Source organism: Patella vulgata, chromosome 6, assembly GCF_932274485.2.
Source record: "Patella vulgata chromosome 6, xgPatVulg1.2, whole genome shotgun sequence".
In the NCBI taxonomy this organism is placed as follows: domain Eukaryota; kingdom Metazoa; phylum Mollusca; class Gastropoda; family Patellidae; genus Patella; species Patella vulgata.
In genome coordinates, this window is record NC_065884.2 from 51,427,394 (window position 1) to 51,499,482 (window position 72,089).

At 36.8% G+C, this 72,089-nt stretch overlaps 1 protein-coding gene and 4 long non-coding RNA genes across 5 annotated transcripts; all 5 read right to left on the reverse strand.

Moving 5' to 3' along the window:
- Window positions 1-2,169: 2,169 nt before the first annotated feature.
- LOC126824797 (uncharacterized) lies at window positions 2,170-5,956 on the reverse strand. Its single transcript, XR_007681630.2, has 5 exons — window positions 5,873-5,956; window positions 4,017-4,186; window positions 3,670-3,784; window positions 3,409-3,582; window positions 2,170-2,447 (listed from the first exon to the last, which is right to left on the reverse strand). It is a non-coding gene; the product is annotated as an uncharacterized LOC126824797 (long non-coding RNA).
- A 5,585-nt stretch (window positions 5,957-11,541) lies between these two features.
- Window positions 11,542-13,055, reverse strand: LOC126824793 (uncharacterized). The gene is made up of 4 exons (XR_007681627.2): window positions 12,928-13,055; window positions 12,620-12,734; window positions 12,359-12,532; window positions 11,542-11,913 (listed from the first exon to the last, which is right to left on the reverse strand). It is a non-coding gene; the product is annotated as an uncharacterized LOC126824793 (long non-coding RNA).
- A 348-nt stretch (window positions 13,056-13,403) lies between these two features.
- LOC126824794 (uncharacterized) lies at window positions 13,404-15,057 on the reverse strand. Its single transcript, XR_007681628.2, has 4 exons — window positions 14,911-15,057; window positions 14,555-14,619; window positions 14,213-14,450; window positions 13,404-13,615 (listed from the first exon to the last, which is right to left on the reverse strand). It is a non-coding gene; the product is annotated as an uncharacterized LOC126824794 (long non-coding RNA).
- A 13,326-nt stretch (window positions 15,058-28,383) lies between these two features.
- Window positions 28,384-31,747, reverse strand: LOC126824363 (transcriptional regulator ATRX homolog). The gene is made up of 3 exons (XM_050553574.2): window positions 31,680-31,747; window positions 31,031-31,164; window positions 28,384-30,469 (listed from the first exon to the last, which is right to left on the reverse strand). The coding sequence occupies exon 3, from the start codon at window positions 29,680-29,682 to the stop codon at window positions 28,384-28,386; it is 1,299 nt and encodes a 432-aa protein (XP_050409531.2). The 5' UTR covers window positions 29,683-30,469; window positions 31,031-31,164; window positions 31,680-31,747.
- A 1,897-nt stretch (window positions 31,748-33,644) lies between these two features.
- LOC126824799 (uncharacterized) lies at window positions 33,645-53,611 on the reverse strand. The gene is made up of 4 exons (XR_007681632.2): window positions 53,594-53,611; window positions 34,516-34,550; window positions 34,137-34,222; window positions 33,645-33,745 (listed from the first exon to the last, which is right to left on the reverse strand). It is a non-coding gene; the product is annotated as an uncharacterized LOC126824799 (long non-coding RNA).
- Window positions 53,612-72,089: the final 18,478 nt, after the last annotated feature.

The window sequence follows — 72,089 nt, forward strand, 5'->3', positions numbered from 1 at the left end:
GTGTTTTTTGTTCAGATCGCAAAACCACCGATTTCACAATCCATCAATCAACCAACGAACCAATCTACACAGAATTTGAATAGCACAAACAACACTTCAGACAAAGTTCCTTACCCGCTATTATGTTTATGTGGATTCATTTATTTTTATTCTTGAAATATAGATTTGTACCTTTATATTTGACTTGAAGATGTCTACAGTACAGAATTTCATATATTAATAAATAATGGCATGTACTGTGATCTTAATGTCTTACACATATAATGGAGTAAGTAGATTTTGAATATATTTTGGCGTTTGATAATTAAAAAGTAGCTGGTAACAGAAATTTTAAATTCAATGCCTTGATTTATGAGAAACCAACGTAGGGTTCTTAATGATGGTTTAATACGACTCCTTTTCATTGTTCCAGTGATCAGTCGATTTATACGAAATCAGTATGATGGTGGGGGTGGGGGGTTTACTGAGTGTTTTATGTGACCCCTTTTTCTTAGCTCCAGTGATGTACAGTGTATATATGTCACAATTGGTATGTTAATTTGCTATATATAATTGTGACATGGTTTATTTCTGTGATTTAGGGTACCTAATTAATTTGGTACATGGCTAAAGGGAATATTTATTTCTTTTAAAGACATTTATTAAGGGTTGTACAGGTTTTGGTTAATAAAGTTTAATTATTTTCAATGTATATGCGTTGTTTTTACAGAACGATTGTTGGTATGTCTGAGCAAGTTAGGTAATGAGGGTGTAAAGTAATGAATGTGTCTGGATTGTGATGCATGTGCAGGTGGTGCATAGTTCTGATTGGATGTTTGAGTGACTAAAAGTTTCTTGGTGTAGGAATTAGAAAAGTTTGTCAGAGAGGTTTAAAATAAGTTACAGGATAGACATGGCTGTTTTCTCTACTTAGATCAGAGAGATTTTAAAGTATCAGACATGACTGTTTTTCAATATCTACAGTAACACCAATGACTGGCTTTAGATGCTTAGAACCTGGTAATTAAATACGATGTATTTAAATGTGAAGAATCCGTTCCTTGATGAAATAACATTTAACCGGTAATGTCTAGGTGATCGATATAAATCATATTTCAACCCAGGGGTAACCTTGTGAATCATATTGTAGTTTAATCTTGGTGAACTTTGTGAATCGTACGCATGTAGTCTTGGTGAAGTACATTTCAATCTTGGTGAAATTTTAATACAATTAGGGAGTCTAGGTGAATCCGGGAAATAGATCTGTGACATGTGAAGGTTTTGTGTTTTCCGAGAATTTGTGTTCGGGTTTAAAATGTTTTAAAAAAACAACTTACGCGATTGGGATGGTGGAATTAAGACGGAGAATTAATCTGAATGCTAATCAGGAGGATTGATTGAATTAAAGCAACAGAGTACTAAATGCCGGAATGAACTGTAACTTTAAAGCATTTAATTTTGTAAAAACCTCTTAAATTGTATATGTAAATTGATTGTACAATATACATATTTAAAATAAATTAATTAGTTCTGTTGTTTGTTGGAAATTTGGAAAAGGGGGCAATTAAGTTAAAGAACCTGAGGTCACTTTGTGACAATATAGCTGAAGCATATATTGATCCAACTTTGCTGTTGTCTGGATATTTTATGGTCACTTAACCCAGAATGTTGGTTTGAGCTATTTATATCTGTTAATTTCAAATTTCAACCAACCGTCTACAGTTAATTCGAATCACAATTAACTAAACGCATTACACTGATGAGGATGACAAAATCTGGAAAACATAATGCTCTAATAGCGAACTATCTATCCATGACAAGCTAAGGTGTTCTGTATGACCACCATGATCATTTGCAACTGTACGCCTATCAGGGATGGATCAAAACATGTGTTCCATTGTGTAACTACAATGATCGAAATGTACATTAAAATGATAAACTCTGACGAACAGATTACGTTACTTGAAGAGGCGTCCTGTAATTGTTAGACATGGGTCGAGAGGAGTGTCCTATTATGATCGAAATGGCCACGATGATCAACCGCAAAAATTCAACTACAATGATCGAAATGCACATTAAAATGAGAACTCAGAAAATGGTATTGTACACTTTTATTTTTCAATTCCACTGAACACTTTCTCCGGCTTTAACGGACACGTTACCTTGAAAGAATGTGTTGTTGACACCCAGATGTTTTAAATTTAATTGACCAAACATCAGAGTTAGTTTATATGACGTTACGTTTGTATCACTGACACTAGATGATATAGTGCCGATTACACCTGGTAACATCACTGGATAATTAAATGGAGCTGGTATTTTAGGTTCAAAGGTCAATACCCCGGATGGTAGATCAGCTTCCTGTCCAGATAAAGCCAACAATATATGCCACGATGACATATAGTAACCATAGTGACTTATCATCAATGGTTGACCACCAACGCCATAACCAATTCCACCAGAGAGACCTAATTATAAATAATCACACACAAAAAAAAATAAAAAAAATGCTAGATTTTTTTATTTGCCTGAAAGTATAGGTTACCTGGGACAGTATGAGATATTAGCCCCATGTATCGACGTAGCCCGATGCTTTGGGAATATAAGTAAGTCATAATTGAACAGGTGATTCGAGCTCAATAATCTGAAAATTTGTTGAGACAATCAAATTTTATTAATAATGGAGCTAGTTTTAGCTGGTCCCGGAAGTGACGCAATTGCGTTGACACTGCTAATAGCGAAAGCCTTTCAACTGTTTGAACACAGGTCATTTCAAAATGCACACACGTTTGTATGGCTACTAATTGGAATTCGTTTTTTCAATGACTCATTGCTCTGGTGCTATTTATATGCCAGACAAACGATTATATCTCCAACCATAAGGATGTCTGCTATTTAAGGAGGCAAGTCGCTAACTCAATATCATCCACAGTCTTCGACATTGCAAATACGACTTATTGTTCAATTTAAATTGACATTGATGTTGTGTTACCGTGAAAAGATGGGCTCCTGATATCCACTATTCTTTAAGATTGGCGTACGAATCGCCTGTCATAATGCTTTCGAGCGCCATTAAATGAAGCTAGTCGATGAACGAGGCTAAACATATCCCACAGGAGAATACTACCAGTGGTGACTGGAATAACCAGACGCCAAAGACTGCCATTCAATTTGGACTCTTCGCGTATTTCGCCGAACATAACTGATTAAAAATTAAGGTTAAATTAGAAACAATTGAGTGTAAATCAATTTACATGTATATACATTCATATTACATTATTATATGCGTTACGACCCATTTGTGCCCATTTCTAGTTGGCAAAGAATAGAGATTTACCTCCTTTAATATTTTTATATTTATATTTGGGAAAAGCCTCTAATAATTAACTTTGTCTTATGTTCCTTTAATACATAAAATTAATATCCTACCAGCCACGTTCCAGAGATCGTTAAGAACAGTACGGTATCTATCAAGGCTTTTCTTGGCTACATTCAGAGCTTCTTCTGGATCAAGTCCAAGACGAAGTTGCGTGGAGGCCCAGTTAGGATTGCCCATCATCCATACCGCATTATCCTGCGATGCCCCGGGATATGGATATCGCCCTAAAAACACAGAAATAACAAACATAGACGGCGTTTTGTTAGCAAATACCATCGATTTGAAGGTTATCAAAGATTATTATTACGTACCAGTTTGAACTATCATACCATACGGAGAATCGTTGTGTGATAACTCTGCGTTCAAGTGAGAGGATAATCTCCCTCTGTCAACTAGATCACCAAGACCAGCTGAGTGAGCCAAGACCTGGAATCACATAAAGTATAGTATTAATAGACGGAGTCAACCCACCACTCCAAAAGCCAAACACTGAACTACACTAGAATAAACCGAAAGTCCAGTGACCAATAGTATCAGGTGTTCTAGAAAGAATAAGTCAACTCTTCTATCTACACTAATCATAACGATAGTCATAATTCATTAGAATGTATATGAGGGTAATCAGTTAAGCACAATCTGTAAAATAAATAAAAAATACCTGAGAATAAAAACAATCAGTCATAATAGCACCTGGATTAGGTTGAGTCATGTTTATATGTGGTGTATAAGAATTATAATATCCCATCGTATTGTTCCATAAATATTTATCTAAAGCCATTTGTCCAACTTCAAACGCCTTTCTTGATTTATTGGCAAAATCTGTATCACCTGAATCACAAATCATTTAGGATCTTATTAATTAATGACGAATTTTAATCGCCCATGATCATTAATGCATCGGTATTTTAGCCAGTAAACGAGTTGATCAAAAGAAATTACTTTGTTTAGCATTTCAGTTGGATTTCTTTTGACCTCATTTATTGTTGGTCAGTGCCTATTTTTGTAATTATAAATTTGTCGATTTGTTACAAAGTTATACTTCTTTATTAAGCATATCGCAAATTGCTAACTTTCCATCCGTAGTCGTACTGAATCAATATCGACATCAACGCACGTGGTTACACAAGGTAATAATAAATAGTCTTGTATTCTGCATTTCAGTCTACTCTGTCTTTAATCGTTGAAATCAAATTTAGTCGCCAGGTATTCCTTTTATTAAAATGTTATCGGTGATAGTGTTAAAACTTCCGACATTATGAATATCCGAATCTCGCGACACGAATCCAACTACTGGAATCTTATTTTTTTATTTTTTTTTAGTTAATTGTAAATATAGTCATTGACAGAACACCGAACAGAACACCAAACGTTTCGATTAACAGCCAATTACTGACAACACGTGTCTGTTGAATTTTGATTTATGTGGAAAGCGGGTTTCACGAATCTATACCACATATATCTTTACGTCAAAATATATTCTAAACTGACGAATAAAGTCCTGTTCGAATCCGATTCGTCAACCATAATGCCCCCGCCAGACCGGGTGGCGTCCTTACTGCGCTGCTGCGACCGTACAGCGACTAGAAAATGCAAACTTAAACACACGGCGAGAAATTGTCCACAAAAAATTACAAACTTGAAGAAAGTCTCGCTTTTTACCCCGTCAGATCAGGGTGGCGCCTTTACTGCGCTGCTACGGAGACGGAAAATGGCCCCAGAGCGCGTCAAGATCGCCATAAGCGTGGTTAAAGCGTAGTGGAAACGCCAGATATCGCGCTGTGGTCTCGATGGTCGCAAATGATCGCCGAATCACGGCGTTTGTTTTGAGCATGTTCAAAACAAACGCCAAGGTTCTGCGATCTGCCCTGGAAAGATGTGAAAAGGCAATTTTTTTTTCAAGTTTGTAATATTTTGGGACATTTTTGTACGTTGTGTTCACGTTTGCCGTCGACTTTGTGCATTTTCTGGTTGCCGTACGGTCGCTGCAGCGCAGTAAGGACGCCACCCCGGTCTGACTGGGGCCTTACAAGTTTCCAGGTTAGATCGCAAAGCCTTGGCGTTTGTTTTGAACATGCTTAAAACAAACGTGGTGACTAGGCAATCATTCACGACCATGGAGACCACAGCACGATATCTGGCGTTTCCACCACGCGTTTACCGCGATTATGGCGATCTTGGCGCGCTCTGCGACCATTTTCCGTCGCCGTAGCGTCGCAGTAAGGACGCCACCCCAGTCTGACGGGGGTATTACAAACTGTACGAGCTTTTCTCTCACCAACAATTTAAAAAAACGAGAAGGAAATGTTTTGTCGCGGCTCAGTCTACACCGCTGCTGTATTCTGGCGTTATTTTAATTTTAGGTATGAATTCCACTCACCCATCACACATGTTAGTGTTCTTAATATGAGTGATATGCTTAAAAGAGACACGACCCGATGGTCGAACCACATTCATGAACTACAGTAAGCTCGGTAATGTTTTATCTCGGCTATATCACTACTGTATTCCACTTACCCATCGCACTTGCTAACTGCTCGGCTGCTTTCATGGCCAAAAGATGAAAAGCAGCGTTGTATGTGGCTACATCATAGTTATTAAGGCCAATATTATCATACGTATTTTGAATACGATATAGTGTCCCATATTTGTCTGCAGACATCATATGCCATTCGGCAGCTTTTTTAGCAACTGGCCACAGCGATGAAGCAAACCCTTGTTCGTTTCCCCACCTGAAAGTTAACAACAAAAACACAGCTCGTGACTGCATTAGAATACAAGAGCTTTTTTCAATTTCTTGCATGAGTTAATATGGATAAAATGTTATAGTTCTGTTAAACATACATTATGCAAGAGCTAAATCTGTCTATTGCAGGTCTTTTTTTTAGGCCTGAAATGTTATCTAAATTATTAATTAGACATTAATTACCCTATCCAGACCATAACCAATGTGCTGTTCTTGCTTAGATATGTAACTATCGGACACATTTATGTATGATCAGCCTCCCTTCCTCAATTTTCTTCCTGTGACCATGTGGTCTCCTAACAATTCTGCAGTCTGTACTCAAGTGGGGGATATTTTTTATTTGGAGGTGTCCTAAAACCTAACTCACTTGTAAAGTTCCAGTAAATAAACTATGAACATCGAAGAAACGTCTGACATAATTCTACCACCAGGCAAATCTATTGCTGGTTTTATCGATTTAGCTTCACAATTAATATCCTGTAACTCCTCTGGTATCATACCATTCGACAGCTGCGATTTAGCCCATCCAATCATCTTATTTTTTACCGATTCGGGAAATATCATGATATATGGAATATGACGTTCACCATCATTATGAACGGAATCTAAAAGATATATGAGAAAAGTAGTACACAAGTTATACAAGCCAAATATTAAACAATATCTTAGAAAAGAGACAGAGAAGTCGTACAAAACATTTTATATATAATTGCTCTATAAATAAAACATTTTACTTACCAACATTTGGGCAATCAAAAGCTTCAAATTGTCGCCATCTTCCATCGGCCACCCAGAAAGCAGACCTGCGATAAATTGAAACATAACACGATCAAAATCTTTAACTATACAAGACATTGCAACTAGAGCCGTAATGTGCATCAGCTCTTTAAACATTCCACTGCATACCCAATCATAAAATAATACATCTTTAGGATCTACCTGATATGACCTAAGCTGTTGATTAATAAGTCTGCTAACCAAACAGGAACACTGCTTGGATTATCATGAGTACCTAGAAAAGCTTGATGCAGCTTAGTAGCAGATTCTGACTGTTCAGCAAGATTAGCATTTTCACCATTTAACAATTTCTCTGCTACGTCTTCACTACTAGAAAACAGATGTTGGTACCAATTTCCAAAGACTTTATCACCAAAATCTCTATTAGGATAAAACCAGGACATTGTCATTGGCAATTTTACCACTTGACCTGGTGGAAGGGTCATTTTAACAGAAATAGCACCATGGACTCCGTATGAGTTACTCCCGGAAAAATTAAATTGCCCACTGCCAGAAAACATTTTCCATAGATCACCAATATCATCAGCAACACCAAATGTCACACCATCAAGCTCCATATTAGTACATAGTGATATATTGCCGCTAGGTGGGGCTGTGCCAGGTCTGTTTAAAGTCAGACATTTTAATTGAGTTGATTGACTGATACTCCATGTGCCTTTTAAACCAGATGATTTAGAAACATTAAAACCATTCAAGTTTATGGAAGTTAAAGTGGTGCAGGTCGAATTAGAATCATCATAGATCCATGTTAAACAAGCTGGTAACTGATTGCACATCGTAAAGCACTCCAAATCTGAAGCCGCTTCTTTAATCATACTTCTACTCTGACCGCCATTTTGAATTCCTGATTGTATTGCAAATTCTCTGCTGGTCATTTTTTCTATACCAAAAGGTAGATTAAACATGAAGGAGGCCTCAACTGTGTCGATCAAGGACGGATTGGTTGCAGTAAAGATGAAAGATATGGCGGGAAAAGCTGAAGAGTTGAGATCATTAAAAAAATATGTTGACATGGCAGTGACGTTAACAGTTATTGGTAGACGTGTATCTTCAACTGTAAGATGGGCTGCTGGGTAAAGACCAGTATAAGATAAACTCTGTACACCTGGTAAACCAGAGGGAGGATGTGTTCTTAACACAAAAGATTGACTCTTCTCATCATTGTGGTTTCTGGGTTCATAATTGTTTGAGTTCTGGTAGGGTTTACTTGTAGTACGTATTCCAAGAAATGCTTCATCAAAAACCTGAAAATATTGTTATCGTAATTAGCAATGTGCGTGTTTTAAGCCAGTTTAAGTTTCATCCCCCATTTCTAAAGCAGATAATAGACTCTCTTAACATATAGACCTTGTCTGATTACTACTAGCTGATTTGGTAATTTTTCCTGACATTGATTTCCACTACATCTTTTATACTGAAAGAAGGAACGTATGCTTTAGTTGTAATCTAGACATCTGATCGTGCTTTATGAATCTGGCCTTCTTTGTTTACATTCATTTCTAACAGAAGATTTGGATTTGCTAAATTCAAAAACTGCCCAACACGAGAATGTAGCTCACCCGCTGAAAATCCGAAATGGCATTCGGCAATGATCAATCATTAGGCATCTACAATAATTAATAAGTGCGTGTAACCGAAATATTGTTATCAACTTTATGCGTCATTGTGAACTGTATTAATCATTTGTATGTTGCTACTTACTTGGATTTTCGCCCCGCCCGCTGGTGAGAGATTCATTATATTCCATTCATGAAAACTTCCATCTGCTCTTAATTCAACCGTTCCTGTAGTTACACCTGTAAATTTAATTAATGCGACAAGTAACCGGTAATTATTTTTTCACAATAGCAATGTTTCATTTATCTTTATGGATAAAATGATTCACTGCCTTTTGAATAAAATTGAGAGCTGTTAATAATGGTGGTGACGATATAGGGATAACGATACCATCCAAATCAAGAAAAAAATCCGGAGATCATGCATTTTAAAGATGCATTTTGTGCAATTTTGTGGAATAAACATCCCATGGATAACATGAGATCGGAAACGTCAAAGTTAAAGAAAATCATTGTGTGGTGAATTTATAATTAGTGCTCGGCAAAATCATAATTCGTTATTGTATTATAAAGGTGAAAGCTTCTAGAATCAACGTTTAAACATTTTCTATAATTTTTCTAAACGTTCATCGAAGTATATAGCTATCATCATTATCTACTTTTGTTTGCATACAGAAACAGGCAGGCCATCTCCTTTAAATGGAAATTGAGAATGACCACCGTTTTCTCAAGGCCATATAATTAAATAAAATAGGAATAACCCCTACCTCCTAAAGGAACACCACTTCTGATTCCTATGGGTGGTGGGGTGGTGCAATTTTTTCCACATTTTTGGTATCTATAGTTAAATTTATGTTTAAGAATCCAAGATTCAAAAGGAGCGGTAACGTTTTCTGGCTCTAGAAAAATACAATCTTGTTCCAACCAAACATATTCATCCTGACTGTGAACTGTTCCTTTATTCAAACCAGGGATAGACAGGGACGGTAGATTTAAAAGTGATGACGTCTGAGAAACCTGTAAGCAACAGACGACCATCAGCACGTTCACAATAGACGCCATTATTGCTGAAGGGTAAGAAAAATACTTTGATCCTTTTTGAAATTATTTATATAATAAAAATAAGAAAATCAGAATATTTCAACACCTCAAAGAAGAATACAATGAACTTTGGTTAAATATTGATGTTTTCGTGAAAATCATAACGTTTGTTATAATGATTTAGATTTAGCTTTACCTTTCAAATGAAGTTCTAAATATAAGATAAACAAACTCACGTCAATCTTTTTATATTATCTAATGTAAGCCAGTGATTTTGAAGGTCTTCTGTTTACTACTTTATTCCGACCTTTGTTATCTATTGCTTCGTGTTTTGTTTTTTTTGGGAATTCGGGCCATAATTTGCCAGATAGACCTGGTGGTGATTGAATGATGTACAAAACATGTAGTTTGTGAATGAAAGAAATGAAATTAAATGAAATAGGCTTTAGCGTTCTACTTTTCTGCGTCATAAAATGTGCTATGATATATATTGTGTAATATATTGGCAGCGGAGCGAGGTGAAGTTATATTTCTTAAAATAATGATTCATTCTTGTGTCGTACTTAAAATCACAACTTTTCCGACAGTCACGAATAGTTTGAGAGAATCCTAAAGGCGGAAAATAAATGTAAAATAGATATATTGAAAGTTTATGTTGAAATGGAAAAAATTGATGAGAACAATATAACAATATGTTGCTCAATTACCATCTCTTTATCCGCGCCTGTTCAAGGGAGCATATTATCTTTAAACATTTAAAACCTTGAACTTGTTATCTATTTAACATGCTTTAGCAGAAAATAAACTATTCACCTACATATCCTATTATTGTTACTATGATTTTCACACACGTCATTATGGAGAACGGTATGAAACAAACTATATAAAGATTATTGTGATTTATACATTTTCTAATTACGTATGTGTTTTGAAAATCCAAAGGTTCAGTGACATCAAATATTCGGTTCAACAAAAGCATTTTTCTTGTAGCCATCGTGTGTCACAAGATAAATCCTTCCGCTTAGCTAATTCCCAGAAAAATGGAAGAGCGATAAGTAAATAGCACAAAGGACAAATGGGCTTATATATTTCCAAGACATTGTTCTGCCACAATGGGGAGATCTTAAAGTTGGTTTCGATATCAGCAGGCCCGGGCTAGAGACTAAGAGACACCATTAGTTTGGAAGAGCCTAGTTTATAATTTATGTAATAACAAGTTTGTATTATTGATGTGCTGCAAACACGCATTTGGAACAACACGGTTTTCCCCTGTTTAATTATGATTAAAAAGAACAGAAAGTGAAGCCAATGCTTTGGAGCTCTGGCACAGGATCAACAAGATCGATGCCGGGGATGTTTAAATTACATTATAATCTCCATATTTGAAAAGGCGCGGGAAAAGAGGTGGTTGGTATTTTTTTCGTCAATTTATTTTAAAATTCCGCATGAGCTTTTAATATCCCCCTATATTATTACTTGCAATTCCACTAGCTACAATTGACTGATGACAAATACATCATGGTTCTTATTTGATCAGTTTTGTCAACAAAAAATATGTCTTGATTATTAGATACCAAGAACCCATCTTTTCAAAGTAAGATAACAATATGAATAATGGATGAACTGGACAAAATTAATATTGAATTTAATTCGTGTTTATATTGCATTGTTCTTTTTTTTATTTTTTAGTAGGATTTTTTTCAAATTGTAAAAAAACACTTATTTTACATTTTGGTGAACCAAACTATAGATTGTTATATTAGCCTTTAATTGATAATATCTTCGTCAATTTTGCGGAATAAGCTTTCTGATTGGCTGAAATTATTTTATAAACAGTTAATGCTAGTGTAGCTTAACCAAACGAATAAACTAGTGGGGATGATTAAATCTGACGAACAGATTATGTTGCTTGAAGAGGCGTCCTGTAATTGTTAGACATGGGTCAAGAGGAGTGTCCTATTATGATCGAAATGGCCACGATGATCAACCGCAAAAATTCAACTACAATGATCGAAATGCACATTAAAATGAGAAAACTCAGAAAATGGTATTGTACACTTTTATTTTTCAATTCCACTGAACACTTTCTCCGGCTTTAACGGACACGTTACCTTGAAAGAATGTTTTGTTGACACCCAGATGTTTTAAATTTAATTGACCAAACATCAGAGTTAATGTGTATGACGTTACGTTTGTATCACTGACACTAGATGATATAGTGCCGAGTACACCTGGTAACATCACTGGGTAATTAAATGGTGCTGGTATTTTAGGTTCAAAGGTCAATATCCCGGATGGTAGATCCGCTTCCTGTCCAGATAAAGCCAACAATATATGCCATGATGACATGTAGTATCCATAGTGACTGAGCATCAATGGTTGACCACCAACGCCATAACCAATTCCACCAGAGAGACCTAAGTATAAAAGATCACACATACTTACTCCTATCAATATATGTTAACTAGGGTCATTTGATTAATTCTTTGTCAAAACAAATGTACATTGTGGAATGGCTAGATTGTTTTTTTCCTGAAACTACATACTACCAGACACAACAAGACATGATTCCCGTGTAACTAAGTTATAACTTGCAAATTTCTTTGAGTTAGATGCCCTAGGGCGTGGCATCTACGTTATACGTTATAATTCCGACTCATTTTGTACATGTGTCATTTTGCAATGGCCAATGTACATGCATAAGTAGATTACACCACTATGTTAAAAGGTATCGCTACTAATTAGAATTCTGGTCTTAACTGGTTCATTGCTCCCAACCATAATGATGCTGGTACTAATATTGGCATATTTTTATTTGGAAAACGCAAATAATCCTTTAAAAAATAAACTTAAAACCCTTACCAGCCACGTTCCACAGATCATTAATAACAGTGCGGTATCTATCAAGGCTTTTCTTGGCTACATTCAGAGCTTCTTCCGGATCAAGTCCAAGACGAAGTTGCGTGGAGGCCCAGTTAGGATTGCCCATCATCCATACCGCATTGTCCTTTGAAGGTCCAGGATATGGATATCGCCCTAAAAACACAGATTTAACAAACATAGACGGCGTTTTGTTAGCAAATACCATCGATTTGAAGGTTATCAAAGATTATTATTACGTACCAGTTTGAACTATCATACCATAAGGAGAATCGTTGTGTGATAACTCTGCGTTCATGTGAGAGGATAATCTCCCCCTGTCGACAAGATCACCAAGACCAGCTGAATGAGCCAAGACCTGGAATCACACATAGTATATTAATAATAAACAAGGTTACGCTAACCTGAGTCACCACACTCTCCCAAAACCCAACACTGAAATACATGAGGTGTTTAAAACGGAACGAGTAAGGCTATTCATTACGCTAGTCATTAGGATGTACATAATGATATCAATCAAGCGATATCTGTAAAATAGAAAATAAAAATACCTGAGAATAAAAACAATCAGTCATAATAGCACCTGGATTAGGTTGAGTCATGTTTATATGTGGTGTATAAGAATTATAATATCCCATCGTATTGTTCCATAAATATTTATCTAGAGCCATTTGTCCAACTTCAAAAGCTTTTCTTGATTTATTGGCAAAATCTGTATCACCTGAATCACAAATCATTTAGAATCTAATTAAATGACGAATTTATCTGGCCAGTTGATCAATAACCCATGACCATAAATGCATCATTTTTAGCAAGTAAAACAGAAGCGAAACTAATGCCAAAGTCAACAGAAATTTGTAAATTTACCTTCACCACAGAGTTGAGTTACTTTGTATTAGTTTTACAGATCTTTAACGGTTTGATATCTTTAAAATAAAAAAAAAAGATATAGCTAATTTGTTAAAATGCTTTATTGTGACGCAATATAATATTCTAGTTGTTTTTAGTTCTGAATTCCACTTACCCATTGCACTTGCCAACTGCTCGGCTGCTTTCATGGCCAAAAGATGGAAAGCCGAGTTATAAGTGGCTACGTCATAGTTATTAAGTCCAATATTATCATAAGTATTTTGAATACGATAAAGTGTTCCATATTTCTCTGCAGACACCATATGCCATTCGGCAGCTTTTTTAGCAAACGGCCACAGAGATGAAGCAAGCTCTTGTTCGTTTCCCCACCTGAAAGATAAGCAACAAAACCACAAAACTCGTGAATAAATTAGAGTACAAAAGTAATTAGGTCAACAGGGTTTTCCTGAGTTTTGTACAATTGAACATACACGGTTTGTTTTACAAATTATGTCTATCACGAAGTTATATCGTAATAATCTGGTAAACTAAATAAAGTGGAAATACCCGAAAAAATGTCACATCTACATTACAAATATGTAAATACGTGTATAAATTCTTTATACAGTTTTCATATTAGCAAATTCCTTGCATTTCACCAATAACGTAAGTAGGGTCAATGTCGTATTGCCATATGGATGGGTGGGTGGGTGTATGGGGGGGGGGGGTTAAAAGGGAGTGTGCGATGGGTTTTCGGCTAAACACCAGTAGGTATCGTTTCAAAAGGAAGCTCTGAGTGGAACCTTGAAGGTAGCCCCATTCAGTAACCCTTAGCATCATTGCTGATATTTAGACTTGTGCTTGTTAGAGGTCTATTATAATTATACATTTAAAAATGTATAATTATAATAGACCTCCAACAAGCGTGCTGTCTCTATGGATGTGACATACTTATTTCATTTAGATGTGTCTTAACACATAACTCACTTGTAAAGTTCCAGTAAATAAACTATGAACATCGAAGAAACGTCTGACATAATTCTCCCACCAGGTAAATCTATTGCTGGTTTTATCGATTTAGCTTCACAATTAATAGGCTGTAACATCTCTGGCATCATACCATTGGACAGCTGTGATTTAGCCCATCCAATCATCTTATTTTTAACTGATTCAGGGAATATCATGATATATGGAATATGACGTTCACCGTCATTATGCACGGAATCTTAAAGAAATATTAGAACGTCATACAAAAGTTTTGAATGGATTTGGACTATAAATAAATTTACTCTACTCTACTTTAATACTAAGATGATATATTTTACTTACCAACATTTGGGCAATCAAACGCTTCAAATTGCCGCCATCTTCCATCTGCCACCCAAAAAGCAGACCTGTGAAAATTTAAATTTTAAAAATCACCTTTCAATACACACTTTTAAAAAAAAAAACAGACCGTGGCCCGTGATCACGTTTGTGTTTGTTACGCTATGATCAAAGTCTTAATTAGAATTCGAACTGTAATGCTTTTCCACTTCATACATAGTTAGTCATAAAATATTACACCGGTAGCATTTCTACTGGCTATTTAGTAGTATTTACCATATCTTTGTGATCCAGGGTATAAATACATTTTGTGTAACATTGAGAAAGGAATCATCATTCCTCAAATGACTAAGATATACCTGATATGACTTAAACTGTTGATTAATACGTCTGATAACCAAACGGGGACACTGCTTGGGTTATCCTGGGTACCTAGAAAGGCTTGATGCAGCTTAGTAGCAGATACTGACTGTTCACCAAGATTAGCATTTTCACCATTTAACATTTTCTCTGCTACGTCTTCACTACTAGAAAACAGATGTTGATACCAATTTCCAAAGACTTTATCACCAAAATCTCTATTAGGATAAAACCAGGACATTGTCATTGGCAATTTTACCACTTGACCTGGTGGAAGGGTCATTTTAACAGAAATAGCACCATGGACTCCGTATGAGTTACTCCCGGAAAAATTAAATTGCCCACTGTCAGAAAACATTTTCCATAGATCACCAATATCATCAGCAACACCAAATGTCACACCATCAAGCTCCATATTAGTACATAGTGATATATTGCCGCTAGGTGGGGCTGTGCCAGGTCTGTTTAAAGTCAGACATTTTAATTGGGTTGATTGACTGATACTCCATGTGCCTTTTAAACCAGATGATTTAGAAACATTAAAACCATTCAAGTTTATGGAAGTTAAAGTGGTGCAGGTCGAATTAGAATCATCATAGATCCATGTTAAACAAGCTGGTAACTCATTGCACATCGTGAAGCACTCCAATTCTGAAGCCGCTTCTTTAATCATACTTCTACTCTGACCGCCATTTTGAATTCCTGATTGTATTGCAAATTCTCTGCTGGTCATTTTTTCTATACCAAAAGGTAGATTAAACATGAAGGAGGCCTCAACTGTGTCGGTCAAGGACGGATTGGTTGCAGTAAAGATGAAAGATATGGCGGGAAAAGCTGAAGAGTTGAGATCATTAAAAAAATATGTTGACATGGCAGTGACGTTAGCAGTTATTGGTAGACGTGTATCTTCAACTGTAAGATGGGCTGCTGGATAAAGACCAGTATAAGATAAACTCTGTACACCTGGTAAACCAGAGGGAGGATGTGTTCTTAACACCAAAGATTGGCTTTTCTCGTCATGGCGGTTTCTGTGTTTATCATTATTTGGGTTCCGGTAGGGTTTACTTGTAGTACGTAATCCAAGGAATGCTTCATCAAAAACCTGAAAATATCATTATCGTAATTACGTGTTTCTAAATAGCAGGTGCGATCTAGAAAATTTACTACCCATTCTAAAACTGTCACCAAAAACAAATACTTGTGGCAGGTTCCTTCAAACTTTCCATTCAACTGAGGTCCCCTGCGTACCCGAACTATATGAACAATGTGTATGTCGCAACTTACTTGAATTTTCGCTCCACCCACGGGTGAGAGATTCATTAATGTCCATTCATGAAAACTTCCATCAGCTCTTAATTCAACACTCCCAGTAGTAACACCTGTAGTGACAAATAATAGTAATGATTGTGGAATAAACTTCCCATTGATGTTTTGAGATCGGAAACAGTTTACTGGAAAGAATGCACTCTACAAATTTATAATTCATTATTATATTATAACGGTGACAGATACTAGAATCAAGATTTTATAAAAGCAAAATTGAACACGCGTCCGTTGAAACGCCTCACTATATTAAAGATTCTTTCGTAACATGCCGGGTCTAACCAGAACTGGAAAATATCAACTGGAAAGGATAGAAATAGACTAACAATTCCTTGCGAATAACACATACAAGTTTAACCGATTTACTAAAACACATTTGACGTGACGCCATATCCAGAGTAGTTATCATCGTTGTCTAAGAGTCGGACCACCTCCTTTAAATGGAGATTGAGAATGACCACCGGTATAAATGCGTCATATAACCCAACAATATGAACAGCGCCTACCCCCTAAAGGTACGGCACTTCTGATTCCTATAGGTGGTGGTGTGGTGCAGTTCTCTCCACATTTTTTATATCTATAGTTAAATTTATGTTGTAGAGTCCAAGATTCAAAAGGCGCAGTGATGTTTTCGGGTTCTAGATAAATACAATCTTGTTCCATCCAAACATATTCATCCTGACTGTTAACTGTTCCTTTATTCAAACCAGGGGTAGACAGGGACGGTAGATTTAAAAGTGACGACGTCTGTGAAGCCTGTAAGCAACAGACGACCATCAGCAAGTTCATTGTAGACACCATATTGCTGAAAAGTAAAAGAGATAAGGTCTAGTCCAGAGCATTTGGGAACAACGAACAAGGTACCTGAGTATCGGAGCGTTTACTGTGTAAACTAACCTTGTCAAATATGGAAGTCTGTCGGGGTCCAGTTAGTTACTGCGTGTGGCCCTTAAAGCACCAAAGAGGGTGACCAAAATTGGACTGGATCAAACATTGCGGATACCGTACAAAGCAGGCCGTACCAGACAAATTGTCCTCTATGTAAGCCCACCCCCACCCCCAAGATGACCAACAATGATCCCAAATTTTGCGATAGATTAAACATTGGAGGTATATGGTGGCTGATAGTGGCCATGTTAAAACTCGCCCTTTCCATAACGCGACAACACGACATCACGACAGTATTGACGCAATCATACGACACTTAACTCTGTCGTATCATCGTGTTATTTTTATCGTAATGTCGACTTATTGGCATAGTCTCTTTCTACAAGTCACAAAAATACAGCTGTACTCATTACATCAGATTAGATACAATAAGACTCGTCAAAAGAGATAATAGGAAAACGTTGATTAATTATTCGTTTTCTAAAAAAAATGAAACATTTTGCGCCCATAATTGAATTATATTTGGTATTATATTCAAAAAATCTAGAATTATAATAGCAGGACAAAAGTGAGTCAGCTATGTTAATTCCTTGAATAAGAAGTGGTGTCGGTAGGTATCGAACAAGCATGCATTGCCTCGTGTACGACACCCACCAATACTTATAGATTACTGAAGCGATAGTTTAGAAGCGATTTCAGAAGATTTCCAATTTATTTTATTAGAGTGGGAAGAGGATTATATAAAACCTCAAATCAGACCACATAAAATCACCGCATTGGGGTAGCACGCCATCCCAATAAGTTCAGGGGAGGTTTTTTTATGAGGTGAAGATAGCGATTTGCAGCTGTTATTGACCTTATCGCATATTCATCCGTTTGGCATCACTAATGGGATCGGGGCCTAGATGATTAAAAATAGGCCCAGTACTGCCTTCAGCTATGAACACACTCCGAAAGTCCCCTACGCACCCCCCCCCCCTCTTATTTTGTTTAACAAATAATTTCGGAATCAATAAAATGGTAGGTCCCTATCAATGATGTTTGATACGACTGGAAATTAATGTGTCTAAAATTTATTAAACAACATAGGGTAGTAAATATTACATTTTGAATCCGTATCAATGATACATTTACTCAAAATGTTCCTTCCAATGGATCACCATTTAACTTGAAAACAAGGGAAGCAGCCGTTTGAAGAAAAAAGATTTTAAAAAACAAGTTTCAATATGACAAGCGTGGTTCGGTCATGCATTTACATCCGTGGGTGTCACCCTTTCTTTGAAAGTAATGATTGTGCCAAATTTGAACAAAGTCCATCTAGATTCGCGGCCTCTAGGTAAAGTGTTGACAGATAAAACGCAAAAAAAAACTAGACCTATAAAAATATATTTTCTAAAACTATTTTAATTTTGAAATTATATTATTTTCACATGTGCTAAGTGTTTTAGCCAATAGTTATAGAAAGGGTCTTGTAGATTAAGACTATAGCGCATGTGCACTGTGTAGTTTTAAACTTCCGAGACGACAAGTCGACAAGTCGATGATACGACCGTTTCGCTTTTTGTCGTGCCGTCGTATCATCGACTTGTCGTGGCGATAAGTCGATGATACGACGGCACGACAAAATCGGGTCGATGACACGACAAAATCACGCGATCTTACGACAGTTTGTTCTGTCGTAAAATCGCGTGATTTTGTCGTAAGATCGTGTGATTTTGTCGTGTCGTCGTATCATCGACTTATCGCCACGACAAGTCGATAATACGACGGTACGACAAAACACTAAACTGTCGTATCATCGACTTGTCGACTTGTCGTCTCGGAAGTTTAAAACTGCACATGCGCTAATAGTCTTTATCTACAAGACCCTTCTATAAATATTCGCTAAAACACTTAGCACATGTGAAAACAATATAATTTCAAAATTAAAAGAGTTTAAAAAAATATATTTTTATAGGTCTGGGGTTTATGGTTTTGTTTTTATTTTTTTTTACATTTGATCTGTCAACACTCTACCTACAGGCCGCGAATCTAGATGGAATTTGTTCAAATTTGGCACAATCATTACTTTCAAAGAAAGGATGGCACCCTCGGAGGTAAATGTATGACCGAAGCACTACTGTCACATTGAAACCTGTTTTTGTTTATTTTTTTAAAAAAAAAAATCTGTTTTCTTCGATCGACTGTTTCCCTTGTTTCAAGTTAAATGATGATCTATTGGAAAGAACGTATTGAGTAAATGTACATTATCACTAATACGGATTCAATATGTAATATTTCTCATTACTACCTATGTTGTTTAATCAATGTTATACATGTTATTGTCCAGTCGTATCAAACATCATTGATACCATTTTATTGATTCTGAAATTATTTGTAAAACAAAATAAGAGACGTGGGGGAGGGGGGTGGGGCGTATGAGGCTTTCATAGTGTGTCATCATAAGGCCAAGATCCATTGTTTTTGGTGCTTGATATTTTGCGGGGGAGTCACAGTGGCTAGGCAGGTAAGACGTTGGTTCGGTAACCCGAAAGCTGGGTGTTCGATCCCTTCATTGGACGAGAAAGTTCATCCAGATTTTCCGACGTGGTCTTGTCAGTTGTGCTGGACAGAGGGCCTGGCACGTAAAATATCCCTTGGTAGTTGGAATTCGATATAATGGTAGGCCATAGTGCGCTGTCCTGGCAAAATTTCGCTCATAGTATGGCGTATGCCCGTCTTCAATATGACAGTAGTGGTTCGGTCATGTATTTACACCCGAGAGTATCATCCTTTTAGGGGATCGCGTGGCTACGTGGGCAAGACGCTGGCTCGCTAGCCTGGAGGTCGGGGTTCGATCCCACACTGATCACAAGTGAATATTCGCTAGGCCGCTACAGTCACTGATAAGGATGACATCGATGCGACTTAATGAGTCCCCAATATTAACATTATTCCTCCGACAAATTTAATTCTAAAACATTTTTTTTTTATGTATTAGAAAAATAAATAAAGACATTTGAAGTATTTGTAGGTAAAAATATTTCCTATGTAGCGTAAATGGGTATTAAAATGAGTAAAACGCATCATTCTACCCGAAGCAGTTACGTCTTATATAAACAATGCACGCGCCATTGGTCCAATGATTGACACTGCGTGACGTGATTGCATGTGTTGAAAACAGTCATCTTTTACAGAGATATTAGACCACTTCTTTCACAGATTGGTTCGATCCCTGCATAGGCCGACAAAATTCATCAAGATTTACTGGCGTGGTTCCCCCTTGTCAGTGATGCAGGACGGAGGGCCTGACAATGACAGCTGTTTAGTCGTTCGGATGGGACGAAACACCGAGGTCCCGTGTACACATTGGCGTGCACGTAAAAGATCCCTTGGCAGTTGGATTTCGATATAAGAGCGGGCCGTAGCGCCGCTGCACGGGCAAAATTCCCTCATAGCACACTGTATGGCGTATGCCTGTCGTCTTTAGCCCAGCTTAGGAGAGAACAGTAGGACGTTAAACCCCATTTCATTTCATTTCATGTCATCCTTTCTTTGAAAGTAATGATTATGCCAAATTTGAACATCTAGTTCCGCAGTCTGTAGTTATACCAGAGGGTTGACAGATAACACCTTAATAAAAACAGATCTATGAAAATATATTTTCTAAACCTTTTTTAATTTTGAAATTATATTGTTTTTACGTGTGATAAGTGTTTTAGCGAATAGTTGTAGAAAGGGTCTTGTAGATTAAGACTATGGCGCATGTGCTGTTTTAAACTTCCGAGAGAGAGAGAGAGAGAGAGAAATGGGGTTTAACGTCCACTCTACACAAATTAGGTCATTTCAGGACTAACATTGTTTAATTTTATTTCAAAATTTAGCAGTGGGTATTTAGCAGTGGGAGGAAACCGGAGAAAACCCACGAGGTTGGACAGGCGACCCTATTCCTTGTCACGTACAACCGGGGATTCGAAACCACGCCAGTTGACTTAATGACAGGCTGCGAATCGTTTTCTCCACCTCATTCAAAAAAACACCTGCAACTATTGGGGTGACGTGCTGCACTATGATAATGCTGTGATTTTAAAGAATGTGGCCCGATTTGGTTTTTCTACAATCCCCTTCCCACCCTGTCTTGTGAAATCACTTTTAAACTATCGCTCCAGTCATCTATAAATATTGTTGGGTGTCGTACACATGGCAATGGATGCTTACTTGTTCGATACCTCCCGACACCACTTTTTCTTCGAGGAATTAACTTAGCTAACTCACTTTGGTCCTGCTATTGTATTCTAGATTATATTAATATAATACCAAATATAATTCACTTGTGGGCACAAAATGTTTCATTATTTTGAGAAAACAAATAATTAATCAACATTTTCCTACTATCTCTTTTATATTTATCAAATCTGCTACTTAGGCCTATATATGATGTAATGAGTACAGCTGTATTTTTGTGACTTGTAGAAGGAGACTAGGACAATAAGTCGACATCTCGACGTTACGATAAAAATAACACGATGATACGACAGAATAAAGTGTCGTATGATTGCGTCAATACTGTCGTGATGTCGTGTTGTCGCGTTATGAAAAGGGCGAGATTTAATATGGCCACTATCAGCCACCATAGAGGTACCACATGAACCAATGCCAGTCAAATTGTCTGCTTTAAAAGCCCCGGCTGACATCCAAATCTTTGGCCCCGTGGACATCGTATTTGAACAGAGCTTGATCAAACATTGGGGACACCACATGGAACTAAACTAAAATGAATAAGGACATTTCATTGAGAGCAAAACAAGCTCTGCCAGACAATGTTTCCTCAGCATAAGCCCCCTACACCCCATCACCAAGACGCTAGATGAAACACTGACACACAGGGGGTACCACATCTAACAGCTAGGACTGTCAATTTCATGTGATAGAGTGATGAGTATCTCCACATCATTGGGTAAGCGGGTGTGTGGCTATTAGCATACATGTCCAATGATAACAAGGGTCCCACTCTTCCAGCATTCCAACTCGTATGTTGAAGAAATGGGTGAGTGTTCTATCTGCATCGTTCTTGAGAACTTCTTGTGGCTTAATTGTGCCCTTCCTGTAGAATGCAGTGAGGAAGTCCTACTGGCACGAAGACCTATAATGACTGCAGTGAGTCCCCTATGCTCAATTCCAGAGCGTGCCCCTGAAGATCAACCAGACCAGAATAAAACAGAAGAGTTTGTCTGTTCATTGTATGGTATGAAGGGTTAAAACAAAATGAGCCCAGACATGTAAAACTGTGTCAAATGAAAGGAAAAATGAAGAAGGTACTAACTGATACCCTTAAGGAATCCTTCACCATGGAGGAAAGGCGAGCACAACATTTCACCATGCACTAGTCTGGGGGCTATATTACGGCATATCCTCTTATGCATCCAGCTTGAAGAGAGTAAACGTTCACGAATTGCGAAGACTTGATCACTAGGTACCCTGAGGAAAACCCGACTTTGAAATCAAAGGGACACCTTTAATAATTCAGCATATAGTTATTGTGGATATAAAATTTTCAGCTTTTAAAGATCTTGTTTCGGGAAAACCTGATATCAAATATTACGAAGGTCGATTGTGCTCTTCTCTACCTTGCGCAAAGACTCTCCGCACATAATGAAGGGCGCAATTCATCTGGCAAAGTGCTGACTCTGCAAATCCGGGACACGGACTGAATCCCTTCAATTAAGTATAGACAGAAAAGCATGAGTATTATAATCCAGTATTATAATGTCGAGTGTGGGCATCCGTGTATTCTTATGGTGTTCGGTGACGATTCTAACTCGGAAAATACTTGAGTGATGACTCTGGGTCTGTAAGAAATCTACCCCTATATACATTATTAAATACGGTTGCGTATGCTTTGGAAACATTTTCTGGTATGGTAAATTCGAATCTCTTGTGTCCACAGGTTCCAACTTATAGTGTTGTCGGGCGGGGCTTATACAGCAGACAATTGTCTGGTATTGCGTATATTATACTTAGTGTAGAGTCCCATTGTTCATTTTAACTGTGTTTCATGTGGTATCTTTCATCTTTGATCCAGTGATTACGTTTCTAGTGTAAGGAAAGATTTGTAATATAAGAATCTTCAATGAAAAAAATGGAATTAAACAGTTAGAAGGTTTAATGGATCCATGCGATTTAAAGCGTCGACACATGGATCCAAAATTTTCACAGTCTACAACAGAATACAATAATAATAAATAATAATAATAATAGCTTTATTTCCAATCAAGGGTCCACAGGGGACATGGTACAGAGCAAACAAAGAGAGAGAGAGAGAGAAATGGGGTTTAACGTCCACTCGACACAAACTAGGTCATTTCGGGACTAACATATGGTTTAATTTTATTTACGTAATTCGCTTGCGCGTAGGGGTCTTTAGCAGTGGGAGGAAACCGGAGGACCCGGAGAAAACCCACGAGGTTTGAAACAAAGAGAGAAAACCCAAATGACAGTCAAGTAAGAAAATATAATAGTATACATAGCTCCCAACAGGGGAGATACACATATAAGTACCTTATGCACTAAGGCTTCATGCCGAAAAAAAAACGGCTCATGAGAACATTATTATAAATCATGAAAGGAGATAAATCCACTTAACTCTTAATGTTACAGAAAACCCACGAGGTTTGAAACAAAGAGAGAAAACCCAAATGACAGTCAAGTAAGAAAATATAATAGTATACATAGCTCCCAACAGGGGAGATACACATATAAGTACCTTATGCACTAAGGCTTCATGCCGAAAAAAAAACGGCTCATGAGAACATTATTATAAATCATGAAAGGAGATAAATCCACTTAACTCTTAATGTTACAGATCAATATTAAGCATTACAGAACAGCTGTATTCATCCGCAAAAAAAATAGTACCTAAAATTCATGTACATTATATAGGTTTAAACGTCAAATGAGGTCAAATGTATAGAGACGTCTTTAATATATACTAAATATTCGTATCATCCCAAATCGACAATAAAACAGTGAGAAAAAGGAAAATCTAAGTAATGGCATCTAATTAACATAAAATTTACGACATAATGGATTCTTCAATGTTTTGATGGTGATCATGAAGAAAATAGGCCTACATCTGTTCTCAGGAATCCGATAAGATTTTCAAAAAAAGATCAGTAGAATTATAGATTGTTATTCCACAAAGTCGAAAGGTATGTTAGATTTTTCATTCAGTCAAGTTAGAGCGAGTTTATTGCCGTACTTTGAGCTCCAAACCCGATAGAAATGAAGGCGGAAGTGGCCATAATAGTTTTAGAGATCACTACGTGATGGCGCTCCTGCGTCGCGACAAACGGGGCCGATTTGTCTAGCCTAAAATGTAGGACCTCTGTTGGGCGTCTCGAGGGAGGGGGGGGGGTCCTTGTCTGGCAGAGCCTGTTAAGCTTTCAATGAAATGTACCTGTTTATTTCATGTGGTTCACATGTTTGATCTAGCCCAAAATGTAGATTCTACATTGTAGAACCTCTGTTGGGCCAATCATTGTGTCCTGACAATTTGTCTGACATGGGGTATTTTATACTAAGTACAGTTTAATTGTTGATTTTAACTTCGTTACATGTGGTAACTCCAATGTAATGTTTAATCTAGCCAAAAATATGGGACCCTTATGGGGTGTCTGGGTGGCGGGCTTATGCCGAGGAAAATTGGTCTAGCGAAATCTGTTTTGTGCTCAATGAGATATACCTGTTCATTTCAGGTTGATTCCTTGTGATATCCCAAATGTTTTATCAAGCTCATTTCCAGCACAATTTTTACGCGGTCTAACATTTGGGGGTGTCTGGCGGGGTTTTTATAGCAGAAAGTTTGTCTGGCAGTGGGTATTTTATACTCAGTAGAGTTTAATTGTTATGCAGAGGAAAACTGTTCTGGCAAACTGTTTTACACTAAATGAGATGTACCTGTTCATTTCAAGTTTATTTCATGCGGTATCCCTAATGTTTATGGGCCAGGTTAAATGGTACCTTATTCGTTTGACCGCTGATATATATTGTGATTCTTTTGTAAGTACTTATACAATGACCCGAAGAAAAAATCAACATCGCAAGGAGAAAACCCCTGACCGTTTGGTTAACTTAGTTTTTCTTGAAACTAACAACCGTTGAAGTGATAATTTAGATTTAATCTTACCGACAAGGTTTCTTATTGTTCGTCGTCCATGTCTCGCTTTCAAATGTCCTTCAAAATCTAAGATAAGAAAACTCGCGTAAATCTTTTTATGGTACATATTGTAAGTCAGTAGTTGATTTAAACGTGTTCTGTTTACTACTTAAATCTAGTCAGATTTTGTTATCTATTGTTCCTTGCCTGATTGGAATCTGAAGATTGTTATCTTTCGAAATACATATACATGAAAAGAAAGCATTTTTGACTTTCTTTTAATTTCAATATCGCTTAATTTATTGTGGGAAGGCAATACTATACATGTAGATAGAGATAATAGGCCTAAGAAACCGTACCATGCAATAGAGCTAAAGCGGATAAAGGATTTTTCAAAATGGGTGGGAGAGACGTGGATGTAAAAAGCCAATTCCCAAATTCTTGCCTAGCGTAGGAACTAACAATGTTTTGCAAGTTTTCAGGATGTTTTTTTTTCAGGAATTGTTGTGGACTTTTTCTAGTGATTGGTCCGAGAAATGAACCACGGCATTGTCGATTCTTATATCCGTTGGCACATTATAGTTGGGTTGGTGTCAGTGGCGTAGCTATGATTTCTCAACTAAATTTTCCGACATAGAGATGTTAGAAAAGAAAGATAACCGTGCTGACCAGGAACCAATAAACGAGCTCTTTAAAACTATATTAATACAAACATTTTTTTTTTAGGTTTTTACATTATAAAGGAAGTAATTGTATCTTCTGAGCTTTTAGAACAATTTATGTAATATATTGGCAACTATGTATTAAGATAATGTCATATTACTTGTGTTCTAACCTGTCGAGCAAAGCTTTATATAAGATAAGGCAATTGAACTTCTACGAAGCTTGATATATGTATATATATATGTTACTGAAAAATATGGATACTGTAAGTTAATATAAAATCGAAAAATAATTGATGAGAACAATATGATGGTATTCACCTAATCAACTCATTATCAATGACTGCTCAAGAGGCTTATCTATTAAACCTATTCGAAATTTTAATTCAGCCTACTGTTGGCATTTGGTTATTACTTGTAATTGTAATCTATTTAACAAAACATGCTTTGAAATAAACCATTCGCCTACAAATCAGCATATTCCTGAAGCAATGGCCCGAGAAATCCCCCTCTGGCCATTGCTGGATTGGCTTCTGATACTTGAGCTCTTGAGAGAGAGAGAGAGAGAGAGAGAGATAGAGTCTATTCTTCCAGTTCAATCAAAATCTATCCCAAGCACAGCAACATGAGAACCCTTCGTTTAATCTGGGGTCTTCCTTAAAACTTTGGACAGTGATTTAAGGTATTAAAACCGGTGAAAGTATTGTTGTCTCCAAACAGTTTTGTTTACATTGTAACCGTTTTAATAGCCTCGTTTGTCAAGCAATTACTTTTTCTACAATATTCTGCTATGCACTGGTTAATTGGGCGTAATAAAATCATGAGTCATGACGTAACGTTATGTAAACATATTTGGTCCAATTTGGAGCTCTGTATAAAGGCTCTGTTTAAAGCGTAATGATATTGTTACACAGTTAGGTATTGGTTGTTAATCGGACTATTGACGAGTCATAATTTGGAACAGAAATTTGCTTCCATTGCAGCAGTGTTAAGTGGAATTAGCTCTGCAAGGAGTATGCCTAACCATGTGATCAAGAAATAACAACCGCTCCGCAGTCAAGCTAGCATACAATAAGCTGCCATGGCAGACCACAGTTAGGTTGCCAGTTGGTGATACCCTGACATTTTTTACCAGTGCTTGCCCCATGGGTGTGTTTCGGGTAATCCAGTATTTTTTTAAAGTATGATTGGGTGTCTGTACTTTCCATATATATATCAAATTTGCCATACTTTTATTGGAAATAACCACCCGATAAATACTGTCGGGACAATGTATCTTTAAGCCATCAAAAGATTGAATCAATTATATATACAACACGCATCCGGTGTTAAAAGAAATGGAGTAATATTGTCAGTGGCGTACAGGGGACTGCATCCAGTCTAAGAGTTTAATTACAATTGCTTTTTTTTAAATTTAAAATTATTCCTTTTAGTTTCGTCACGAAAGCTGGTATGAACGTAGATCAGTGTTTTAATAAGCCAGACTAGGGTAAATGGAGTACTTTTCTGACATGAGATCGTTTTTGGGGCACCGAACGTCACTGAACTAAATTTAATTTAAATAAAAATGTAATTTCTTCTATTTTTGCATATCTAAATTGGATGACAGAGATTCTAATTCAGTTTTGAAAGTATGACGCTCATTATCTGAAGTCCACAATCGGGAAGACCATTTTAATTCTTGGCTATTGCATTCGATAGAGTCCCTTTTACACCCAAAAGGGCCCCGTGGGAATTTTTACTTTAGCTTGAACATTTTGTTTATAGTGTCACCAGTTTGTCAGAAAATGTGAGATCATTTATTCTTACTTAACTCGTCCATAATATAATTGCACCAAATCGAATCTATTTTTTTCAAATTTTTCTGTTGGCTTTGTGCCGCACTGGGCCCTAAGCCTTGATTCTTAATTCAACGACCCCCACCCCCACCTTACCCAAACGCCGCCAATTGTTGTCTAGTTTAGGACCCCAAGGTTAAGCTGCCCCTGTTTTCCAGCTGTGTTTACAATTTGCAACGGAGGCAGTAGTTGGCGTTGTTAGCTGTAAAAGCACGTCGGAACAATTGTTTTCACTCTTATTCCAACGCCCATCCCTAAGAGCTATATATTTGTCGATGTAATATAGGTTTAGACATCAGGATTGAAATACTAAGTGGTTTAAACACTGGGATATTGGTAGATATAAGTTTTACATAGAGGATATCTTGAAGATTAGGATGACCGCTATAATATATTTGAATGAAGTGGTGCCGGGAAAATAAGTGGCGGTTCTGTCGACATCGACTCACTGAGCCGTTTTGCTAATTTACCGATAACTTTTTGAAAAATGGGGTAATATTTTTAATTATGTTAATTCTACTATAGAGCTTGAAATAAATAATATAATATTTCAACTTTAAGGTCACCATATTCGACAACCCTATCTTTAATGCAACATATCTTAGGTTACAAAGAGAAAACATAGATTTAATGTTTTATAGTTTGATTTATTTTGTCTTGTATTAATCTTCTAAGAGGAATTCGACTAGAATTAGAATTCATGTATGTAATTGCCAAAACCTGACAATTTAAAATCTCATGAAATGGATCAGTATAATAAATACAGGAACCCCCACAATGTTCACAAGTGTGGGCTGTTTTATTAGAACCGCTAGAATTCGTATTTTCATTATTAGACTTGCCCAACAACGTAAATGACTTATGATCCACTCCACCAAAGCTTACATTTCTTTCTTTTTTCTGAATATCTTCTGAATACACTTCGCTTAAGCAAGAACATACACTGAGCTCGGATTTACCGATCAATGACTGGCGTTTTTCATGTGAGACTTTGGGTTTCTGTTTTTTGGCACGGTTGAAGAGGGATTGCAGTAATGATGGTCCACGGGTATCTTTCGGTTTAGACACTGGAACCTCTGGTACCGCTGGATCAGTATCTAAGTAACTATCATCGAATATTGAACCCCGGCGAACCTCCTTAACTTTCTCTTCTATCGCGTCCTCCAACTTTGCCTCTCTTTGTTCAATCATCTTTTCATCATCAGCCGATTCTTCAAAAAGCGATTTTCTTCTTGAACCGTCACCGGATTGCAGTAATGATGGTCTATGGGTATCTTTCGATTTAGACACTGGAACCTCTGATACAGCTGGATCAGTATCTAAGTAACTATCATCGAATATTGAACCCCGGCGAACCTCCTTAACTTTCTCTTCTATCGCGTCCTCCATCTTTGCCTCTCTTTGTTCAATCATCTTTTCATCATCAGCCGATTCTTCAAAAAGCGATTTTCGTCTTGAACCGTCATCGATGGAGATTGATTTATGGCGCGTTGTATAATATTGTGAATCGTTTTCATCTTCTATAGATTCTTTGATTTCTAGCGTGGGCGTCAATGACTGGCGTTTTTCAGGTGAGGCTTCATCGTCTATAGATTCTTCTATTTGTAGTTTGCCTCTCGAGTTTATGGTAGGAATACTTGTGGTTGGCGTCTTCTGGACGTTTACTTCCTCTGTCATCGGCAGTTCTCCCCAGCTCCTTGGTCTAGCAATTCCATCTGGAATACTTATACTATCTTCATCTGGCGAGTTCTTAATTTCCCGCTTCGATTTCTTCTTTTTCTGCAGCTTCTCTTTTGATTTCAATTCCTTGGCGCTAGCTGTCGGGATGGTTTCGATCGTCTCTTTCGATTCATTCATTCCGGTTATTTTTTCATCATCGGTTTGGGTATGCTTATCTATCGATTCTTTCCTTTCTATCTTTAGCATCTTTTGTTTTAACTTTAAAACCTTCTGTTTGTTTTCCGTTTTATTTTTTTCCTTATCTGTCGCCTTTTTCTTCACTCCCTGGCCCTTCGTTTGTTTTTCTTGTAACTTTGAAACTTTCTGCTGCTCATCTTCCGTTTTAGATTTTTTTCGCGAAAAAAATTTTCGTTTTTTGTCTTTCTTGTTTTCTTGATTTGTCACCGATGTATCTTGCGTTGAAATTTTACTTTCGTTACCCGGTAACGATTGTTTCGTGGACTTAACGTCCTCTTTAACGACATCATAACTTTTAACAAGTTCTAAATTTAATCTAGTGTCGCAGTTCCCTGAGGTTACAATGTTTATCGCCTCTTGTAGAATTGTATTAGAAAAGTCATTAGCTACTTCAGTCTGTTCTTTAATAGTTTGATCTAAAGAAGTTTCTTCTTTCGGCTCTGGAGATACAGGAACGCCAGAGGCTCGACGATCGGCAATCTGAAGACCTGTGCTAGCAGATGAATTTTCTTTATCGAGGCGAATATTGGAGACTTTTCCTGCGCTTGTTTTAATCTTCAAAAGAGATGAAGACAACGATAGTTTAAGTTGCTGTAATTTCGTCCCCGACCTCTTTAATTTGGTCGTCTTCGCATTCGCTGCTCTCTGAAATCTATTTGCTTCAGGACGTATGCCCCATAGGTGAAGAATTAAATGATGAAGTATAGGTAATCTGGTTTTACCTTTTTTCTGTTCTATATGGTGTTGAATATAACATTTCTCTTCTAAGACAAGTTTAGATATCTCACTGAGTTTTCTGAAATATAAACAAAAGATGCCCATCCTTTGTGTTTCATTACTAATATACTTGAAACTGGGGGGGGGGGGGGCTAACGCATGCACGTTGCATTATAAGGTCTGTTATTAAGTCAAGTTGTGTGGTTTCGATTCCCCAGTGTCGCCTGTCCACCATCGTGAGTTTTCTCAGGGTCCTCCGTTTTCCTTCCACTGCTAAAGAACCCTAGGCGCAAGCGAATTATTGAAATTAAATTGAAACATATGTTAGTCCCGAAATGACATAGTTTGTGTTGAGTGAACGTTAAACCCCATTTCTATCTATCTCTACTTGAAACTACATAATATATCAATTTTACCTGATCATGTAAATTGTCATAGATTTAAGGACCCTTTTTAATGTCAATGTTATAACCTTAGATCTTTCTGTAAAAGACCCAAAGTAAAAACGAAACATAAATACCAAATAAACCCCAAAACACTCTTCTTTTATCTTGTCAGAGAATCCCAAATTAAATAAATAAATGAATAAATAAAGAAAATAAAAACATCATTGTCTTAGTTGTCTTTCATATTAACTTACTTATATTCCTTCGGTGATTTCTGGTTTAGATACCACCAGTCGTTATCTAGTATATACACTTGAGGTGAATGAAGACCAAAGAGTACTGCTTGACAAGTCTGATAATCGTTGAAAGCAAGACATAATTCAGCAACCTGTTGATAGATAACGGCGGCTTTAAATGGTGGCTATTAGAGTTAACGAACGTGATTTGCGCAAAAATCATTTTAACTGTCAGATATACTGGTATACAGTACATAGCTGAAATGTATTTGAGTTGGTATGCCCCGCTGTACAATATTCTCCAATATTATACGTGATTCAGCTATAATATATGCAACCAATATTTCTTATTACGTTTGTTGCCATTAAATGCATAGCCTACAGCCATGGTTTTCTGTCAATATCGAACATCGAACTAATTCTAGCCTCTTGGATATTTTTTGTTTACTTGACCGCAGACAGGTCTCACCACGTGAGGACTATTTTAATGGAAATGATTTTCCACCTTTCCGCCAGCATCATGTCCGAGTGTAAATTTAAACACGTCAGATATTACGGTATTTACTGTGGGGTGCACTAGCACCTCCCTTACCTCCCCCCACCCACACAACCACATACGTCGAGACGCACACACACACCTATCCTAATGATATACCTATATACCTACCTTTATGTAGAATAATATTGTTTGATATTTGCTTTGTGGTGTTGTTTTAGAAGAAATATCATTTGATATCATCAGAGACAGCTTGTTAAAATGTGTTAATAATACATCTACACTATGTGCGATCTGAAAAATTACCAGAGTGCATGGTACTCTATTGAATACTGATACTAAAAATTCGAATAATTGAAGCACGCACAAAAAGGCTCTTTAGACAATACAGAATAAAAGAGAGAGATAAATGGGATTTAACGTTCACTCGACACAAACTAGGTCATTTCGGGACTAACATATGGTTCAATTTCAATACAGAATAAGATAAGGGTTTAGGATAAAGCTATGTTCACTCACTAGACGTTTTTGTAAGCCTCGTCGAATTGACTGGAGCTCCTGGAGCCACCATAAACTTGATTAGAGTCTAAATATCATTTGTCTATAATGTGCATCCTCTAAATACATCTTGTTTACAGCGACAAAAAGATGGCAGTTGTATAGCATTCAAACTTAAGATTTAATTAAGTAATGTCGCGGTGACAATAGGCCCTCACATCAGCCATTTTCCCGAAAGGAAAACTTTGATGTTGATCAAATTTAATAAGGAACTGCATTGTTAACCGTTAACAAGGTTTACAAAAATTATGGATATCAATAGGGTTCGTTCTCTTAAGACCTCCACTATTCAAAACAAGTTTGGAGAAAAACAAACGTTCAAAACTAAGGCCTCTATCGCTTTATCAAGAAAGATAAATCCCTTAAAAACTGTAGCCCCTACTGCGTTAACTAGCCAATTTTTGTCGGATGGACAGACAGACAGACTGACATGTGTTACGACATAATACACCCACACTTAAATGTGTGCCGATAAAGAGTTATACCAAACTCTTAGAATGTGCATGATACGAAGACGTGTAAGTCATACTTATCAAACAAGCAAGATTGATTTAACTTTAAAAAAAAAACATGTACCTTTTTCATCTGTTTTAATGGATATATTATTACCTGTTTATTATAAAGTGAAGTGAAATCACTATAAGAAATTTTAACAACCAGTTCTGATGACATTAATAATAATTCTGTTGCTACCGCTAATGCCGTAAAATGATCGATTTCGGTTATTCTGTATATAAGAAAAAATGAAAACAAATAATTGTTTTTGATAATAACAACTATAAACTGGTTTCTCTAGAATCTCCGTCTTCATTAGTCCTGTCGGTGCAGAACAGTAAGACGTTAACCCACATTTAATTTCATTTCTATAGAATCTTGTAAATTTAAGAGATTGTAAACTATGTTATCTATACTCGCACACTTTTACAGGCAGTGTAATCTTTCTTGATTGTGTTCCCTATATACTAGTGAACGCTGATTACAATATTTACAAGCACATAGTTGGGTCATATGCAGTCATGTAAAGCTTTTTATTGCTTCCAAGATCTTCTCTATTTATAGCAGTTCTCTCTTTCTCATTTTCATGCTTTTTGTATGCCAATTTTCATTTACCATTTTAAATTTATTAATGATGAATTAACAGTTTCCTCTAGATAGTTCTCCTTGCGATCTCGGTATTCCTAAATATTCCTAAATCAATGGTGAGACCTTATTTCAACAATCGAGTTAACTCCCCTTAAATGCTTTACGTATCAGAAAGCCAATTTTCATTTCCTATTTTAAATGTATTGATGAGGCATTAACAGTGTCCTCTATATAGTTAATCTTGGTCCTGGAATTAAATATAAGTTAATTATCGTTCAGAGAGAAAAAAATGTAGGGGGCATGGACTCAAAGGAAAAGAATAGGCAATTTATATTGGCATAACATCCGTTAGGATTGATTATGTGAGTAATATCGGGCCAACCTGCATTGGATGTTTACTATTTAGATTGTGTAATGTCTGGAGGTCTTTAGTTTGAGTTTTAATCTAGAATATTGAGCCTTTAGGCCTTACCTTTTCTTAGGTCCACATTTCTCAAACACGGCTTCTATTACCACTTTTTCGAAAGCTGACATCTCGACTGTTTTCCTTAGTTTTTTTTGTACTACTAACCATTTATTTTTTGCTGGTTTAGGATCTAGGATATAAAATATGAAAAAAAAAAAAATAATAATAATAAAAAAAATATGAAAAATTCTCCAAACAATATTCTGTCAACTTGTATGTAAGAGTTATGGCTTATTTTAATGGTGTATCTTTCACCTTCACCTTTCACAAGTTCTCGACAGAAGATCTATAATCAGTTGATCCCAGAGGAGAACTTTGAAAGATCATAAGATATGAAGACTAGAGCCGTATTGAGTCGTAACTAGCTCAGAGCAACGGGGAGGGGGGGGGACGTAGATCCCCTAAAACCTGTCTAAAACCTGAGAACTCGACCCATCTCCATGTCACTATAAAATTACCAGATATAAACATGTATAAGGATAAAAATATATATTTTGTAAGATAATATTAATGTTTGTTACCTAGTTTGGGCTCTGGTTTATAATCCTCTACAATATCACTTATACTCACATTAGAATCAGATTCATCTAAACCATTCGCATTGCATCTGAAAGCAAATATACATGGACTGAAATAATATGAGGCAGAGAGAGAGAGAGAGAGAGAGAGAGAGAGGTACCAGTACAGTGTACCGTGTGATTACTTCTACTGGCGAATGGCCTTTGGGTATCTTTTATACAGGTCCAGACTGTCTCTCCATAAGCTATTAGTGATTAGTGATATGATATAGTGTCTCGTTTATTTAAAGGGTTTATTTGCAAAATGATATTTGGTGCATGCTAAAAACTGTAAAAAAAAAAACCCAAACATATTTCGCCTGTATCATTATGTTAGACGTACCTTGAGTTGGACATTTGGGTCTGTTGTTTCAGTATCTGTAATGATATTTATAATATTTTTATACAATCAGTATATTGGCCCCAAAATTCATCGATAAACTGATAATTTCCGACGCGCTCAAATTCATATATGAATCATAATCAAATAGCATTTAGTAACTGGATAGAGTCAAAACAAAAACACACACTTATGGAAAACAGCTACTAGTGTTTAAGGCAACGCTTCGAAGAGTATTCTCTCTACGTTATCAAGCTAATACAGCAATAAAGATATAAGGTAAATATATTTAACATGACCGAAACCGTATGACAACAACTAGATCAAAGGCCCGTGACACAACAGTTATAAGACTGATTATTATAGTTTTTGGTGGCTTGTCTGTTAAATACGACAATTGTGTGGATTAGTTTCTCTTGTGAAACGCCGCTTGCCACAAACCACTTACCAAGTTCGCATTCCAACCGCGGAGGGTAGACCTATCCGGGTAATATGGTAAAGAGGACCCCTTCTAAGTGTTGCCTTCTTCTATGGTTCGAGTTATTGAATAAATACTTACCTTTGAATAAAGGCGGAATATTTTGCCCACAGATTTCCAAGTTGGATAGGTTTCTAGGTATGATGCTATTGTTTTCTCACGATCACCATCAAATGATTGATACAGAATACTGAAAATAAGAAACTGTTGAACTGTTGGACATAACATATGGTTCTCATCATTTACATCTGAACATGATTTCGAAGCAGAGTTAGTGTTCTGCTTCGCCCCTGGAATCTCGGTCAAGTTTACCAATGAAGTAGATTTCAGAAATGACTTTCTTGTGAAAGGTTTATCCATTGAAATTTTGAAGTATTTTTTAAATAGTTTTCTGTTACGGTATTCTTCGGGTAGTAAATTGGGAACTTCTGTAGTCTGTACACCAACCGATTCCACACAATAAAATGGAAAGGGTCTTCGGATGAATTCCAAATGACAAATTGAAATGAGATTACTGTCCAGAAATTTCCATTTTTTGTAACCATAGCTACAAGGATTATCGTGTTGACTGAAATATTCTCGCCAATTTGTCCATACGGTATCTGAGCCGTCTGGGGTGTTGCATAGTTCGAAATATTCCACCTGTCCAAAACAGGAACAGACGGCAAATTTTCGGGATCGATCATCAACTACATAGAATTTAACCCATTGTAAAGGGATTCCATATTGCAGTTGTAGACCATCTAGTTCTAGATCGACGTTAGGTTTGAAAACAGCCTCAGTGAGATTCTCGTAATTAGGAATACGCTGTGTTGCTACAAGCAATTCGTGTTTGGTCATTCCAAGGAAGACATGCCGATAAACTTCACCATTCTCATCAAGTTGAAAACATGGCGATTCTAACACTATATCTGTTAACCCGTCATATTCTTCTACAGCCAACAAATGCTCCAAACGATTCATTATGAAAAATGTTATCTAAATAAACAATTAAATATAGACTACCCGTTCTCCATGCTGATAACATAATCATATGACGTCACAGTAGAAAACCTCCTCGACGTAATGTGAACAATGCTCCCTAACGTATTAATAATTCGTTTTGTTTCGTTTCGCTTCATTTTATTTTCGTTTTAATAAATTTCTCACATTAACCTTGCCATGCTGAACGGCGGGATTTACCGTCGAGTAGGGCCTGCGACAGGGCTCTCGGTGAGGGGATTTGGGTTCTTTCCGTTTGGGCTCGAAAATTTCTGAAAGAAACATGGTCTCTAACTCTAACGTCATTTTAGCGTGTATCTGGGGTAACTGGAGGTCTCGCAGATTTAACACGACATACCCAATACATATTGTGCTACAGTTTAGTTTACTGATGTAATAATAATCAGATGAAGACGGTTTTGACAGACATTTCAAGCAAGCAAACAAATGGAAAAACAAAAACCGTGACCATCAGACGCCAAAATATCAAAAAGAAAGTTTTCTTTGCAACATAAACTATTCGTTATTTTTTTTCTACACCCAAAATCATTTTGAACAGGATTTAAACAGAAGGGGGCCCGTATACTATGACGGTGACAAGAGCAAAGGCCCGGGCATGTGACTTATCGTTTTTAATTCACCAATCTTTCCAAAAATAGTGGACTGGCAGAATCCGATTCTGATCCTACCCACGCCAATAGGTACCCCTATTCACAAGAAAATCATTTCTGAAATCTACTTCATTGGTAAACTTGACCGAGATTCCAGAGGCGAAGCAGAACACTAACCCTGCTTCAAAATCATGTTCAGATGTAAATGATGAGAACCATATGTTATGTCCAACAGTTCAACAGTTTCTTATTTTCAGTATTCTGTATCAATCATGTGATGGTGATCGTGAGAAAACAATAGCATCATACCTAGAAACCTATCCAACTTGGAAATCTGTAGGCAAAATATTCCGCCTTTATTCAAAGGTAAGTACTTATTCAATTACTCAGCTAACCCCGGGCCACTCTAAGCTCTGGGCCCCTGGACAATTGTCCCCCCCCCCCCCGCCCGCTCTGTCAATCATACAAATACGAATAGATAGGTTGACGGCAACATCTCCATATTGGTGTCATATATTCTTTGAGGTTGTTATACGTAATTACTTGTGTTTAGTAATTGTATTTTTATTATTGAAAAGTGAAATGAGCCTTCTAAAACTCGATTGTTATAAACCGTGAATTCTCGTTTATCTCTTATTTGAATATGTTTTCCATTAATGTTGACTTAAATTGACAAATAATAAGTGTTTTCAATGTCGAACATTTTGGATGATACTGAATTAGAACTTAGTTACTTTAACTGTACTGTATGCTTTCCTTCACGTTTCCATGCTTGGCTACTTCTTTTCATCGGCTCTTAAGATACTCTTAAGATATTTTGCTTTCTTGTATATCGAATAAACACAATAAAATTGTCGGTAGATGTATTAATATTTTATTTTATTTGTATCACACATTTCTATACTAGCCGAACAATTCGTTTACTAAGGTCAACTGAACAAAAACAACTTAATTACTATATTATGCAACTATTGAGTTATCAAAAGAATTGCATTTGGGGGATGTTCCATGCAGCTATTGAATTTACAAAAGAAATGAATTTGTGGAATGTAGGCTACTGTTTTTAATCGGAGATGGCGAATATCATAGAATGATAAATGGTTGTTCGCCATTCGTTTTATATAATAATTTTAAAATCCTAGTAGATTGTTTATGCTTTTATTGAAAACACTGACCCATTATCCCTTTTTAATTGTCATGTGTTATTTGAAGCTCCACAGTGTAAACAGGCACCGGTTGTACGTAACAAGGAGTAGGGTCGCCTGTGTAACCTTATGGGTTTTTCTATGGGTCCTCCGGTCCCCCCCCCCCCCACTGCTAAAGACTCTTGCGCGCAAGCGAATTATTGAAATAAAATTGAACCATATGTTAGTCCCGAAATGGGGTGGGTGGGGGGGGGGTGGATGGCCGAATGGTTAGCACGTGCGCGCTCTATCATAAGGTCTGTCATTGAGTCAGCTGGCGTGGTTTCCATTCCTCGGTTGTACGTGTCACGGAGTAGGGTCGCCTGTCCAACATCGTGGGTTTCCCCCGGGTCCTCCGGTTTCCTCCCACTGCTAAAGATCCCTACGCGCAAGCGATTATTGAAATAAAATTGAACCATATTATGTAAGTCCCGAAATGACCTAGTTTGTGTCGAGTGGACGTTAAACCACATCTGTCTCTCTGTCTCGTCCCGAAATGACCTAGTTTGTGTCGAGTGGGCATTAAAACCTATTTCTCTCTCTCTCGTTCACAGCGAAGCGAAAGATAGAGAAACCGACATCTTGTGTAGATGAAAGTGTCACAAGTTCCGTATTCTTAGTAGTATGGTAGTAGTTATTTTCGCATTTTTACTGCAACGAGAATGATGTATGTTCGTTTTGTAGGACAAAGCTAAACTATTTTAGGTGCTTGGTAGCATTACCCCTCGATCAGACATCGTGATTGGACAGAGAATATCGATTTAAAAAAAAACATGGCAAAAAACGAAAACGAATGGCGAATTAGTCTTTGCCATTCGGATGGCGAATATCCTCTGTCATTTTTAATAAATAACTTTCTCTGTATTTTTTGTTACATAGACGGCAAATATAAATAAACTTTAATAGCACACCACAGTTGCGGTTCATTCAAACGGCAATAAGTAAGATTAGATAAACAGTTGACATTTCTCGCTATAAAAGTTAAAAATGAGATAATGAAACGGAAATATGTTGAAAATGTCAGTCAAGTTATTGTCATTCGACTATCCATTTCTAAGGTTATTTCATCAACCGCGCAAAACGTATTTAATTCTACTTAATCGGAAGCATCCGATGTCATCGACCGTTGTTTATGGTCTTGGTAAGTTAATTAATGTCTAGTTAATAATTCATATAAATATAAGGTCCAAAGAAAAACCTACAATAGGCGGTTTGAACTAAACATTAAAGTAACGATACGCCATTTGTTTATTTCGCTTAAATAAATTAAATTTCTATCAGCTTAATCCACCCTAATATGTATACTCAGATTGATTATTTAATATTCAATTAAGTAATGAAAATCAAAATAATTACGCTGGATAATGTCCCGGCTTGGATTTAATCGGATTTTAAAAGGCCTACAAGTGAAATTTCGCGACAAAAAATGACGGCGGGCTTATTACATAGCGAAACAGCAGGGATCGGTGAAATTTAAATTCCACATATCTGTCATATTTCTGAAGCAATGGCCCGAGAAATCCCTCTCTGATCATTGCTGGATTGGCTTCTGATACTTGAGCTTTTGAGGGAGTGTGTTTATTCTTCCCATTCAATCAAATCTTTCCCATGTACAGCAACATGACGGCCCTTCGTTTTATCTGGGGTCTTACCTAAAACTTTGGACAGTGATTTAAAGCTACGTTCCCAGAAAAGTATTTATCGGGTGGTTATTTCCAATAAAAGTATGGCAATTTTGGTATATGGAAAGTACAAATATCTAATATTACTAGAAAAATACTGGATTCCCTGAAAAACATTCATGGGGCGCATACAGGACAAAAATGTAAAGGTTTCCCTAATCGAAAGCCCGACGATTAGAAGCGTGTGCACGCGGAGATTGAGAGCTTGATGTACATGTTGATAAACTTTATGAAGAATGAGACGTACAACACTTTCTGAGATAAAATTCACGAAAAGAGACGGGGGCGGTGGATAATCCGAGAATTTAATTAGGCTTCGATATTTGTAACAAATAGTCAACGTTTAAAGACAACATCGTATTGTTTACGCAATGAATTCTCCTCCTACTTCGCATCGGTACCGGGAGAGGTAACTCACGTGACACAAACATGACCTCTTTTGATCGATTTTTTATAGCCAGGGTATCCCCGACAATTAATTATGATAAATTAATTAGTCTGAATATGTTTTTAGTCCAGATATATCATCAAATTACCCAGTTTGTACCCGGGAATGTATCTTTAATATTAAAAACGGTGAACATGTTGTTCGTCTCCATGTGTTTGTTCATATTGGTCATTACCCATTGTTTACATTGTACGCGCTTTCGATAGCCTCGTTTGTCACACAATTAGTATTTCTGAAATATTCTGCTATGCACTGGTTAGTGGAGCATAATGCATTTCGTGAGTAATGACGTAACGTAATGTAAACATATGTGGAGCTATGTTTAAAGGACAATATTGGTGCCAGTCATTATCACATATGTGATAGAGCTGGTTAAACACATTCCAAATATACTCAGCCAAATTAAAAACTTGACACTCGGGATTTTTGGGACTAGATTTTTAATATTTGGTTTAAGGCAACTATTTTAGTGTTATGTTGTACACAGACGACCTTGACATCAACAGAAAGCAAGAATACGTCTCGCCGGAAGTCCTTGAAATTGATAACGTTCGTGATGTCACAGTACCCCCCAAAATGAAATTCACAGACTTGGAGAACAATCGGAATAAAGTATTTAGTAACGGTTGTGGCCTCCTCTAGCGTCTCGTACTGCCACACAACGTCTTCTCATGTATCTCAGAACATTAGTAAACACTACCCGAGGAAGACGTCGCCACTGCTCAGCAAGAGCATGTTGAAGGTCAGTGGTGGATTCACTTGCTGATGAACACGTCGACCCAGTTCGTCCCAGATGTGTTCAATAGGATTAAGGTCGGGGACTTGGACACCGGCATTTCTTAAAAAATTCTGGGTAGCAATTGCTGTATGGGGTCGAGCGTTGTCTTGTTGAAACGTTAGTCCAGGCCCATGTCTCTGCATAAACGGAAGAAGAACAGTTTGCAAAATCTGATCAGTGTACTGGACAGCATTTAAGTTCCCTTGGACAACAACAAGAGGATAACGTCTATGTGCACAAAAAGAACCCCAAACCATGACGCTGCCGCCACCAAATCGGTCAACTTCTCTGACGCATACTTGAGCGTAACGTTCACCTCGTCTGCGGTACACTCGGGCCCTGCCATCGGCAAATCTCTAAGTGAATCGAGATTTGTCACTAAAGACAACCGAATTGCACTGTCTTTGAGTAAATCTTATGTGTCTTGTGGCCCACACAAGTCGGTTACGGCGATGAAGAGGTGTCAATATTGGTCCATTATATGGCCTCCGAGCTCGAAGACCAGCAGCCTGCAAGCGATTTCGAACAGTTTGTGCAGTTACCCTTCCACCAAACATCTCTCTACTTGTGGCGGTTGCAGTGACAAATCTGTTTCTAAGATGACGTAATCGTATTGCTTGATCTTCCTGGAGTGACGTCACACGTAGCGCTCCCGCCACAGACTGAACAGCATAGAGCCTACCTATAGCACGTAGACGTTCTACATTTGAAAGGCGCGGCATTTTCTAACAAAGATGAAAATAACAATTTTAATTTGTTTTTCCAGTTCAAGTTACGCGTGCGTGTTCAGTTTAAGCAAACTTGCATCGATTGACCTCACGAGTTTGTGTTTGCACGTGTATTTCAGGTTTTTCATCTTTATATGCTCAAAAGTCACGTGATCCACGTGACTTTACAATTTTATGAAATTAAAGGCTTCTTACTACTTACTATCGTTAGAAACACTTTAAAATTTATTTGACTTACCAGAAAAAAAAATTTGTTGAAATTCATCAGTGTCAAGTTTTAAATTTGGCTGAGTACTAGTATATAATTTTAACATAGTGATCATTGCTACGATAGCTGAGTAATACAGTTTTCCAGAATCGGAAGTGACGAACGCCAAAGGAAAACACGAGTCATCTCTCTATATAACTGACTGATGTGACGAGTGATAACGGATATACGGGCGAATTTCTGCTCACTAATAATTCATTCGAAGACCAAAAGTTGTTGTATGAGATTGTGAGAGGATATCTGACAATTCATAAAAAGAATTGACTGCCACTAGATAAGTGAACACGAAAGAAAAACAGAAGAAGTCCGTGCATTACCATGTTTTTTATAAGATACAGAATGAATATAAACAAGGGAATGTAGGGACTATTTCTATTTTTCTCGTGTTCTCTTATCTAATGACATTCAATTACTTTATTGAATTGTCAGGTATCCTCTTACAGTCCCATATATCAACTTTTGGTCTTCGAAGGAATTATTAGTGAGCAGAAATTCGGCCGTATATCCGTTATCACTCGTCACATCAGTCAGTTATATAGAGAGATGACTCGTGTTTTCCTTTGGCGTTCGTCACTTCCGACTCAGGAAACATGTATTACTCAGCTATCGTAGCAATGGTCTCTGTGTTAAAATTATATTTGGAATGTGTTTAACCAGCTCTATCACATATGTGATAATGACTGGCACCAATATTGTCCTTTAAACTCGAATGATTTTGTTACGCTGAAATGTATTGGTTGTTGATCCGACTGTTGACGAGTCATATTTTGGAACAGAAATTTGCGGTTATTACAGCAGTGTCTGAGTTTGATAGGTCTCATCAACCGAAACACTGCGAGGAGTATACATGTCTGTGTTCAATACTTCACACACTATTGCAGTTTACAGGTGATTCCGAATAGCGCTAAAATGGCGGATCGGAACCTTAAATGAATAGTCGATGATTTCACTTGGTACATGTTGATAATGGGTTCAAGTAAGCAAATCATTAGTAGGCATTTATAACGTTTGATAAACAAAGTGAAACAAGGGTCATAACTCTAGAAGTTATTAATGAAAATTGCTTAAATTCAATAGGATTCTTCGTTTTACTAATTTAAATAATGCATATCGGATGATAACTTTAGTCGTTAGAATGTTCACGGGGCTCTACAAAGAGAAACAAGGGACATAACTCCAGCAGTAATTAACGAAATCTGTAGTATTTCAATAGGGTTCTTCGTTATGTTAATCTAAGTAATGCATATAAATTTAAGACACATTGTTGTCGCTAGAGCGTTTACAGGGCTCAACAACGGGAACGGGAAACAATGCCGATAACTCTAGAAGCGTTGAATGGAAATTGTTGAAATTATATAGGAGTCTTCGTTTCGCTAATTTATATAAGGCATATAAATTTAAAAGGGAACGGATGATAACTTTAGTCGTTAGAGCGTTCACAGGGATTTACAAAGTGAAACGAGGGCAATAACTCTAGAAGTAATTGACTGATGTAAAAAATATATATATAAATTTGATACAGATCGAATGATTGTGACACTATGGGGACAGGTGTGACTATCCCCGTCACGGACTCCAAATAAGAGATAGGCTGTGACACTATAGGTAGAGTTACGTTGCGACTATCCTTTGTCACGGTACTAAAAAAAGGGAATTATATGTGACACTTTCGTCTAGGACTTTCTTTGACGTCACGTTGTGGGATCAATTATTTCATTCATCAATTAACTGACTCTGGAACACCATTTATATTTTTACTAAGTTTATATAACAAATACAACAAACTACAAAGGATAAATACAGGAAAACTACAACATCTATTATAGATAGTTTAGGAGTTATTAAAATATCCACGGTCTGAGGTAAAATCCTTCATAACTCTGACATAACGGCTTAAACATCATATTGTGTCTGGTAAAGTGTATTAGGTAATATAGCAGAATAAGTAATAATAATATGATTGTCTTACATGTATATATATTCTCTACTAAATTGTTTGGGTTATGAGTCCTATAGAAGCAGCATGAACGGAGGACCATTTCGTTGATACAGTATACCCACCACATCCACCAAAATGTATTTCAGTGACATAGAAAAACTCATCGGGTAATTCTTGATTTAACTCAATAGCCACGGTATTCTTTGACCAAGCAAACATGTCCACTTTACCTGAAAAGTTTCCTTTACTAGTAGGTTGATTATCTTCCAAATTCGGATAAAATGCATAATAACTGTTGCCGTTTGAGTTAAAATTGGAAATGAATATTGGTTTCCATTAGTTGCGTAGCCATTTATTGTTCCATTGCTCATCATTGACTTAGTCAAAAAAACAACATACAGATAATCTCCTAGGATACCATTTGTTGTTGGATTGTAGTCGACGGGTGCGTTGATAGAAATCTTCAAATCTTGATTGTCTGGGTACACTGACAGTTGACCTAAAATGGCGTCTCTTTGTTCTGATATCCAGTCTTGTCTCATTATAACGTTGGTTTTGTTTGAATAAAAGTCAAGATCTGTATTCGTCAAATTTGAGAAAGAATATTTGGAAATAAAACTGATAATTCTATCTGGTTAAAAGTCACAGAATAGCTGTATGATATTTTCATTTTCAATTATCACAGAATATACACCATTTACAGGGCTAACTTTAGACTCCGATTCATCTTTACAGGCTGAATAAAATAAAATAATCAGAAAACAATCAGTTTCATTTACCTACATAACAATGCAAAACACGAATTTAGCTGTATGAATTCTTCAATAAGGATTTGGTATATATCAATTTCATATACATTTATATAGGTCTGCGAATTCCCAAATACCCTGTCAACAACACTATAGACGCCAATATTTATAGCTAAATGGATTTCAGACGCGGAACATATTGGGTAGAAGATACCTTTGCGTTAAAGGGTCACCGTAAAGTAGTGGCTGTGTCTCAAACACTACAGATCCAAGAGACAAATAACAGGGCGTTGGGATGATGTTTCAGTCGCCTCATCGATCAAAACTGCCAAGGGGAAGATAATTGGGTTTTATTGAGGCTAAATTCTGATATTTAAATACTTACATGATATGATACGGTGACAAACATGACCATAAAAATATGGTTTACATTGACACGTGGTTAAATCAGTACTTCTTTCTTTTAGACACGAATTCACCTACATTAAAATATACAAATAGCTTTACTTATATCTTATGAACCCGCTTATATTAAAATATATTAAACAGATAGCTATACTTATCTTTTATACACGAATACACCTATAATAAAATATACAGAAAATAGAGATACTTAATGTTTATACACAAAGTCACCTATTCGTTAATTAAAGATGGAAATACGCTCATATAGAAGTTGTGTCTCGAAAAAATGACAGTCATAGACAGCAGCTTATACGAAAAAAAAATGTATGTTGACCAAATATGACAAGGGTGCTTCCAAAATGTCACTCTATTAATTATTTTCCAAGACATCTATAAAGTTTCTAAATTCATACCTGCCTGATAGACAACAAAGTACCTTTATAAATGTAAATGTGTCTTCTTGTTCTTATAAACCAAAAGAACATGGCGTACCACAAGGTTCAACTTTGACTCCTTTATTATTTAATAATGATACACGTATTTATACCAGTGCAATAAATGATTTAACTGTATTTAAATTCTAAATTTGATTTTTTTTTGCATATGCTATAACAATTTATACAGGACCAAATAAAAAAAATTTGTGTTTACGTTTACCTGACCAACCCCAAAATCGCCGATGCGAAACTTTTTTTTTTTATTAATATCTGATGGTATTCTTATTTTCATCACCTAAAGTAATCCTAGTAGTTTGACTCGTGTGAACCACATTTTGATGTCTGAAAGGGCAACGCCCACTTAACCATAATTTGTTGTCCGAAAGGGACATCCCCGAGGCTCACCAGTCACCTAAGAATCACTCTTCACCTAAAGGTCACGCAAGGCCCATAAATCTACCAACGGTCACCCTAATCTCACCCGACACCTTAAGCTCACTGGTCAACTTTCAGATTGCCACTGATTTACGAAATCTTGTTAACTTTTAGAGGTTGCATTTATCATAGGATCTTTTTGAAATGTGTAATGTTCAGCTGAGGACAACTTTCCGCCAGTTAACCGGCCTTGTATTACTCCCCATGTTAACACTCCTGGGGTGTATTGGTATTGCATTAAAAATAAATAAAAAAATACTCACATTTTGTATGTAATAACACTTTCCCTGATAAAATCCACATAAGTTGGTGGACATAGTAGGATTATAAATATGACGAATTTTTGATAGTGATATGAAATTGTTTTGTTGAGAACAGAAAATAACACAGTGGATTTTACCCTTTACATTATACAAACTGGTTTTAGTTATCAGTTGATTATGTCTTAACACTAAATCTGGATAATTTATAAAACCCTATTTTAATGGATGAAGCTGATACAAGTGTTATAAAAAGAAATATGAAGACACCTTTAACTTTCTCCATACTTAAGATTAAAATCCTTACACTATTTTAATTTTGAATGACAATGATTCAAATTTTGAATGAAGAAAATAATAAAGTTGTCATCAAAATTATATGAAGACATAATATAATGGAAACTATTACACGCCAGCTTTGAAAGCGTTGGAAACTTTAAATAAGCTGTATTGTTCCATCGTGATAGTTGTTCGTCATCATTGTTTGTTGATCGTTTAAGATGTATTGGATAGTATTGATTACTAGTAGACATCACCTGAATAATTTACCATATCTTTTGTTACTAATAGATATGCAGCTTTTATTCGTTAAAGAGATGGACGTAATGGATTAATAAATTTACTTCCCATTTTGTATTCGATCGTGAGAAAGTCTTATTAACAGACCTTGTGGGAAAACCAAGATGCTCAACAGACAAATTGTCTCATAACAACAGTATTTTCGGCTATCTGTGAATACATATCTTAATTAAGATGAGTTCGTAAATAAACTCTGACCCCGACGTTCGCAATTTTCGTTTTTAGTCCACGTTTTTGTTTTTTTCTATTAGCAACAGAGCAACGAAAGCCCACATTTTTTTGCGTAGGGCAAACGACGACGACTCGTCCCTAGAAACCCCGGACTAAATAGATCCGAGAAGAGTTTTCGTAATTTGCATGAGACATGCGAAAGCTCGGACTTCGTATTTTACACAGAACCATTTCTCTTTATAAGTAGGTTTACTGGTCATTCACATGATTAATCCCATAACCATGGCAAATAAATAAGCTACCCCCGATCGATATATGAACAAAATGTTACCCCTGATCGATATATGAACAAAATGTTTGTGAACCTGTTAATGTTTACTGGTCCACTCATTCACATGAGTAATCCCATAGCCGCGCCAAGTAAATAATCTACCCCTGATCGATATATGAATGAAATGTTTGTGGACCAGTTGACAGGGACAAAAATATCAAATAGCTTTGGTGCCACAATTATTATTTTTATACAGCGTGATAAATTATCATTTCTTTAGATTTATCAATTAAAAATTGGCAGATTCAGTAAATGCTCTTCATGAACTGACACTTTTAGATAGGTGAACTCCCCAAAATCTTCTACTTACTAAATCAACTTCTCTGTGCAGCATGCAATATATATTATCAATATATTATATTATAGAAGAACAGAACTTAATCCAAAGAATAAAATAAAGTTCCATCAACGAAGTTGAAAAAAAAGAACAAAACTTAATCCAAAGAATAAAATAAAGTTTCTTCAACGAACTAAAATTCAGGGCCATAATTCAGGAAGTTACGATCCGATCCGATTGTCACAATTTTCTTCTGATTTTGATGAAACTTGAAATGTTAGTTTATAACCTAAAGATCTTGGTTGCTTTTGATATCTTTTTGGTTATAAACTTTCGGTTTCATCAAAATTGTCACAATTTTCTTCTGATTTTGATGAAACTTGAAATGTAAGTTTATAACCCAAAGATCTTGGTTGCTTTTGATATCCGCTTGTGGTCCCTGTAGAGATCACAATTTTTACCTGATTTAAAACAAAATGTGTGAATATATCACCATTACACACTAAGATCTTGGATCCTTTTGATAATCGCGGATACTCGAACTTAACTTACTGGATTATGGCCCCTGATTGTTCGAAAAATGGCATTTTTAGCTTGCGGATTCTCTAGAGGTCACAAACTGTTTTTCAGATTTAAAAAAAAACGTTTTAATATTTCACCATTCCACCATAATGAAGGTTGAATTCGAAATGAAACTGCCCAACAAAATGTATGCAAATTGTGTAATACGAAGGTTGCAATACGAAGTGTGCAATACAAAGGTTGTCGTCCCTCAAGAAGTCACAATTTTTATCCGATTCTGATGAAACTCAAAGATCCCAAAGATCTCAGTCCTTTTTGATATTTGCGCATTTCAGACCATAACTTTCTGGATTATTGCCCCTGATTGTACAAAAAATCCCGTTTGTTTTTAGCGTGTTCTCTATCCATCTCTTGCAAAATGTGGGCGTATCCTGCCTGGCAGCCGCTGGTTTAAAATGTGTATCCAGTATTGTGAAAACTGTTTTATCCTTTAAACTTTAGGACACACGTTTACATCAGTTAATGAAGCGACCGACCGAAGGATATGTCACGTGACATTCAGTATGGCCGGCTAGTTTTACCAGAGATAAATAAAGGGTAAACTTATCTCTGGGGTCGAGATTGGCTCGGACAAAATCCGAGATTTACAAAAAAAAATCGAGTTTTACAGCCACTGATGAAAATTCAAACCAAAAAAATCTCTAAAATTATAGGTCTAAGAATCTGGAATTTTCGTTATTTGTATCGGCCGTATAGAAAAACTCCATTATTAAAAGTCTGATTCACCCCGCCATGTAAATAGGCCGTCCGTGATATATATATATCAAATTTACATAGCTTTGGTGTCACGATTTTTATTTTTATATATTAGTATTGGTGTCTATGGAAGCCGATGATTCCCCCTTCGTTAACTACGTTCAAAGGCAAAGCCGTGACGAATGGTCCTGGGAACGGGTTCTTTCCTATCTCCGATTATCTATCGTCCTTACTCGAGGATATCTTGATAATCCGTTGGAAATAATGCGCCTCGGGAAGATTATATAGCCTAGGGGCATCTTCCGATAATGCACAACTGGAAACCCTTGTCCCACAGCAATACTAAATATACGACGAGGCCTCGTCGTTAGGGGGTGACCGTGGTACTGGAGCGTCTACAAATAGACCGGGAGCCCAGGAGGTTAGCCTAGAAGAAAAGTGTACCAATTTTCACAAGTATGGTATCGAAGCTTTCATATCTGGTATCATCAGAATGTAAGTCTGCCGAGTATCTGGTGATGGGTTTGGCTTTGAGGACTAGGATTCTGGGCATGAATTCTTGGGATAGATTAGCTGAAATCTGTACCACTTAAAACTGCTTTTGAGTTGTTCAGCACCACCAGAGGAATCATGAATGATCACTGCCAGACAGTTTATGCGGTGGGTTACCCCTAACAGAACAGACACACCCAATATGCCACGCCTGCCAGCTAAGCTAGATTAGCTTAAATCCGTACCGCCTAAAACTGCTTGGAAGTCGTTCAGCACCACAGGAATCATGAATGATCACTGCCAGACAGTTTGTGCGGTGGGCTACCCCTAACGCACATGCCCAAAATGCCAGCCCCGCCCCCTCCCCACCTAGGCTAGATTAGCTGAAGCCTCTACCACCTAAAACTGCTTGGAAGTTGTTCAGCACCACAGGAATCATTAAGGACCACTGCCAGGCAGTTTGTGCGGTGGGTTACCCCTAACACTAACAAACACTCCAAAAATGCCACGCCCCCAACTAGGCTTGTCTAGCGTATGCCTGTACTACCTAAAACTGCTTGGAAGTTGTTCAGCACCACCACAGGAACCAAGAATAACCACTACAAGACAGTTTGTTCGGTGTGGTACCAATGACAAAAAGTCCAAAATGTCACGCCCCGCAACAAGGCTACATAAGCTGAAGGATGATGCCACCCTGGGGAAATTTTAATATGCAAGATGGCCGTCATGAGACATTTTCTGGTTATTTACTTTAATTTAGTGGGGTAAAATTCGGGAGAGATTCTCTCAAACCTTGGTATGAAGGTAGTTTCTATAAGAATCAGACCCATTGAATCCGACGAGCTTAGGTGTTCCTCCTAAAAGTGACTGCTAATTCCACAAGGAAGCCAAATTCACAATGGTGTGTAATATATTGAAATATAGGTTTTTGTTGTCAATTACTTCAAATATAAACATAAAAAACATGTTTCGACCAAACGGTATTCGAATCCGATGATATTCTTTCCCTTGTATTTTTATAAGGACACAAATTATACACGGTCAAACAGAATCAACCATCAGGCCATCGTGAGTCGAAAGCAAATATTTATAAAAGCTAAAGAGAGGGTGACCGCGACTGGTGTCATAGTGGATCATAATGTATGCTTGACAATTCGCTCTATGAATTCGGCGAATCAGAAAACCTTAGTTTAAAACATTACTAACATCGTTATGTCTCGCCAAAATTGGTGGCCATTTTGAATATGACCTCAACCTGGAATACCCTTTGGTCGGAACATGTTTTTATGTTTATATCTGAAGTAACTGACACCGAAAACCTATATTTTAATATACTGCACACCTTTGTTAGGGGACTATATGGGTTTCCCTCCAAAATAAGCCTCCATTTTGAATTTGGCCCCCTAGCGGAATTAGCCATCACTTTTAGGAGAAATAGCAAAATTCATTGGATTCAGCCAGGGTGCCAGGGTGGCATTACCCAGATTCTGAATCTACACATAATAAAGACATATAATCCACCCAAAACCTACATTTCATTATATTGCACATCCTTTTAGTGAACTTTATGAGTTTCCCTCTAAAATGAGCCTCCATTTTGAATTGGTCCCTCTAGCGAAATTAGCCATCACTTTCAGGAGGAATACCCTAGCTCATTGGAATTAGCGGGTCGAATTCTTCTAGAAACATATTCAAACCGAGGTCCGAGAGCAGCTGTCACATATTTTACCCCACTGAATAACCAGAAACCGCCTCATGTCGGCCATCTTGAATATGTAAAATTTCCCCAATTCTGAATCAACACATATAGAAGATGTATATAAACACCAATAACAATTAGATGGATTATATTTCCATGTTAAGGCTTAAAATGGGGTTTGGCAACCGGAATTTATGGTTCGTATGTCAGTGGTCACTGAGTTGAACCACTACTTATTATTCTTCATACGATTACTTAATCTTTAATAGATATTACATACTCATGAAAATATGTAATACCCAGAATTCTCAATAAGTCTGACCCAGCTGATAAAGCCAAATTTTTGGGAGGGGGCGCTTGGCTGTCGTGGCTTATGGGAGAACCCCACCAAACAAACTCTCTAGCAATGGACAGTGTGATCCCTGGGGTGCTGAACAATTTCCAAGCTGTTTTAAGTGGTACACACTTCAGCTACTCTAGCCTAAGTGCGAGGCGTGTCATTAATTTCTGCGTGTCTATTAGGGATAACCCACCGTACAATTGGTTTGGCAGTGATCATTCATGATTCCTGTGGTGGTGCTGAACAACACCAAAGCAGTTATAAGTGGTACATATTTCAGCTAATCTAGCCTAGTTGCGGGACGGGGCATTTTGGGCGTTTCTTTCAGGGGTACCCCACCGCAATATCTGTCTGGCAGTGGTAATTCATGATCCCTGTGGTGGTGATGAACAACTTCCAAGAACTTTTAGGTGGTACGAACTTCAGCTTATCTAGCCTAGTTGGGGGGGGGGGGGGCGTTTATTTTCGTCGTGTCTGTCAGGGTAACCCACCGCACAAATTGTCTGGCAGTGATCATTCTTGGTTCCTGTGGTGGTGCTGAACAACTTCCAAGCAGTTTTAAGTGGTACAGATTTCAGCTAATCTAGCCTAGCTGTGGTCTGGCAATTACATAACTCTGTCGGGGGTACCCCACCACTAGAAATGTCTGTCAGAGTGTTTTTGCAATACTTGAAGATGTAAGGTACACTGATGTACCATTTTCATGTGGTACACATTTGAGCTAATCTAGCTCAAGAATTCATACCCAGAATCGCAGCCCTCACAGCCACACCCACCACCAGATACCCGGCAGACTTACATTCTGATGATACCAGATATGCCTGCATTAATACCATATATGTGAAAATTGGTACACTTTTCAGCTAGGTTGACCCCCTGGGCTCCTGCTCTAAAACTAGAGGAAAATAATACTTTTAAGAACAACTGACGTTTATTTCGGGTGCTGGTATATACAGTGTGAGTGAGTCTAATAATATTAAATGCATAATAATGAATAAAGAAAATACAAAATACATATTACTATAACACTAAGAAATATAAAATGTCGACTGATATATCATTATATATATATATACTTTATGTAATAAAGTGAACGTTAAGGATACCATACGTAGCGCATGTGCAATTGTGCATGCAATGTCCTTTATATGGAGAATGCATGCGCGCGTGTAATATTTGCAGAATATTTACATTATTAATTCTAGATGTAATCTATATAATCCATGAGAGCTGGATGAGATGTAGAGTTCTACTTGGAACATTGTACATCGTTTATATGTCACCCAATACGCTCGTGGATATTATTAACGAAACAAAGATTTCATTATTAACGCGTACACTAATTATGTGGTCTTTAAAATGTACCAACATTGTATGCTCAATATTAGAGGCTATTCTATTTGCTCCTCAATATAAAGTAATATACATAAAATATAAGACAATTAAAATATTACAATAAGACAATTAAAATATCAAAATAGACATAGTGTAGTTTAGACTTACCTAGAGGAATATAACACTTTTAAGAACAACTGACGTTTATTTCGGATTCTGGTATATACAGTGTGAGTGAGTAAAGAGAGACGGGACTCACTCCCATATATACCCTAACGGCGCTAACCCTTATCATCAGTGTTAAGTAAGTTTTAATCCTCTTAGTTTCTAAACTTGGTCTGAACCTATAACTGCAGGAACCGCAATTAATGTTTCGACTCGAACTATATAAAAGTTAAATAAGAGATCTTGAAAACCATTAAATGTTTAAATAATTATAATGTGAATGAACTGTGCAGGAAAAAGGCTTTTCGGTGAGATGTGATAAGACATGTATGACTAAAGATCTGAACGTAATATCTGTATACTATAACAGTCCTTATCTCGCTTCGTTGCGGCATCACCATCCCATGCTACCATTTGCGTAAAGGTTGAGGGTGGGGTATTTTGGGAAATCGAACTTGCGATAGATTTGATTGAACGGGTAGGAATAAACACACTCCTCAAAGGCACAAATATTAGAAGCTAATCCAGCAATGGCCAGAGAGGGATTTCTCGGCCATTGCTTCAGGAATATGCTGATTTGTAGGCGAATGGTTTATTTCAAAGCATGTTAGAACACAGGTAATATGACATTTTCTTACTACATAGTTGCCAATATATTACATAAATTGTTCTAAAAGCTCAGAAGATACAATAATGTAAAAACCTAAAAAAAAAAAAAATGTCTGTGTCGGAAAATTTGTTGATAAATCATAGCTACGCCACTGACACTAACCCAACTATAATGTGCCAACGGATATAAGAGAATCGACAATGTTCATTTCTCGCACCAATCACTAGAAAAAGTCCCAAAAAAACCCACCCTGAAAACTCCCAAAACACTCTTACTTCCTACGCTTGGCAAGAATTTTGAAATTTGCTTTTTTACATACCCGCTCTTCCCATCCATTTTGAAAAATCCTTTATCGCTTTAGCTCTATGATAGTAGGGTGACCCATGCAACAATAATTATCCGCTAAGAAATTCGGTCTTACCTGGAGAGTTGTTGACTGTCCAACGACGAATTTCTGAATGATGACAAAACACCGCCGGGTCCGCTGGGAGCACGTGCGAGTAATTCATCGCAGCAAATATCCACTATATATGGCCATGCACGTGGTATTGTCACAACATCAGATGGTAGATAAAGACAAGTTAAAATTTATTTCATCACGCGTTTGTCTTGAGAAATTATTTGATCGCAAACTACGTTCAAAATTCTAAAAATTATTGTCGTTTTTATTTTTCAATTCGCTATTTATCTACAGAGTGTTGTCATTTAGTTTCGGCGATTTCACATCTCCGTAGAACTTGTTTTAGACGGGATAAGAAAAAAAGCCGTAGTTATCTTTTAATTTTTTAAAGGTTCCTAATATCTTCGTGGAATCGCTAAGACGACTGGTGTCAAGTTAGAAAATAAACAAATTGTTTCGTATCTTAAATTTGCTACCGGGAATTAATCGAAACGCACAATAGTCTCGGTTGACTATATTTACTGTTCGAGACTATTGGCTTTTAGGGTTAAAGGGAAACAAATCTTTTTAATTTGTTTAGGAATTGACCGACTGACTTGTTTTAATTTGTTGTCAACCCATTCAATTAGCAAGCATGACGTCCAACGATGAATTACTATCCAGCATTGGTTTGGGCGATGACTAAGATCTCAGTACAATAACTAATCTTCACTTCGCAAGAATTACAAATACGCTAGTACTAGGCATTATTAATAAATTTCCGACCAATACGGAGCACCGGTCTATAATTACTGCTTTACATGACGACTGCGTGACGTTTGATAACAAAGGTATTCAAAGTAGGCTGGCTAGACTGAAGACAAAGACTAGAAAGCTGGGTAAAAATAAAAATAATTCTAATAACGCTTTAAAATTATATGACGATTATCTCGACAGTCCTTTTTTCCCCGGGTTAGTGGACAAGACACCATCGGCAGATACCAGCACGGTACATTTAATAAATAGAGAGACACAGACATCTGTCGATGCTGCGACTTTGACCAAATTAAATAGGAAAAATAAGAATTTATTAAGAAGGGTCAATACGTACAAAAAAAAAATTCCGTTTAAAAAATCGACTAAGGAAGACCTCAAAAGAATTGATTCGCGCGAAGGCTAATAATAATAAAGTTTTGGCATATAAAAAAACTGGTTGTAAGTCCCAACCTCGTGGCGAAGAAGTAATTTTGTATGTCAAAAATCAAACCTCAACGTTTCCGAAAAGAACGTCAACGCGGTTATAACCGCATGTTTGGCTGTCGCGGGACTGAAATCTAATCATGCCCCAAAAAGAACTAGAGTTTAAAGAATATCATGTGAGCGCGTGGTGTATCTTTAAAGCATGTTTCGGAAACCTTAAAGTCAGCAAAAAACACCACTTTATATAGGGACGACACTACAAAATTTGGCTCTTAATTCGGTACATATGCACTAACCGCTGACTCGACTCATACGCCAATTATTATTGGTCTTCGGAATATGGCTGATAAATCTGCGCAAACTACTCTTGCAACTTTAAATGAAATTTTGGCAGATCTTGATGATATAGCTGGGCCCATTAGTAAATCCGTAATTTTCGAAATTAGAAATACGATGTCAGACAGAGCCAGCACCGAAAAGTTCTTTAACAATTTATTTACACAGTACAGAGGCAATATTTGTTCTAAATTAGTAGAAAACTGGTCTGATTTATCAGATTCAGAGCGAAATATTCACCTAAATATAAATCATTTCTTTTGCGGTCTTCATCTATTAACTGGTTTGGCCGATAAAAGTGCGTCTGAATTGAAGAAATTTGAGGAAATGTATTTTAAAATGTATTCGGCCCAAACGTTTAAAACCGCTTCTTCATTTTTGCCAAACGAACCTGGGTGTGTTCGATTGGTTCGGACCATCTGTAAAGCCTTTACAAAGGGTGGGGACGAAAAGTCGGGTTGTTATTTGCCTTTTAAGTTGTATCTTAAGTCCCTTGGGATTTCAAAATTACCGCTAACGCCATTTCATGATAACCGGTTTAATATTATTTTCCACATTGTCGCAATTGTAAATTATATGGCCAAGCATATAACAAATTTTCTTGGTGATTTTGGAACAGAAAATAGATTGACCCAAAGCATATTTTTGGATATTAAAATTCCGTTATTTCATATTGAGTGCCAGGCTTTGGGCTTGATAGATAAATTAATTACAGCTCCACTGTGGCGCATTAATGCACTTGGCATGAAAACTATTTATCAGGAATTACATGATTTTTTGGAAAACCCTAATATTGAAAACTTTGTTGAAGGTAAATCACACCCATTTGAATCTCTAATTAAAATTGAAAATGATTCGGTCCTTGCTAACCTGACGAAATTTGATTCTGATTTAACTTTTAATTCAACCCTGATCCATATTTTGGAAGTCCTCTTTGCTGAGTTTAGAAAGTACATTGCAAAAATTTTACTTGAGTATCGAGATGACTTTAATCCTTCGTGTTCGAGTTCTGCCATGCCTCACAACAAATTACCGGAAACCGTGTTCAGTCATCTCGATAGATTAATCGCGCCCTCGTCTAATATTTTTGGCAACGAAGCGTCCATTTTATGTAAAATGAATAAATCTGATGAATGGCTAAAAAATCTTTCACCTGATAAACGTAATTTGGTCTTAATGGATGCTCAAACGATAACTAAAAATCAACTTTTTAAATTTAGGCAAAGACGGGAAGAAATCGAAAAGAAAAGCTAGCGGTTCTTTTGGCAAAAAAGAATGAATTAGTACAAAAGGGGAAACGTGAGATTAGGAAAAAAGAGCGCCTAACAACAGAAATTATCGGGGTGGGTCTTTGGAAAAGTAAAGAGGGTATGGAAAATGGGCTTTTACAACTTACAGATAGGCAAATAAAAGAGGCACTGAAGGCACAGCTCCGGTTTCGTAGGTATGTTTTAAATCAGCAAGTTTCCAATAAGTCTATATTTTATTTTTCTGTCGCCGGTAAGGAACACTCGATTTCAGTTTTAAAAGAAAATTTACAAAAATTAATTGACCTGGCTGATCCTACCTAACCGGAAGAAACTTTCAATGCCCCTTTTTAGCGGTTATAAAAAAATACAATTTCTTCATTCTTCGTTTCTAAAACCATTTTATTTGTCAATCCAGACGTCCCAGCAGACCGACATTCCGACACTTCTCACAGTATTTTAACAATTCATTATTTAATAACTGTTTTCTTTAAACCAATCGGTTGATTTTCAGATAGCAATTTATGTTACAAAATACGCCTACTACTGTACATCTGCTTTGATATCGTGCTTGAAAAGTTGCCCTTGAGATACTCTAAGTAAAACATAACTTTTTATTTTGTCCCAAGGGGAACAATTTGGAATATATGTTTATTACAGATTAGTTCTAAATTACATATCTGTGTTTGGTAAATAATGACTATGTATTATTTATTATAAATTGATTTGTGAAATGTCGTAACAGATCGTGTTTTTGGATAAGATTTGAGTTACGCTTTGTTTGATAAAGTGAGTACACCTGATCTAACATACAGGCATGTTGATTCAGAGGGCGTTGGTCACGATGAGATGTGTTTTTGTTAATGTTATCGATCGCTTTCAGTCCCTATAAAGTTATAGGAAATACATATTAAAATAATCAGCATATTTATTCTTGTGTAAAAGCTATCATACAAGAAGGAACGTCCTCCCGAATTTGAATTTGTTCTTAATTATGTATCTTCTAGTTTGTATTCACTTATTCAAACCCAACTACAAAATGTCAATGTACATCTCAAATCTGTACATAACTTGATCAGCTATTGCATATTTTTCATTTAGATTGATTAAAATAGTCTGTCATTATTTATTTAATACTCTAATTACTCCATGAAACTTTTCGTCAATATACATACTTTCCGAACATTATTTCTTAAATGGGATATCAAATATTAATTTACAAAGGCACATTCACATATAAATACCAATATAAACAGACCTATGTTTCTATGGGTATACAGAAAATATAAATAGATTGGTCTAATATATCTACAAAAACTTAAATTTAAATTGGACTGCACACATCAAAATTAAGCACACGGGAATGGCCGATCCAAAACTGAGCTGCGTTGCGCATGCTCGAAAATCTTAAATTCAATCGAAGCATGGGGCCAATTTCATCAGATAGCAAATTACGAATTAAACGAATAGTCCCGAATGGTAGTGATGGTTCATACTTATCGGAAAATAAATCAATAATTTGAAATAACCAAGAGAACATAACTCCGTCAACATTGAAAACCCAAAATAAATATGTCCGCGGATGGTGCACAAAAGCAGTGTATTTTACAATGCAGTCGAATGGATATATCTTGTGAAATATAGCACGCAGGTACAGTTTCTTGGCAGTTTATAATAAAGGATCATCTAGGGTTGTTATTTATATAAATATAGTGCCATAACTGTAAATAGTTTTCGAGATTTTTTTCGGCTCGGGCCACCCTATCTATAGCATGATACGGTTTCTACAAGTATAGTATTGCCTTCCCACAATAAATTAAAGATGGGTTCCCGCGTACAAACTGGGTGATTTAATGGTATATATGGACCAAAAACATATTCAAACTAATTAATTTGTCATAATTATGCTTCAAATCCTTCTCAAACATTGTAATTGCGAAGGAATGCCCTGCTATTAAAATTCGATCAAACCAGGTCATGTTTACGTCACGTCTTGGGAGTCAGAGGAGAAATCATTGCACACATAAGACGATGTTGTCTTTAATCGCTTACTATTTATTACAAATATCGAATCCTAATTAAATTCTCGGATTATACACTACCCGCGTCTTTTTCCGTCATTTTTATCTCAGAAAGTATTGTACGTCTAACTCTTCATAAAGTTTATCAACTTGTACATCAAGCGCTCAATGTTCGCTTGTGACCTTTGACATCGTGCGTGCAGAAGGTCATAATCGTCGGGCTGTTGATTAGGGGAACCCTTACATTTTTGTCCTGTATGCGCTCCATGAGTGTTTTTCGGGGAATCCAGTATTTTTCTAGTAAGATTGGATATCTCTACTTTCCATATATACCAAAATTGCCATACTTTTATTGGAAATAACCACCCGATAAATACTTTTCTGGGAACCCATCTTTAAAGATACATTATGGGAGATTAGATAAAGAGTTAGCAGTTATCGCTATAATAGTTTAAAACTAGATAATGTAAAGGTATTTTGCCGAAAATTTCATTCAAATTGATCCACTATGAACCAAGAATTAAGCGACTGAAATTTCCGCCTAGCATCGAACATCATTACTAAAGTCGGTACGACAAAAATCAAAGTCTTGATTATCCATTTAATCATTAAATCGGGGAGGAAAGTTATGCAGTAAATCGGATCGTAATCCACTACAGATCGCAGGCTAGCGATGCCATCGAGAGTTGATTTTGGTCTAGATAAGTTAATTAATGTCTAATTAAAATTAATAATTTAGATAATATTTCAAGCCTAAACAAAGACCCGCAATATGCAGATTAACCTCTTGCATAATGTATGTTTAAGCGATGTTGAAATTAAAAGAAAGTCAAAAATGCTTTCTTTTCATGTATAATGTATTTCGAAAGATAATAATCTTCAGATTCCAATCAGGCAAGGAACAATAGATAACAAAATCTGATAGACCGGAGGCTCAGCGCGGGGGGGGGGGGGGGGTCCATCAAATGGGCACAAAACCAGACCCAACTTTTCTAGAGTAAAATTTTGCGTAGAATACGATGCCGAGTGGTAATCAGTCCGCCGAGATATTCGGGGTCAGAAGTCAAATGGGTTCATTTGCACTGAAAGCGAATGCGCAGTCATTCTTGTATTATGAAAAGAAGTTGAAAATGATCGAAAGTAATCACACTTTCAATAAAAATGTAAACTTGCTAAATTCACCTTTAGTCTTAGTGACCCTGGAGGCCAAAAGGTGAAATTTACCGTTTTTGCACTAGGAAGATTTAAAGCAATAAAATGTCAACGTAAAATATAAAAACTAAAGCGAACCCTGTTTTAATTAATAATAGGAAAATTTAAAATTTATCATTAGGTGGTCTTAGCACCGAACTTTTACTTTGGAACGTCAAAAATGATCTTGCATAACAGAACCAAACACTTTGAAACCTGTTTCAAAACTACGTAAAAACTGTCAAATAGAAATCTCTCCGATTTATTTTCACAACGATTGTTATACATAATGATACTAGTTATCTGAAAAACAATTGAATAGTTTCAGTGTTGGACTCCAGCCTACAGGCCGCGTGGATTTCCGAGAATCCCAGTCTAGGAAAACCGACGTTAATCTGTGACCGGAAAACAGGGATCTGACGACAAGATTACAAGTTTGCAAATTTTTCATGAGATTTTATGAATTTCGCCGGAACATGGACGCAGATAAAACCGACGAATGCATTGTACATAGTAGTTCACAGGATATATATGTCGTATTGGTAAATGCTACCGGGGAAAATTTTGGCAGGCTTTGTGACGCAGCCTGCAGGCTGGAGTCCAGCCATGGAACTATTCAATTGGTTTTTTTTTCAGACAACTAGTATCATTATGAATAGCATTCGTTGAAAAACTAATTCGGAGAGATTTTGATTTAACAGTTTTTACGTATTTTTTGAAACAGGCTCCGAAGCGTTTTGGTTCTGTTATGCAAGATCATTTTCGACGTTCCAAAGTAAAAGTTCGATGCTAAGACCACCTAAAGATAAATTTGAAATGTTCCTATTATTAATTAGGACAGGTTTCGCTTTAGTTTTTATATTTTACGTTGTCATTTATTACTTTAAATCTTCCTCGTGCTAAAACGGAAAATGTGACCTTTTGACCTCTGGGGTCACAAAGAACAAAGGTGAATTTAGCAAGTTTACATATTTATTGAAAGTGTGATTACTTTCGATCGTTTTCAGCTTATCTTCATGATACAAGAATGACCGCGCATTCATTTTCAGTGCAAATGAATCCATTTGACCTTTGACCCCAAATATCTCAAAAACGCCCCAACGGCGGACTGATTACCACTCGGCATCGTATTCTACGCAAAATTTTACTCTAGAAAAGTTGGGTCTGGTTTTGTGGCCATTTGATGGACCCCCCCCCCCCCCGCCGCTGAGCCTCCAGACTATGACTAGATTTAAGTAGTAAACAGGACACGTTCAAATCAACTACTGACTTACATTATGTACCATAAAAAGATTTACGCGAGTTTTCTTATCTTAGATTTTGAAGGACATTTGAAAGCGAGGCGAGGAAGACGCGAGTTTTTTCATGTTAAATTTTGAAGGACATTTGAAAGCGAGACAAGGAAGAGGAAGACGAACAATAAGAAATCTGGTTGGTAAGATTAAATCTAAATTAACACTTCAACGGTTGTTAGTTTCAAGAAAAACTAATTGTTAACCAAACGGTCAGGGTTTTTCTCCTTGCGGTGTTGAATTTTTCTTCATGTCATTGTTTGGGTATTTACAAAAGAATCACAATATAGATCTTTCTCCCATTGCTTCAGCAATATGGACGTAGTTAAGCCTTCCACCAATTGACAAAATACATCATTTGGTTTCTTTTCCCCTAAATGGACTAGTTAAGGGGTAAAGCATGGGAAAAAGATAATTTTCCTGGAATACTTAATTGAAAGAGAGGCTAATATATTTCAATAGGAAGGAACGGAATGTTTTAGTACTAAAAGTATTTAGCATGGCTTCTATCTTTTTTTGAAATGCCCGTCAATTATCAAAAGATTTATTGTTTCCCTAAAAGTCGTACCAAGTTTAAAAAACTCGCCTTTCTACGTTTTATTTAAATATTGTTTTGTGTTGATGCGAAGGCACCTGTCAATGATTAATTCTAGCACAATAGACAAAACATTCCACACATTAAAAGTTCCACAAATACCCCAAGGGGGAAACATTAGCTTTCTCACACTGGAATAAGAAATATTTCCAATATCATAAGCAGGTTTGGGTTCTACATTGCATCGAAGCCGAGTATATGATTCAAATCAATCATGGCCCTAAGCACAGCCTTTTGTATACTCTACTACTGTGTCAGTAAATGACATTCAATATTCGAATTTCTTTGATTACAATCAACAATATGGTGGTAATAACGGAAATCAAAATACGTAATTGATTACATGAAGTTCTGTAACGTCAGACATTCATTGTGTATATTCCTTAATATCATCGGTAAATATCAATAAATGTATAAGAAATATTATTTCCTGGTCAATAGTTTTATATATCCCTTTAGAGTAGCAAATATTTGCTGTGTCTAATATTTTAGGTAATGAGTCCTAAAGAAGCAGCACGAATAGAGGACCATTTCGTTGATACAGTATACCCACCACATCCACCAAAATGTATTTCAGTGACATAGAAAAACTCATCGGGTAATTCTTGATTTAACTCCACGACCTTTGTATTCTGTGACCAAGCAAACATGTCCACATAACTTGAATAGTTTCGTATATCAGTGGGTTGCCTGTCTTGCACATTCGGATAAAATGCAAAATAACTGTTTCCAGTTGTGCCACAATTTGAAAATTGATATTGGTTTCCATTTGCTGCGTAGCCATTTGTCGTCCCACTGATTATGATTGAATTCTTCAAAAACCCAACATATAGATAGTCGCCTAGGATACCATTTGTTGTTGGATTGTAGTCGACGGGTGCGTTGATAGAAATCTTCAAATCTTGATTGTCTGGGTACACTGACAGTTGACCTAAAATGGCGTCTCTTTGTTCTGATATCCAGTCTTGTCTCATTATAACGTTTGTTTTGTTTGAATGAAAGTCAAGATCTGTATTCGTCAAATTTGAGAAAGAATATTTGGAAATAAAACTGATAATTCTATCTGGTTGAAAGTCACAGAATAGTTGTATGATATTTCCATTTTCAATTATCACAGAATATACACCATTTACAGGGTTAACTTTAGACTCAAATACATCTTTACAGGCTGAATAAAATAAAATAAACAGAAAACAATCAGTTTCATAATATGTATGTATAGGTCAACAAACATAACAGCACAAAATACATACTTTGCTGTTTGAATAGTGATGATTATTGCTATATGTATACTGATGTGATAGTAGTTGTCGTATACAATAAATTGAAAGGGGGTTGCACAGTTGGGAAGATGGGAAAAATAGCTACGGTAAAGAGCCACGAATTTCAGTTAAAGGCAACAACCCGACCGGTACTATGGGCGAAGTTCTAATTACGAAACACGAACTTGATCTGCAATGCTTCTATATATACACAAGTTTACCAAATTTCAATCAAATATATATATCTCAATGTTTAATTTTCAAAAATTTGGAAAACAAAAGTGACAGACAGAAAGACAGGAGAGGAGGAAACCAATAGTCCCCTCTGGTTTCAACTGTAAGGGACTAGTTTACTTGTATTTGTTTACTACTTACTACTATTTTTTGATTGGGGGAGTGTGGGGGTGGGGGACTACCATCCGATTTCTGAGCGATTTCCGGCTAAAAAATTTACTCAGCAATGAAGTGAAATTGTATTCCTTTTCTAAATCTCTTGCCGTGCAAACCCAGTCGATGGTGGTTTCCTGTGATACTGAACTTGACAAATATATGCATAATAAAACTTAGGTTGTGGATACTCTAGAGCTCACAAGTTTCACACGATTTTGATGAAACTGACAATGTATGTTTATAACCGAAAGATCCCGGTTTGTTTCGATATTGGCGCATATAGGATCGTCACTTCCATTACATACATTTTTAGCTTGTGGACACTTTCGAGCTCATAGTTTTTATTTGATTGTAAACACCGTTCCAATACATCACCGGTACACCATAATGACGGTTGAGTGCAAATTTCGTGAAAATCGGACCGAAACTGCCAGACAAAATGGCCGCAACCTTTAAAAGCATGTAATACCCAGGTTGTGGACCACCTAGAGGTTCGAATTTTCATCCAATTTGATATATCCCAAAGGTCTGGGTTCCTTTCGAAATTGGCGCGAATTGGAAAGTAACTTTCTGGATTATGACCCCTGATTGTACGAAATATCACGCGTTTAGCCTGTGGACGCGCTAGAGGTCACCATTCTTATCTGATTTTCAAAGCAGCTCAAATATATCACCCTTACATAATAATTACGGTTGAGTCCGAATTACGTGATAATCCGACCGAAACTTTCAGTCAAGATTATGCTCAGGTTGAGGACAATCTAGAGGTCAGGATTTTTTTCCGATTTAGATGAAACTGAAACTGAGTATCACTAGTTCTAGAGGTCAGAATTTTTTTTCCGATTTAGATGAAACTGAAATTGAGTTCAATTGTGTGCATTGACCCTCTCCCTGCCTTTTACGCAAAATGTGAAATGTATGAATTTTGTAAGCCCTCCAGACGGGCTACAATATTGTTGTCCGATTCTGAGGAAACTTAACAAATATGTTAAGGATCAAAAGATCTTGACTGAGAGGATGAGCCCTATTGATTTTACTTATTCCTCATATATTTCTTGCAAAATGTGGGCGTATCTTGCATGGCAACCACTTGTTTCAACTGGTCATAATTGATAGCAGTGAATTATTTGATGGATAAGGGACACAAGGAAAGAGTGTGAGAGAAACTATATCCCTTCATTTTTTTTAATTACCTAATCTGTCATAGATACAATGGGAGTGAGATGGGGTTGAAATAAGGATCGACTGTTCAGTTAACTAATCGTGTCCCCCGCAACTGGGAGTCTCTCAACCCAGGAATCGGTATAGAGCATAGCAGGGTTTTCTTCTAAAAGTCTACGTTCTAGAAGTCTCACTTCTATGTTAAAATCAGGCTTCGTAGCTAACAGCACAATTATTTGCCTGCAATAACCTGGAGAAAGGATTACATGTTGCCCCCCCTCCCTTCCCAAAAGCAAAATTGAGCCTACTCATCAAAAGCGTAAATAAATCGTAATTCTGCAGCTCTAAGTGTTTTGATTCTGGGATTGGACAAAATTATGGACCACTAAAAGGTAAATTTGGTAGCAGCCTGGCTAAATCATCGAAAGACATCATTTAAGAGAATATTTGTACGAAGTAACAGTCGGTTTTAGCAGCGATATGCCTAGGCTAATATAAAGCCTATGTTGTAACTGTCCGTGTGTGTTTAGTGTGTATGCAATTTGTCAAAAATACGTACAAAAGTTACAATTTACAAAAGTTAAGGGGTTTGGTGGAAATATTTACGATAAATTTACCCAAAGTTTTCATCGTTAAGTTGTTTTGTGAAACTGTCCCAATGCGGTGTTTGTTCACTACACTTTATTTATCACCCTTAGTATTGTTAGTTTTTTGACGTTATAATTCGGGACAACTGTCAGACGATCGCTACCAGGAAACGCCGAATCAGATCTATTGTGGACGCTTACAGCTGGCCCCCGGTCAGACCCATTCACGCGATTTGATATCTGTTGTTTATTTATTGCAATGCCTGTATTGTAGTTTGTGTCTTGTCCGCAGCTCTGTCGTATCGGTTTTGTTTGCGTGTTGTTCTGTCCTCTTACACTTACTCTTACAGTAAACAATTTTCAGTATATGCAGCGATAGAAGATGGTAATTATGATGAGTGCGTCAATGATTTCCGAGATCATATTTTATTAATCCCGTAATTAATCAAGTAATACTGTCTTCCGTATCACCCTTTGAAGTTACCTAGAATTGTTTATCTCGCATGCTTTCAGTTCTATTTCAATTGTTGTTCGTACTTGGTTTTATTTTATTTTACTTAACTGTGTTCAACCATAACTAATTGACTTTTCATTAATGTCCCTGTTGAAATTGAGTTTTCTGTTCCCCATTAAAAACTAATTATATTTCATTGTTAGTGTTGATGCATGCACCGTAAACGATGCAGAAAAAGGGAGCGGGGGTCGATAAGCGGATACACCGTATATGCACTAGTCTATCATCCACATATTATACGGGTCTGTCGGTGTTTATCTCCCTGAAAAGGTTGCAGTGGGTGGTATTTTGCTTTGGAAACAATGTGTGATAGCTCACATCTAATCGGCTCTCAGTGGATATGTTCCCCGTCACGTTCTAGCAATTTCCCTCGGCCTAGGTGAAAACGGAAGTAAACCGCTACATATATGTGGATTATGTTTATGTCACTTGTTTGATAAAAACAAACCAGGAAATCCTGGTAAAAAAGTTGCATACTAATAAATACAGTAATTAATAACCGTAGTATTAATGTTAATATGTTCTAGAATTATGTCCATAAAATATGTACTTAACTTCTTTTCTGGTCGCTTAGATTTTCAAGAAAATGAAATACTTACATGATATGATTCGATGACAAAACTGACCATAAAAATATGGTTTACATTGACAGGTGGTTAAATCTGTACTTCTTTCTTTAATACATGAACTCACCTATATTATAATAGTTACAAATATTAAAATATACAATCAAATAACTATATTTATCTTTTATACACCAGTACACCAATATTTTAAATGTGCAAAATCATTTATATTTATCTTTTATACACAAACTAAAATTCAACAACCACCCGTTCACACTTCGTTAATATGCAAAAACTCCCCGTTCACACTTCGTTAATATGCCTTGAACCACAATTATCGCAAACATTTTGAAAATTTAGTAGGTGCTCCATCTCATAGCAAGGGAGTTGTCGATTGCCTAATTGTCGACAATGACTTCCGGGTCCATCGTTAATATTTTAGAGGTAATTATAGGGGGTGTTCTCAACTTACCCAGCAGCTATTGTTTTCCAGGTAAAATCATTGGACCAGAACTAATTAGGGTAACAATGGTGTTAAAACTATAGTCTTTTTCATATCAATATTAACCACTTTACATAAAAGTTATTTTATTAACAAACTTAGCATGTACATATATATTTTTCATATCAATATTAACTACTTATTAACAAATTTAGTATTGTACATGTATACATGTATTTAAAATCCGACTAAATGTGATATCGAATTTCCGTACTCATATAAAGTCGTCAAATCAGTTAATAATCTTTATTTTTCATCATATATTCTTCTGTTTAATTATATGTATTTTCTTTTCTTTGGACGTGAAACGCCTCCATTTCCATATTGTTAATTTCTTCTTGGTAAACTGCAGGAATGGGCTTAGAATCTGCTTTAACCGATTCTTTCATTGCTGATAAAAACATGTCGACTTTTAATTTGGTTTGATCAGCTTGATAATTATGGATGTTTCTGTAGGTAGTAACCAGGTCATTCCTGGTATTGCAAGTAGCAGGACATTCACGAACAGTCAGTACATCTTCAGTGAGTGGTGCCTCCTCTTCTTGTCTTAACACTAAACTTTTAATTCACTTTGATTTACGAAATTTTATTAGCACTCCAACCCCAAAGGAACACTTGCTATATGATCATTTTGAAATATTGCCATGTTCATCGTTTTATTGCATGGAGGGCACCTATAGATTTTATCCAGTTTCCAACAATTGCTGCTACTTGAGTCACGAAACTTTGTTAACTCCCTTAATTGTTAGAGTAGCAATATAATAGATTGCTCAGCTGGTTAAGAGGGTATATATATAAGTGGTCGGTTGCTTCTTTTAAATTTTTCATTATCATTGGTAATTGAGTAAAACACATTTCAAATTGTATCAAATCAATCATACCAATTCTAAGTAAAAATTTAGACACGAGTCTCGTTACACCATAAATTGACTTGTTATACTAATAGACCATCAAAGAAAGCGTTCTGATTTCGGCCTACGCCTGTACGATATGCAGTATGCGAATAAAGCAAATAATCATTGCTAAAACTACTCACGAGGTTACCATCTTGATGACCTGGAGCCTGGTACGTTCGGGCATTTTTATGCGCGAACTCTTAGGTTTTTTTTACTGGCATGCGCACAGGTACTATTTCTTTTTCTTTTAACAAGTACCCAAATCGGGGATTTCGTGCGGAGGTAGTTCGGAGGTAAACAGTCTGTGAAGTACAACACTTGCCACTGTACCTGTGTATCGCTAATTATAAACCGAATGTGTGAAGACAGTTCATACATATCACTCAAAAATTTTTCAGTACAAACTCTGTTGATTCACGCTCGATTTGCTACTAAACAAACCCATCGGTTTATTTTCTCAACAGTGTGACCCGAAGTGACCGCGGATTTATTGACCTTGTATGAACTTATCCATAGCTATATCCTTACACCGAGAGAAATTATCTAGTCTCGGTGAAAAGAACCATGGTCATCTGGTAGAAAATTACTTTTGTATTTTTGGGAACGGAAAACAGTGTTTTTAGAAGCAAACTAACCTGCCGCACATGAGGAAGTCATTATACTAATAATAAAAGGCGAGACCTCTTTTTGCGGCGCAGGCTTATCACTGAGTAGTAAACCGTCCACAAACAATAATATAGGAAGCCTAGTGACGAGTGTAGTAAGTAGGCTATAGACTAAGGTTTGAGTCGAGATTACTCGCTTTCAGTTTACTCTGTTTTTGCGATAACCAATTATGTGAGAAATACCATACTGACATTCGGTTTTTAAAAGTTGTACGCGAACTAAATGCGTTTGTTAGATACTGACAGAGCAGCCCCGAGTCGAACAATCGCCGCCCGAGCTGTCTTCGTCAGCTAGTTTCACAATATCGTGCAATAGGTGTATTAATGTGATTTTTAGGTTTAACCCCGCAAACAATGCCAAAATAGTGTTTTCACTGCTTACAGAAAACTGAAATTTAAAAAAAAATTTTTTTATGAGGGTGACCCTCCCACACACTCCCTATCGAGCTGTCGCTCGGTCTGCGCAGCCTCATGCCTGGCACATACTGTCAACATTGTATATTTTTCCGTTTCCGCCCTTCCCCCCCACAATATATATTTCACGGCTACGTTGCGACGGTACCAGCATACCCAGTTGTTGACACCCATTACATCACTCCTGTCTAACAAATCATAAAGCTGTGGTGTTACAGTGGCGGCATAGTATTTCACCGTAACACCACAGCCACTCTAACCATTCATAATACATCTAACTATCCCTTTACAGCACTTCACTCCCTACACATTTCCCCTCGTCCTACTTTCCCAAACGTCAACAACACATCTCATACATCCAGTTCGCTGATTAACCCTTGTACCACGTCTACTGGATGACCTGGCGCCTGGTACGTTCGGGCATTTTTATGCGCGAACTCTTAGTTTTTTTTTACTGGCATGCGCACAGGTACTATTTCTTTTTCTTTTAACAAGTACCCAAATCGGGGATTTCGTGCGGAGGTAGTTCGGAGGTAAACAGTCTGTGAAGTACAACACTTGCCACTGTACCTGTGTATCGCTAATTATAAACCGAATGTGTGAAGACAGTTCATACATATCACTCAAAAATTTTTCAGTACAAACTCAGTTGATTCACGCTCGATTTGCTACTAAACAAACCCATCGGTTTATTTTCTCAACAGTGTGACCCGAAGTGATCGCGGATTTATTGACCTTGTATGAACTTATCCATAGCTATATCCTTACACCGAGAGAAATTATCTAGTCTCGGTGAAAAGAACCATGGTCATCTGGTAGAAAAATTACTTTTGTACTTTTTGGAACGGAAAACAGTGTTTTTAGAAGCAAACTAACCTGCCGCACATGAGGAAGTCATTATACTAATAATACAAGGCGAGACCTCTTTTTGCGGCGCAGGCTTATCATTGAGTAGTAAACCGTCCACAAACAATAATATAGGAAGCCTAGTGACGAGTGTAGTGAGTAGGCTATAGACTATAGGTTTGAGTCGAGATTACTAGCTTTCAGTTTACTCTGTTTTTGGGATAACCAATTATGTGAGAAATACCATACTGACATTCGGTTTTTAAAAGTTGTACGCGAACTAAATGCGTTTGTTAGATACTGACAGAGCAGCCCCGAGTCGAACAATCGCCGCCCGAGCTGTCTTCGTCAGCTAGTTTCACAATATCGTGCAATAGGTGTATTAATGTGATTTTTAGGTTTAACCCCGCAAACAATGCCAAAATAGTGTTTTCACTGCTTACAGAAAACTGAAATTTAAAAAAAATTTTTTTTATGAGGGTGACCCTCCCACACACTCCCTATCGAGCTGCCGCTCGGTCTGCGCAGCCTCATGCCTGGCACATACTGTCAACATTGTATATTTTTCCGTTTCCGCCCTTCCCCCCCACAATATATATTTCACGGCTACGTTGCGACGGTACCAGCATACCCAGTTGTTGACACCCATTACATCACTCCTGTCTAACAAATCATAAAGCTGTGGTGTTACGGTGGCGGCATAGTATTTCACCGTAACACCACAGCCACTCTAACCATTCATAATACATCTAACTATCCCTTTACAGCACTTCACTCCCTACACATTTCCCCTCGTCCTACTTTCCCAAACGTCAACAACACATCTCATTCATCCAGTTCGCTGATTAACCCTTGTACCACGTCTACTGGATTTAAGAAAGCTTGTTTACATTATCGGTGACACAATTATCATTCGACCGGTTTGTTCTTTTAACCTTGTTAGCAAGAAAAAAAAACCCACAAAATTTACCACTATTACCCCGCTTGATGTCACATTATAATTTGTTAAGAATCCAGGGACGAGTTTCTTTGTGATTTCTCCTGGTATTTAGGGCTTTTTATTTAGAGAAGTATAAACTTGTTATTTCGAGCATTTTAGGTTAACGTTAAGTTTGTGACAAAATTCCACTGCTGTTTGTACAACCTAGCTGCTGACAATCTATTTTTAAAATCCCTTATAAATTTGGAAAACCGGATACTATCTTACGATCTCAATATGTAATACCCTGTTTAAATTACGTAGTAGTATAGCGCATAGAATCAAATAATATAGGCAGTTTTTCTAATTTTGGCAGGATTTTGTGTTGATATCGCTGACAAGAAGAAAAGGAGAGCTACTTCCATTTCGTGGCCTATGGCCTTGGATTCTGTATAGTTCTCTTTATTTAGAAATTATATTGGGCTTGGCTAACAACCTAGACCCAAATATGCCCAATAAGAGAGGTCATAAATTTGCCGAACGGTAAAAATAGGAAGCCGTTTACCTCCTTATAGACCAATTTATTTCGATATTATTATCCCCTTCTAAGCAGTAATAATATTGGAACGGGTGGCTCATGTCATACCAGATTTCTTAATCCTGACAACTGGAGAATTTAAAGGTTTTGCCAACAATTAATATGTTATTTCACAAAAGATAAAGTTGATCCGGATTTAACTGTAGCCTCTAGAGCGTGCACAAGCAATTGTGGACGCCGGACCGACGAACGAACGGACGGGGGCGACGATAATATACGACCACATTTCAATGTGGGCATATAAAAATTTAAAATAGAAAATACTTACATTTTGTATGTAATAACACTTTTCTTGATAATATATACATTTGTTGGTTGTAATATTAAGATCATAAATAGTGTGAATTTCCGGCGGCGATATCAAATTATTTTGTTGAGAACAGAAAATAACACAGTGGATTTTACTCTTTACATTATACAAACTGGTTTTAGTTATCAGTTGATTATATGTCATAACACTAAATCTGGATAATTTAGAAAACCCAGTTTTAATGGATGAAACAGATATAATTGTTATCAAAAGAAATAATAAGACACCTTTCACTTTCTCCATACTTAAGAAAGAAAACCTTGGGTTGAGCACTTTTTCAAAGCGAATTAGAAAATGATTCGTAAGATTAAATCAGCCCTATTGTTTCGATGCTGTAGTTGCTTGTCACACTGCTGGCGCTTGGTTGTAAATATATGTTGCCCGAGCTGTTAGCATTATTTTGATAGCATCGATTTCTAATACATATCATGACACAGACTGCCATAGTTAGGGTGACCCATGTACTCACAGAAATACAGTCCACCGCTGATAGTTCGAGACTACCACTGAAGCGTGCACATTCGCCGTGCCGAGGCCAACTTTCTGACAGTATGATACTATAAATAGCCATGGCACGTGCAATTCTCTACAAATCTATCAACTATTACAGCCGTAAAAAATTTATTGTTGACGATTTTGAATAGCAGTAAAATTAAGCTTCTTGGTTATTACAGCAGATTTAGAAATTACGTTCGTTTCATTTTTTAAATCGCTTTATCGTACCGTTAAGAGCGGCATCTTTTGGTTTAGTACAAATAATATCTCTGAATCACTCGGGTTAGACAGGAACATGATACTAGCAGTAGTTTCATTTTACTTTTACAAGCTTCTTAAAACGATTGTTGAGCTACCTAACGTGCTTATTTCTAAATTCAATTTCTTGTTCTAGCTTTCTGTTATGTTTCGTAAAAAAGTAGTCTTGATTATCCCGACCTGTCAATCAGACGTAGAATGGTCGATAGACTGGTTAAGCGAGACTAATTTCAAAATAAGGGCACGTAACCTATCTTTTACTCAAAAGTGTCT

Excerpts from the sequence above, each read along its gene's own strand:
- LOC126824363 (XM_050553574.2), bottom strand. The coding sequence starts at position 29,682 with ATGCTAAAGATAGAAAGGAAAGAATCGATAGATAAGCATACCCAAACC.